Source organism: Kogia breviceps, chromosome 8 (assembly GCF_026419965.1).
Source record: "Kogia breviceps isolate mKogBre1 chromosome 8, mKogBre1 haplotype 1, whole genome shotgun sequence".
NCBI classification, from domain to species: Eukaryota; Metazoa; Chordata; class Mammalia; order Artiodactyla; family Physeteridae; genus Kogia; species Kogia breviceps.
Window position 1 is genome coordinate 104,141,006 of NC_081317.1, and position 70,902 is coordinate 104,211,907.

Genomic DNA, 70,902 nt, shown 5'->3' on the forward strand with positions numbered 1-70,902 from the left:
TTACTGTGAAAAAGGTAGGATTTTGCAGGAAGCCTGGACCTCTTAACTCTGTGCCCTTAACTCCTTTCTGTCCTCTTTCCTCCCAACACCCCCAAATTATATATACTTCACCACGAGCTTTTATTCTATTTTTTTCTGTATTTCACTCACCATGTATTAAGTGGCAGTGCCCATGGTAAGCAGGTGAGGAAGCATGCCAACCAAAAGGGCCAGAGCCACCTAGCTGGTAAATTGCTCCTAACCCAAGAGTCTATGATCTCACTAGGCAGCGTGTAACTTCAAAGTAGCAGGAAGGTGGTCTCTATCCGCCTTCCACTTCCCAGATCTCCCTAGTTCACCTAACTGGCAGAACATAAATGATATCTAGACTCCTAGTTGCAAAGGAGTCTGAGAAATGTGGTTGAAAATGTTCTGGTCACTACAGCACAAGGACAAATTTAAGGTGGATGCTGAGGGCCAAACCACCATATATACCACATTTGGTGAGAAAAAATATTGAATATTCAAAATAAATATTCCAAAGATTTTCTAAATGCTTCTGGCTTAACGTCCGTTTAATGAAATTTTTAAAAAATCGTAGGTATCTGAAGATTATTTATGGGCATGTTCACGAGTGCCAAGAGTCCTCTTAACCATCCACAAGCTTACTTTTCTCCACCAATATCACCATTGCAGAGTTCAGGGGGTTTCTCATCCATTGGGAGATTAGATCCTAAAAAGAATGATCCATTCTCATTCTTTCCATTTTTTTCAATTATAGAAACAATACAAGCATTGTTTGCTTGAAAAGTATAGTAAAAATACCTATAGTCCTACATCACTATCACAATAACCACTTCACTCTTTTCCTATGCATATTTACATCTTTGTGAATGTAATGTTCCTAGAATTTTGTTTTGTTTTTTCACATAACATTGCATCATAATTATTTCCCATGTCGTTGCATAGCCACAATTTTAATGGCCCCATAACATTTCATGAATCCAGGTATCATAATTTGCTCAGCCAATGTTCTCTAGTTGAACATTTTGGTGGTGTCCAATTATTTATTACTACGAAAAATGCTTTGAAGAGCGTCATGCATATTCAGACAGTTGTGTCACATTCCCTGAAGTGGGACGATGAGTTAATATGTACCGGTTAAAGGGTATCCATTTTTACCTGAGTATCAACAGGTTTTGACCAACGTTTCTTCAAAATCACCTCTGGCAAAAGCAATTACTAAATTTTTCTCCAGCAATTACTAACTACAGAGCTTGTTTCTACCTAGCCCATCCTTAGCACTGGTCTTGGGAGCAACTTTTGGCAGCTACCCAAATTGGGGAAATGGTGCCCTTGGCCATGAAGACTCTATTGACATCGCTCACATCACTGAATCTCAAATCCCAGAGAGCTGCCTGGGTTGTTATGACCCAAATCTTGGGACCAGGGTGAGGCCAAAGAGGGTGTGAAGCATCTCCAGGGTCTGCTGCCCCTTTTCATATCTCAAGGCACAGCTTTCATGACCAGAGAAGCCTTCTTTGGATAAGGTGCAGTAAAAGTTGATCAGCTCCAGCCAAGTCTTAACCCCAGAACATGCACATTTAGATGTGCAGATGCCATGCTTTCAGGGAGCCTTAGATAAACAGGCAGGTTACTCCCCTATTTTTTGATTCCTCCCCCTTCCCTCAGATGGAGAAAGACAATATTATTTAGGTTAAAATAAAACAGTCTGGGTTACACTTTATTTACGAAGATAGCTTAGGATGAGTTTAAGATCTAGAAGACCAGAGACTTTAAAGATAGGCAGATGCAATACTGCAAGATTTTACTCTCTTGGCCACTTTGCACCCTACTGTGAGACCAGGCTTCTAAAGCCCCTCCAGCCCCAGGAAAACGTGCTGAAGGCGCCTACTCAGAAGGGCTCCATCCTGGTGACTACTTATTGCCCAGTCCAGGGCAGGGTGGATTTAGTCCCTTGCTGAGAATAAGGAGGCACAAGTTTTGCCGTATGTATTACGTGTTTTCAGTGAGACAGAAAAATTCGAGTAAGTGGCCTTTCTCCCCAGCGAAGCAGCCTGGCACAGCATCTTGAGTTTTCACTTTGCTCCCTCCACGGGACGTGCTCTCGTGCTGCACAAAAGTTGGTGCACCCCTCATATCGCGCAGTGGGTCCTCAATTCTAGAACTCCACTCCACCCCCACGTGTGCCTCTACCCCTCCCTTCCTCCAGCCACCATAACTGCTCCATAAATGACGTTCGCAGCAACTTCCCCCCTCCAGGCCTGAGGAATGCCAAAGCTTGCTAAGCAATACTGTTTGCAAAATCCCGGGCTCTGGGGGCAGATTTTCCGCTGCTCCGAATCTCCCTCCAGCCTCAAGCACTGCCCAATCCCTACGGTCCGGCTGACCCTCCCCAGCGACTGACCCCTGGTCTGCCCCAAACCAGGCAGCACCACCCCACCAGGAGGTAAGACAACTTCCCGGGACACCCCAACGTCTCCTTTCGCCCCCATCCGGTAACTTGAAAATTTGCACTGGGCAGTGACGTCACACTGGAAGGCGGGTCCCCACTGCCCCGCACACCAATGGCGCGGCCGCAGCCGGCCTCTCCTTTCCCAGTGATTGGTGCTCCTCTGCTCCACCCCAGCCCGCCATGGCGTCAGGCGCCGCAGCACCCGGGAGGTGGTTCCCACTTTAAAGAAGTGAAGTTTTTCGCCCCCTCCCCCTCCCCGCCCGCCTCCTGCAGCCTCCCGCGCCCAGTGGAGCCGGCGGATGGAGCTACGCTGCGGCGGCGTAGGGAGCCAGGCTGGAGGGCGCAGGATGGATGGGGACAGCCGAGATGGCGGCGGCGGCGGCTGCAAGGACGCCGGGTCGGAGGACTATGAGAACCTGCCGACCAGCGTCTCCTTATCCATCCACATGACAGCCGGAGCGATGGCCGGGATCCTGGAGCACTCGGTCATGTACCCGGTAGACTCAGTGAAGGTGAGGCGCGAAGGGGCTTTAGGGACGGAGCGAGCGGAGGGGAGAGCGCGCACGCGTGCGTTTGCATCCCGCGCAGGAGCAGCCTGGATGCAGCTCTCCGAAACCGCGCTCTCCTCGGGGCCGCGGCGCCCCGGGTCTCCTGGGTCTCACCGGAGCTGGCGCGCGCAGCCGGGGCGCCGGGGAGCGCGCTGCGCAGCTCCTTCCGCTGTGCGCCTGGGCCCTGGGGGCACCCCCCGCGCCCACGAGGGTGCCCCAGCCGGCGCCCCGCTCCGCCGCTCCCGCCGAGTTCCCGGCCCGGGCTGCTGGCGGCGCTGCGGCCGGCGAGGAGGAGTGGCGAGCGCCGCTGGCCTCGGTGGTGGCGGCGGGGTTCCCGAGGGAGGCGGCCAGTGCAGCTTTGCACAGTCTTACCGCTGTCTGGCCACTCTATCGGAGAGTTTGCGGTCCCGGGTCGTTGCGGCTCCAGCTGGCGCGCCCGGTGTCCGAGCCGCGGCGAGTGGCGTCCGCCGGCCGGTGCCGGGTGGCCGAGGCTGCCCACACGTGCGCTGTCTCGGAGGGACCCGCCGCCGGGAGCGCTAAGCACGCTCGCGCCGAGGAACGTGTCCCCGGTCCGGCCGGCCCGGCCACCCGCCCTCCGGCTGTCGAGCCGCTGAGAGGCAGTAAGACTTGCAATGACATTTGCCTTCTCATTTTGTTCCAGGGAGGCGGGCAGGCAGGGAGAGCATGTGCTATACAGCCTTTCTTACGGTTTGTGTAATAGACGTTCAGTTGGCCCGGTACTTCCCGGGTAGTTTTAAATGCATTTCTGTAAGGAGGCAGCTTTAGCCAGGCGGATTTTGCCTGAGTTGCCCTCAGTGAGCCTGTTCCGGATATCGAATGGCTAGGGGGTAGAGTGCTGAGGGGCAGAAATACTAGTACTGACACATTCCACTTTCGTGGGCAGAACTCATCTAAAACATACAGCAGCCCTGGGGATTAACAGATGAAGAAACCGTGGCACAGAGAGGTGAACAGATTAGCCTTCCCCGGGCTCATGAGCCACCTGTGATCCTCCGACTCCAGCCCCAGTGTGCTTTGGGAGATTTGGGGACCTCTCCGGGTGGCAGTTGTCTTGGAAGGCAGGCCCAGCAGAGTTCCCCAGCTAGCATCTGTATCTTGTTGCTGATGCTGGCCCCATGTGAGTGGCGTGAAGGCCAGAATGTCTAATGCAGAGGGTTTTCCCTGCCCTGAGCAGCTCTCAGAGCTGGCAGTCAGTGGCTGGACAGACACGGGTCCAGAGAGAAGGCCATGGGCATTGGCAGTAAGGTGAGCCCGAGTCTTCTATTGTGCTGCTGGGACTGAGCCATCACCCCTTCTGTCCCTCCGGCAACCCAGTGGGGAATTAAGGGAATGGTCCTTGCCTGCCAGGGTTACAGAGGCCACAGGGAGATCTTGTCTCTTAGGTTTTCGAAGCTGCTCTAGGAGAGACCCTGGACAGATACCAGGTGGCATGTGTATAGGAAAGAATCCCTCACATGTAATAAAATTCCCCATGTTTGAAGTTATTGTCTCAGGTGCCTTGGACAGAGTGTGGGAAGGTTAGGAGCGGGGAGATGTTATTTGAGCAGGCACCAGACCCACTGGGTGGTGGAGATGAATGTTCCATCAAGGACCTGTACCACTTCTGAGGCCCTTGGCCTCTGCTGTGAGTTTGGTTCAGGGCATCATTTTAGCTTCTCTTTAGGATTAGGAATAGTCCAGTCATGCCTTTTGAGCTCTCTGTGGCACTCTGAAGAGGCATTAATCTCACGTGTTTAAATTTTGTGATCTGTGTTTGGTTTCCTCCCTGCCCCTCCTTTTGCCCCTTGGATGCTGGTCTGTTTTGATCCATTGGTCACTATGTACTTAGTATTACTTTCCGTAGCAGTTTTCACCTGTGGCCAGGTTAACGTGGTGTGTAGGATGGAAGGAACTGGTCTCACCGTCCTAGGCAAGTCATTCTATGGGGCTTGACTGTAAAATGAAGGCTTGGGTTAACTAACCAGGAAGGTTTTCTAGGTTCTGCGATTATAATCCTAGCTCTGACTAACGACCCTTAGGGGTTCTTCTGGTTTTGAGCGTGCAGGTTTGGCTTTAAAGCCCCTCTTGTTTTTTGGCTACAACTTTCTTGGATTACTCTTTTCATTTTGCAGCAGGGATGAAAGGCACAGAGTTAAGTGGTATGAGCGCTGCTGTGTGACCCCAGTGAGGCTGCGGCAGAGTGCCAATGTGTGCCAAGACGAGCCTGGTTGTCTGTGTCCAACATGAGATATGCTTCAGTCATGGAAATGCTCTACTTGGGGAGACCTTCACTGTGTTCTTAAATATTTGGGAAAATGAAGACTGTGAGTAATTGAATCAGGAGCCCTGGGCTGGGGGTCAAGGCCAGCCCCTAACTTGTTTCGTGCCTTAGGCACTGTTCTGTGCCTTAGTTTTGTCACTAGTAAAACGGAGGCTGTGGACCAGTTCAGTATTTCCCATTTTTAACCTGTCCCCCTTTCTACAAACACAGGACACTCATTGTCCTCTTTACATTCTTGAAATTTCAAAAAGTTATTACACCTGAAGCCAAATCAATGTACATTGTATCTTGAAAGGGAAAAAAAAAAGGTTTCTTTGATTTTATAAGGCACACAGTTTTAACGTGTTCTTGTAAAGTTCAGTGAGAGTCTCGGATGGGCCTGCTTTTTCCAGTTTTTCTCTGCTAGATAGTGTGAACCATGGCGCTCAGGGGTGGTCACTTTCATTTCTGAGCCCAGTGAGCTGTTAGGTTGGGTCATTAAGTGCACATAGTCAGCCTTGCCAGTGCTTCCCATTGTAACATTGCATACATTTTCCCATGAAGTCCCATGCCCCCCCCACCATGTCACCTTAATGATCTGCATTTTTCAAACTGTGTGGTGACCCATCAATGGGAGCAACATTTTTTTAAAATAAATAAATTAATTAATTTTTGGCTGCGTTGGGTCTTCGTTGCTGTGTGTGGGTTTTCTCTAGTTGTGGCGAGCTGGGGCTACTCTTTGTTGTGGTGCGCGGGCTCCTCATTGCGGTGGCTTCTCTTGTTATGGAGCCCGGGCTCTAGGCGCGTGGGCTTCAGTAGTTGCGGCACATGGGCTCAGTAGTTGTGGCTCGCGGGCTTGGTTGCCCTGAGGCATGGGGGATCTTCGCGGACCAGGGCTCGAACCGGTGTCCCCTGCATTGGCAGGCGGATTCTTAACCACTGCGCCGCCAGGGAAGTCCTGGGAGCAACATTTTTAAGAAGCCAGATTGGTGCGAGTACAAAATACAGGCACGTGTGGCATGCGGTAAGGAGCAGTGTCGCTCCATGAAATTCTGCTTGGGTTGTATGTGTGTGTGTGTGTGTGTTCCCTGAGTGGCTGTGTAAAGTGCACTTCTGGCTGGGGATTATGGGCAAAAACTCTGAAAAACACTGAACCTCATAATCACTAGTGCCTCTCGAGCTCCAGCAGTCAACAGCCTGTGATTATTAAGTGGGTATTTGGAAGACTTTCGGCAACTTTTCTCCTCTTTCCTGTGTCTTCCTCTGTCACTTGTCCCCACGCTGGTGGCATATGAGTACTTACTCATCTATGAAGGGCCAGGCTGCTGGGACCCCGTCGTGGTCCCAGGGGAGGGAGCGAGGGGGCTCTGTGGGGCTCTCACCAAAAGGTAGCCACGACTTGCTCCTTTCCAACTGGGGCTTTGCAGCCCCTCTACCATGAGCCTCTCCCTGGTGCTCCAGAGGGGCCAGTGGCGTGGTCGCCTAGACCAGCAATTGGGGTGGATGTGAGAACCCCTGGTCGGGAGCGCTCAGAACTGTGGGGAGAATGCCAGGTGGGTGGAGGAGGAAATTCCAACCAGATTAGGCACACCGCTCTGCTCTCTGCTCGCAGACCATGCTGAGTCCTGCGGTGGCGAAAGCAGGGGCAGGAGGAAACAGGAAAGATTTGAAGCGAGGGAACTTCCGCTGACCCTTTCACAGCCCTTCTCTTGTTTTGCTTGTCAGGGAAACTCAGTCCTCAAGCTCTGCTGGGGAAGCCCTCCTTCCCCACCAGGGTGCAGCCCGGTGGCAGGGTACTGACAGCCGGCCGAGCTGGTTAAGGCTCAGCCTTCTCTCTAGGAGCTGGTGGCTGCCGAGCCAGTTAGAAACCTCGCTTGGCCTTGGGGGTTTCTGTCGCTGGCCCTGCTGAGCTTGCAGAAGCAGCAGCGAGCCAGGCAGGTGCCAGGAGGCTCTGCATTCCTCCACTTGTGACTTGGCTCATCCTTCCTGGTCCCAGCAGTGCAAGCTGACTGCTAGGGTCCTCTAGCAGGAGGTGGGGGGCAGGGGGCAAAGGCAGCTGCCGGTGTCCCTCCCACCCACTCCAGTGCTTTCGAAACCAAGTACCGTCCAGTAGATGCCATTCTGCTTCGAAAGGGCGTGAAATCCCAAATTGCTCTCATTCTTGCGACAAAATTATAGTGATCTTTCCTGTCTCCTAGAGATCCCGCCCCTCCCTGCTTTTCTGTCCTCCTTCAGTGGGAGGTGCTTTTCTAAAAGGTGGATTTCAGAGTGGCGTGGAGTCCAGCGAGGAGTCCTCTTGAACTTCTGTCCGGTTGTCTGTTTCGTGAACACCCAGGCCACGTGCTGATGCCCAGGGCTGGGGTCTGCTGGAGGAGTGGGAGCAAGGGTCTCAGGCGGTCCCAGATCTTCACTTGGCCCCCATGTGGCCACTTTCCTGCCGGCTGCTGGCCCCCTCTGCCCAGAAGTGAGGGAGGGTGTGGCTGGGGCAAAGGGCTTGGAGGGGAGCCCCTAGGATTAGAGTTGGCAGCCAAGGCGGCCCCAGCTCTTTAACAGCGGGAGGCACTTGTGGCTAACTGGAGGGATTCAATTACATTGTTTAAACCGTACAGGGGTGTGCACCTGGGGTAGGGGGTGTGCACATGAAGTGGGGGGGCATGTCATGTGGAAGGGAGGGCGTGGCTCTGTGGAGTAGGCCTTCCATAGTTCTCTGGTTTCCTTTGGGCACCTTTTAGCCATCTGTGGCCCTTTCATTGAAGAGGGCTTTTGTCCCACCGCTCTTTGGGGCGGTGACCAATCTCCAGACTTGAGTCCTACTTTCCTTCTTTTACAGGCTTGGGTTCTGGACCCCTCCTGGCTTTCCCTGACCCACTGGATGAACTGGCTTGCTTGTGTTCAAGGAAGCCTTTGGTAGTCCCTCTTGAACCCCAGAACTGGCTCTTTTCCTATCTCCCCTGATACCCAACCTTTCCTTCTCAGAGAGTCTTCTTTTTGTTTTTAATCTTCATTGAGTTCTGCCCTCCCCTCCCGGCCTCCACCTGGAATGTTTGCTGCGGCCATTTTTCATAGGAGGCTCGCATCCATCCAATCACTGTCTCTTTAACTGCAAACCTGCCCTCAAGCTCCTTCTGAGCTGCAGTTTCTCACCCTCAGAGAACTATCTTGGGGCAATTCAGATCCCAGTCTTGGACTTACCGGTTGGGCGGGACACTTAGCTTTTCTGAGGTCTAGTTTTCTTATCTGTGAAATGCAGACACACATTTTCTTCCTGCTTTTTGTCACCTGAACCAACTCTCCATTGCTTCCTTCTTCCCTTGTTTTCCCGTCGGAACCCATGCAAGTTCCTTGTAACAGGCTCCCTTACATCTTCACTGAGTTTTCCTTCCTCCTACTGGTGCTGATGGAAATCCAGCTCTTCTCCCGAGACCCCCACTTCCCTGAAGCCTCTCAAGAAAAGATGGTTCCCATCGCCTCAAACCACATGCCTTCGGGTTGCTGCCCTCTGGCTGTTAATCACCCACCTTATCAACTGCTCCTTCCCCTTCGAGGCTCCCGCCATCCACTTCCACCAGTGTCCATCCGTCTTCTCTCTCTGTCCCCACTCACCTCCTACTCTGCTGGGATGGCAGGATGGGGTGGGGCAGGGGCCCTTGAGCCAGACTGCGGACTAGGTCCTGCTTTCCCCTTGGCCGTGACCTGGGGCAAGTTTCTTCCGTCACCTCTCTGCCCAGTTTGCCCACCTGTCAGAAAAGGACAAGATGGTACCGATGTCCCAGGTGGCTGTGCGGATTAAGTCCTTGCAGCACTGATCGGAGCCTGCTGTGTATGAGTGTCCTCTAGGTGTGAGCTCTCAGCTTCATCGTGATCTTCAATCAGTGACGTGATCCAGTCACTTTCCCTCGTTCTCTGGATGTTGGCGTCTGGCTCATAGACTGTTCCTCTACCCTGAATCCCGTCATCATCCCGAGACTGTCCCCTCTCGGCCACCACCCAACTAACACCCAAATCCCTTCCATCCTTTACGTTGCTCGGGTCGAGGGCCGTTACCTCCACGGGGCCTTGTCCTGACCCAGAACCTTTCCGCCACTGAAATCGTGCATTCAGACGTCTCATAGCCTGGCCACAGCTTTCTCCTGGTCACACTGTGCTAGGGCTCCTGTCTCTTCTCTCTCTCCTCTCAGCGCATCCCCGGCTTCCTCGGCCCATCGCTGCAGCCGCTCCCGGGCCCGCAGTTTCTCTGCCTTTGGTTCTTCCAACGCTGGCCTGGCCCACACCTGATCCCTAACAACCCACCACCCGCTGGGCAGCCGAGCCCTTCGGGAGAGACCCACACTGCTGCCCCGTGTGCCAGGCCTCTGGGACCCCCAGCCTGTCCTTTCCCGTGTTCTGGTCAGTCTACTTTTGTCCTCCTCAACAGCTGCTTCAGACCATCTTCCTCCTCAGACCCCCACCCTTGCACTTCTCTCAGCCTCAGTGTGGCATCTTGCTCCCTGTTGATGGAGGAACCGGGCCCCCAGTCAGACTCTCCTGTGACTGTCCTTCCAACTAGCCTGCCGTCCCCCGCCCCTTCCTCCTCCTGTCGTAAGGTGAGAGGGTCCTTCCTTCCTCGGAGGGGAATCAGCGGGGGGAAGGGTGACGTGTAGGGACCACCCCGTACACCTGGATTTGCATCCTGGCTCTTCACCTGAGCCACCTCACTTGGCCTCTCTGAGCTCAGTTTCCTTGTCTGCAGAGTGTAGATGTGAATCCCAAGACCTACCTTATAGGGTTGTTGAAAGAATTAAGTGGGGTGACATACGTGAAGCTCTTGCTGCGGTGCCTGGCACCTTAGTTCTCAGTAAAGGTCACGGGGGTAGCTATTTTGGTCAGCTGTCTCCTGAGTGACCCGGTTCCAGTATCCTTAGCACACCCCCCACCCACCCCCACCCACCCCCACCCCCACCCCACCATCGGTTCCTTCTTAGAAGCATTTCTACGTCCCGTCCGTACTTCTCCCACCTTAAATAACGAACCAACCCCAGGCAGCTCACCGTGAGCCCGCATGCCCTTAAAATAACAGATGTTAGAGAAGGATGGTTGACATTCAGTCTCTCCCTCCTCCCCTTGTCACCTCCCAGGACCTCTCTGGGTTTTTGTGCCTGTCACTCTGCTGGCACTAGGGTGCCAGCGATCTCCTGGCTAATAAATCTGGCCATCGTTTTCCTGGCCCCTCTGATGGCAGGCAGCCCGCTGGACTTCCTCAGAATTCTGCCCTCTACCTTCTTTTCTGCCTTCGGGACACGTCTCCGTTTCTGCCTGGGTCCTTGATAACTCGCAGGTTGCATCTCTGTGTCTCTGGTCCAGACTCTCTAGGAGCTAGACGAACGGTTGCCTTGAAGACATGTCCATTTGGCTGCCTTGGTGTCCGTCATGGATGTCCTGCCCTGCCCTTTGGCCTGGGCCCCCTCCTTCAGAAAACTGGGGACGGTCTTCGGCTTTTCCCCCCACCTCTGCCCCCCTTCCCTCTCTCCCCGTATGCTTCCAAGACCTGTCCACGCCTGCATCTGTAATGCCTCTTAATTTGTTTTCTTCTCCCTCCTACTGCTTCTACCTTGGTTCAGGGGACTCAGCAGCTGGCGCCTTTACATTGCAGACTTCCCTGATCACGGAGTCACAGTTGAACAAAGCCTCCCCTCCAGTCACCCACACTTCCCTATTGCCTGGCCCTGCTTTTTCTCCACAGCGTGGGTTACCTTATAATACACAATACCGTTAGTTCATCCTTATTTGTTTATTTATTTTTCTGGCCGCGCCACCCAGCTTGTGGAATCTTAGTTCCCCGACCAGGGATCAGACCTGTGCCCCCTGCAGTGGAAGTGCGGAGTCTTAAGCACCGGACTGCCAAGGAATTCCCTCATATTTATTATTTATATTGTTTACTATTCTCTTCATATTTGTAATGTTATTTACATTGTTTATGGTCTCCCTTCATTGGAATGTCAGCTGCCAGTGGGCAGGAATGTTTTGCTCCTTTGTTCTCCGGTGTGTTCCTATTGCCAGAAGCAGTACCCGGCACACAGTAGGTGCTCAGTTAAGTATTGATATTTGTTGAATGAATTCCCACAAATCCTTCCTAGCTAGTCCAGCACACTCCCAGTTTTCTCTCCTTTAATAGGGAAGAGTAGCAATACCCGTCCTGCCCACCTTGCAGATCTACTTACTGGATCTTGGAAGAAAGTGCAGCCAGGTTTGCAGTGAACACCGTTTAAAAAGCATACAGCTCTCTGCAGGTGCCAGGCCATGGTATTTATTATCAAACCAGGATCGTGTGTTAAAGGGGTAAGTTTAGCTGATTGGAATGGAAAGTCCAGCCTGTTCTCCATGGTGCTGCAGAGCCCGCAAGGGGCCTGAGGGGGTAGAGGGGCAGCCCGTTGTCTCAGTTCACATCCATTGGTGTCTCCCCCCACCTGACACTCCCCTAGCTGTCCCCGTTGCCTTCAGAATAAAACCTGGACTACCTCGCATGGCATGCAAAGACCTAGACCTTCTCCCCCTCTGACTTAGCCACTGGGGATATGTAAAGGTTTTCCGTGACTCTTGGTCGAATGAATCAGTTGTTTTAAAAAAGACGTGAGGGGCTTCCCTGGTGGCGCAGTGGTTGAGAATCCGCCTGCCGATGCAGGAGACACGGGTTCGTGCCCCGGTCCGGGAAGATCCCACATGCCGCGGAGCGGCTGGGCCCGTGAGCCGTGGCCGCTGGGCCTGCGCGTCCGGAGCCTGTGCTCCGCAACGGGAGAGGCCACAACAGTGAGAGGCCCACATATCAAAAAAAAAAAAAAAAAAAAAAAAAAAGACGTGAGGGAAAAAGTGCTTTAAAACCTGCTATGAAACAAATGCTAGTTTTTATTTTGTTTTGCTTAGTGTTGCTTGGAATCTCTACTGTATCTTGGTCGCAAGGAGACTTCCTCAGCCCTTTTGCCTGTCCCTTTCTTGCAGTAGAACCCATAAGCCTCAGTTAAACCCTGATGAGACTATTAATTCATCTGGCCAACCCACTTCATTCATTCCACACTTAACTGAGGGCCCCTCCTACCCCGGGCAACAAAAATAAGTCCTGGCCCCTATTTCCAGAGCCTGCTCCCTATAATTAGACCCTGAGCTTAGGTGATGGGACCGGCTGGCTCCCTTTGAGGAGATGAATGGCCCGGCTTGATATTTGCTTTCAGATGGGCATGAGGGCTGGGGTGTGGAGTCTGGAGGGCCCAGGCTGCCATCTTGGAGGTCTGGAGCCAGATTGGGAGTGTCACTGGTATGTCTTTGCCTGGCATTCTTGCACTGGCTCCTGTCCCCGTGGGAGACACTGGCCCCTGTCCCCGTGGGAGACACTGGCCCTCAGTTGTACTGTTCCTTCTTGCCCAGCCCCCCCCCCCATCCTCTTCCTCACCCCTGCGGTTGTTAGTCATTCTGGAAGCTGAAATTGGCTCACAGAAGGTACCTTTGAGAATCCCCTCACCGCACCCTCTCAGTAATCCCAGACTGCTGGGAAGGGCCGTTGTCTGGTCACCAAGAGGCGTTTTGGTTTCACATTCGTGCTTTCTCTCTGAAGAGAAAACAAAACATGTTGAAATAGAGAGAAACCCCGGCAGCAGCTTCGTTGAAGCAAGAGTTGCATAACAGGTTTAGGAAATGTCTGGTCACCGTGGATCAGCGGAGGGACTGCCGCTTCGTGTCATGGAGAGGACGTCCACCGAGGCCACCAGCCTCCAGATCCATCACACACATCCTGCGAGAGACTCAGAAAGCCACGGTACCCTGAGGTCTGGTGGCAAAAGCCCCTGATGGATCTCTCATTGCAGTGACAGCCTTTGTTCCCTGGAGATGCTGCCGTGGGCAGGGGCTGGGAAAGGGGGCATGTCTGTCAGACTGGGGCTGGTGTTGAAGCCCCTAGAAAAGGGCACTGAACTAGGAGGGGGTGGGGCTGGCCCCATGAATTTAAGTCCCAGTCCTACCATTCACCAGCTCTGAAACCTGGAGGAGTTATTTCTCTGGGCCAGTGTCTCCTTGTCTCATAGACTATTATTAGTCACCTAGACTAACATCATCTGTTTACCTACTTGACAGGGCTGTTGAGAAGCTCAGGTGGGATCATGTTTGTGGGCAGCTTTTGTAAACCTTGACAGGCCCAGCTAATGACAGATCATACCAGAGGCAATATGCTTAATGATTGAGAGCCGTTCAAGTTCACAGCACGGGCTCTGAGGCCAGATTCCCTAGGCTGGTGCCTGGACAAGTTACTGAAAACTCTCTGTGCCTTATTTTTCTCATCTGTGAAATGGGGATAAAATAATACGCACCTCAGCATGTTGCTATGAGAATTAATTATGATACACCTAGGGTGTTAAGAATAGCGTCAGGGACATGGAAAGCGCTCCTTTAATATTAGCTCGTAATATCATTTCTGAAAATGTTATTTCTTGAATGCCTGGTTATGCTTATATGTTGCTATTGTAATTGTATATTGCAGTATTTTTGTATTGTTTCAACCTGTATTCTGTCCCTTGATCCTCTTAACTCTCCTTTGAAGATAGGAAAAGGCATGTGCAGTTTCTCATTTCATAGATGAGAAAACTGAGCTTCAGAACAATAACATGCCCTGAAACTTGGGCCTCTTTCTGCTGTACCAGAGTTGAGGAAAGGAATCAGGTAGGAGCAAGCAAGTGAGGTGCTGGGGTGTAGACTCAGATGTTAATGATGGCAGAGCCCTTGAGCTGGGTTCTGAGAGGAGATGTCGGGGCCTCAGCTGCATTCTTGGGAGGGAGGAATTGGAGTTGAGGGAGCACCAGCAGGAAATCAAAGTGTGGCATGGAACACGGGGCTCTGACATATAGGTAGGAGTTCCTGGGTCAACTACTCTAGTATGCAGGGCAAGCGGATGATGACCAATGGTTATTGCCATAGGATATTTTTGGCTCTGTCTGGCTTCTCTCTCTGGAGCAAGCTGCAGCTCTCATTTCAGCAGTGTGTCAACGTTGGACTCGGCACAGTAATTTGAATTTGGACTGGCCTGAGGATTCCTTTCCAGAACACAGCCGGAAAAATGACCTATTGGGAAGAGCACTACCTCATAGTTCCTCGGTCTGCTAGGGCTGCAGTTTTCTCATCTTAAATAGGGCAGAGTAACAATGCCTGTCGTGCCTCCGTTTCCGGTCTACTTAATACATCGAGTAAGAAAATACAGCCCGGTTTGCAGTGAACAAACCTTTATACCATTTAAAAAGTATAAAGCTCTCTGCAGCTGCCAGGTTGTGGTATTTATTATCAAACTGGGATCCTGTTAAAGGGGTAGGGTTAGCTCGTTGGAATGGAAAATACAGGCTCTGGTTCCAGCCACCACAGGATTTGCTACAGCTGCATGGCCTTGGGCACTTAACCTCTCTCCTTACACACAGTGTCTCCCATCTGTTGAATAAAGACCAGGGTGGCCGGCTGCTGCCGCCTCTTTAGCTGGGTAACGACGAAGAGCCCGTTATACTCTGGGGCGTGCTCAGAAATACATTTAAAATGGATGATGTAGGACCGGTGACGAGCGGGCCGCATACGGCTGGCTGCTGTGATTAAGGCCAGTGATTAAGGCCGACTTCAGGGAGTGAGGGCCCCGTTCATCTCCGCGGGGTTATCGCCTTAGAGGCTCCATTTCACTTTTCAGGCGAGTCTGCCTCTTTGAGCGGCAGGCGTGAGAGGCTGGGGACCAAGGAAGGCGGCTGATCATCCTGAAGTGTGTCTCTGTGTATCTGCTGATGCTCTTACCTACCTTGGTCCCTCCCATCGCTCTTTGCCTTGGTTGTTCATGGCCACTGAGCGTGAAAAGTCAGAGGGGAAGGAGGTAGGACACAGATGCCTTTGTGTCGGGGTCCCTGGTCCTCCTTTCCTCGCACTGCTGACAGCGGAGGGTTTTGCTTGCTCATTGCTTAGCCCTGGGCCTGGCAGCCAGTGTGGAAGGTGGAGGTGGAGAGTGGGCGCTGGCAGCCCGCAGGAAGCTTGCTGGCTGGCTTGCTGGGGGTGGGAACATGCAGGGTCCTGCCTCTGGCTTGCAGTGGGGGTACTCTGCTCCCCAGGAATAGAGGCGGTCCCATGGTTGTCCTGGAGCTGTCTCCAGCCAGCCTGGTTGAAAGGAGTGGGTGGTTGGCAGGTGATCAGATCTAAGAAGTCAGAGTGGAGAAACGGGGGCGGGGGGGAGCCTTTCTTTTTTTAAAGTATTTATTCATTCATTCATTCATGCTGCACCGGCTTTTCCTTGCGGCACACAGGATCTTGCTTGCGGCATGCGGGATCTTGTAGTTGCAGCACGCGGACTCTCAGTTGTGGCATGCATGCAGGATCTAGTTCCCCGACCAGGGATCGAACCCAGGCCCCCTGCACTGGGAGTGCAGAGTCTTACCCACTGGGCTGCCGGGGAAGTCCCGGGAAACCTTTCTAAAAGAAAGAGGATGCTGGTGTGTGTGTACATGAATATGAGGGTGGAAGGACGCACCTGGGGTGTGTCATTGACTGTAGAACCAAGTCTCCTTCCTTAGTCACTCTTTCCACGGCTTGTTTGCTAAATGGTGGCTTGCATGAGCGTGATTCATAGAAACATCTCTGCCGAGAAAGAGTTAAAAGGCATTTGTAAAAGTGCAGTTTCATCCCCTGGACTTCATTGAATAACTAAATTAATTCAGGCGTGGGAGCATGTGGGTGTGACCACATGTGCTGGGCACTGGAAGCTGGGGGGCTCGACACCTCCGAGGTCACCCCACAGCAGTCCCCTGTCTGCCAGGAGGACAGAGCTATCAATGAATCATTGCCGGAGGGGGCGATGAGCCTCTTCTCATGGAAACCGAACCTCAGGGGCAGTCGGGAAAGGGCCCCTCGAAGAAATAATGTCCCAACATATCTGTATCTAGACTGAAGGAGAAGTAGATGTTAGAACAGGGCTGTGCACTTCCCTGTCCCCTAGAATGTCATGGCCCTGTCCCCAAGCTGCCTGACCATCAGCAGGACACCTGTACCCCTCCCCTGACACTCTGATTTTGGGCTTCCGACCTGAGCCTTCTGACCACAGAATCAGCTGAGAAAGTTGTTGTGGTTTGGGGTCACACTGGGGCCTCCACGTGGGACCTGCCCCACATTCTGAAATTCTTCTTCTCTCCCCACCCTGTTCTGAAATTTTAATTCACTGCTTGGCCTCCGAGTGACTGCCTGGTGGCATCCAGGAAGCCCAGCCTCCGTCCCCGGATGAGAACTTTTCACTGCAGAGCTGAGGACCAGAGGAGGGTGAAAACGCAGGAGAAGGGAGGAAAGCTGTCATGTCGAAGGCATTTCTGCTCATAATTGGTTCGTAATTGATGGGTGACATGACTGGCAAATGCCAGCTGGAGCAGCAGCCAGACAAGTGGCTAAAAATTAAATAGTCACATGACTTGTCGAGGTTTAGGGTTTGCCTCAGTAACCTTTGCGGCCCAGGTCGCAGTTTGTAGGGTGACCTGAGAGACATGACAAACAGTGTAGGTGACCACTTTGCTTTCTGAAGGACAGAGGTTGACCTGGAGCCCCATACAGGGCCCTGTTCTTGACACTCAGATTCCCATCTCGTTCCTTGTCGCTTTTTAAAGGCAGCTGAATAGCTGGACATTTTTTTCCTGACCTCGCTTTCCTTTGAGCCCTTCTCTCTCCGGTGGATCCTCCTATAAATGCAGAGGGTTCAGTTCCTGCGGCTTATCCATCAACTTCCAGTGATTCTGATAAAGGCTGGAAGCTGGGCTCTTGAGGAGTTTCCTTCTGGTGGCTGTACTAGTCCAGGTTTAGACAGAAGCTCCTGGATCTCACAGCTTCTAAAAACTGAGTCCTGTTTCTCCAAAATGCTGGTCCAGTGACATGGGCAAGAGCCAACCGACCCCAAGGCCAGCCCTCCCTTTCTGTGTCTGCGGATTCCCCTGGCACAGGAGGTCTTTGTTACTAAATCTTCTGGGTGTTTTGAAGGAGGATGTGTGTGGGCCTTTTTCAGTGTCGATAGACAATACTGAGCTGTTCTCCAGGAGAAACAGTCGGGATAGAAGCAAAGGATTGATCTGGTGGACGTTAACGCCATAGAAAATGCCCTGTTGGGATAGGAGTTGTCAGGGAAAGGGTTAAAAATCTAAAATATGAAAGAGAGACTAGAGAGTTCTCTTTTAGTGTAATTGTGTTTAAAAATAGTTTTTCCTTAATTCTTGGCTTCTCAGACAATCGTTGAATTAATGAACGTGTATTTATGCCAGGAAGCGTGAAGCGTTAAATTTATTTCAAAAATGAGTAAAGATTTATAGTTAGTCCTTAGAGCACTGAGAATATCACCATCATTAAGTCAGACAGAGAAAGACATATATGATGTCACTTACATGTGGAGTCTAAAAAAATGACACAAATGAACTTATTTACAAAACAGAAACAGACTCATAGACGTAGAAAACAGATTTACAGTTACCAAAGGGGAAAGGGGGTGGGGGAGGGATAAATTAAGAGTTTGGGATTAACAGCTGCACACTGCTGTATATAAAACAGAGGAACAGGGCTTCCCTGGTGGCGCAGTGGTTGAGAGTCCGCCTGCCGATGCAGGGGACACGGGTTCGCGCCCCGGTCCGGGAAGATCCCACGTGCTGCGGAGCGGCTGGGCCCGTAAGCCGTGGCCGCTGAGCCTGCGCGTCCGGAGCCTGTGCTCCGCAACGGGAGAGGCCACAACAGTGAGAGGCCTGCGTGCCGCAAAAAACAAAAAACAACAACAACAACAAAAAAAACTAGATGAACAACAAGGACCTACTGTACAGCACAGGGAACTATATTCAATATCTTGTACTAACCTGTAATGGAAAAGGATCTGAAAAAGAATTGTGTGTGTGTGTGTATCTCTCTATCTGAATACTTTGTGTACACCTGAAACTAATACAAAGTTGTAAATCAACTATTGTTCGATTTTTAAAAGTACATAAAGCAAGATGATTTAAATCAGCTTCAGAAATGACTTTTCATTGTAAAAACAGTAGAGTAACAATGAGGAATATACATGGACAAGTTGGAGTGACTCCTAGTTTCTTCTTTGCCTCCAAACAAGCCTTTCAAGCTTCAGAAGGAGTTAACACTGCCGTCTGTCGCAGTGGGGTCTGTGTGGGTACAGTTTTAGGTGATGCTGTTTATCCTTGGAATCAGCACTGTTCCCTCCACAGGCTCCCGAGATTGGGCCAGCCAGTGATGCTTCCCCTGACCTGGGGTAAGAATTCTCATTTTAACCTACCCGTGAATGTCTCTTCCAAGGTTCTTTTGAATTTTCTGATAATCTAATCACAAGAAAGTTCCTGAAATTCTCTTTCAGACCCTGAAAAGTGAAAGTTAACTACAAAGCTGGGCTTTTACTAGAAGTTGCTTTTAAGTTGCAAACAGATTTCTGATCCTCTCGGAGTTTAAGGGACAGGAAGAAGCTTTGTCAACCCAGAACTTGAACGTGGAGGGTAGGGGATGAAATGAGGAGAAACAAGGCAAAATGGATCCTTTCTCTGGATACACACAGAGCACATTTAATTTGCATTTTAGGGTGAGTTACAATTAGCTCCTGATGACCAAAAGCCCACCATCTGAGTGACCCTGGGAAAACACTTCACTTAATCTGAGTCTCAGTCTCTTCATCTGTGGAATGGCAAGGTGGAACTAAAACTATATGGTTTCTTAGGAAGCTTCCAGTTCTAAAATTTCCGCTCCTTATTTGCATGGGCTGTATAACTCTGTGCACTGTCTTTGGACTTGGAATGTAACCTATAGACTTGCAAGCACTTCTACTTGAAGGAGGAAGCTAGGAAGACTACCCCTGCCCACGGCCTCCAGCCCTGGAATTCTCCCAGGGCTAGAATGCCCAAGGAGGACAAGAGCTAGATGCCCAGCTACCATTTGGGGCCCCTGTTTCCCAGAGCACCCGCCGAGAAATGATCATTTATTTCAATTACTTGAAACCTCCAACTACAGCACTGAAAGACTACAAGAGATTCGTTCACACAATTCCAGAAATGCTGAATGGCCACAGCCCCACCCTAGAATCAAGGAGAGCCGTGTGGCAGATGCTTCTGGAAGGCTCTGTTTATAGCTCTCTGAGTTCTTCCTGCTGAGGGCCTTTCGTGAGCTCACTACCAGGAAGCTGAGTCATCGAGGGGTCAGCCGGCATGGCCACGGTCACCCAGCATTGCCACATTGAGAGGCTTGCTGCAGCCATTCCCCGCACGGTGATGGGAACCCCATCACTCCCCGTGGCTCGTGCTGAGGTCAGGACCAAAGAGACTGAAACATCCCATGGAGGGTCAAAGGACTGTCCTCTTTTCGGGGCTCCACATGGGCTCTGTGCTGTGCTCCTGGTACCCAGCTGGCTGCAATGACAACACCTTTCTCGGGGCCTCTGTTCACATCCCACCTGCCGCTACCTGTGCCCCAGGTGGTCCCCTTCATGGCTCCCCCCAGGCTTCCGGTCCCTGCTTCCAAGTCACTTCCAGAACCCCACCCCAAATCTAAACTAGGTCCCCTGCCTTTACTGTCTCAGCATCTTCACCTTCTCCCTTGCTTCAGGACATTTAGAGTTTGAAATTTTTTATTTGTATGACTTAAAAAAAGAATTATGGGGCTTCCCTGGTGGCGCAGTGGTTGAGAATCCGCCTGCCGATGCAGGGGACATGGGTTCGAGCCCCGGTCTGGGAGGATCCCACGTGCCGCGGAGCAACAGGGCCCGTGAGCCACAATTACTGAGCCTGCGCGTCTGGAGCCCGTGCTCTGCAACAAGAGAGGCTGCGATAGTGAGAGGCCCCGCGCACAGCGATGAAGAGTGGCCCCCGCTTGCCACAACTAGAGAAAGAGCCCTTGCACAGAAACGAAGACCCAACACAGCCATAAATAAATAAAGAAATAAAATTAAAAAAAAAAAAAAAAGAATTATGTATTTATTTGGCTGCACTGGGTCTTTAGTTGCAGCACGTGGGATCTTCATGGGATCTTCATTGAGGCGTGTGGGATCTTTTTTTTTGTTTTTTAGTTGCAACATGCGGGATCTTTAGTGGCGACATGTGGGCTCTTAGTTACGGCATGCGGGATCTAGTTCCCTGATCAGGGGTCGAACCTGGGCCCCCTGCATTGGAAGCGCAGAATTTTCACCGTTGGACCACCAGGGAAGTCCCTATTTGTATGAGTTTTGGTTTGCTCTTCCCCTCCCCTACTAGACTGTAACCTCCTTGAAGGCAAGGACTCGCTGCCTGCCCCATCATCCCCAGCACCCCCTAGCAGCGCCCTGTTTATGTCGTAGGGAGAATTTGTTGGTAGAATGACCCTGTTTTACCAACGTGAGACTCCTGCGGTCTGGCTACTCACTCACTCTCATCCCCGGCACCCATCTCCTTCTCTGCCCCTGGAAACCCTTCTCATCAGTTGACTTTGGTTTAAATCACACACCTGAGCTCTGTTTCCAGGATGAGGGTTTTCATCGGCATGAAATCTCACCCAGGGTTGAAGGTTCCTGCTATTCTCTTAGGCATCCAGAGAAACTTACAAATAGCTCCCCCAAAACTTAGGAAATAATTTGTACATGCAAAACGTTGTATTATAGCTGCAAGTGGATTTTGGAGGCTGAAAGGCGAGTCCTCAGGATGTTACCTTTGGTGTCTTTCCCCTGAGACCCTTAGAACATCAAGCCTGGTGTTTCTGGTATTTTGTCATCTTTCTCTGTTATTGTCTAGTATATGAAGAAAGCAGGAGAACATCCCCTCCAGCTGTGACCTGGTCCCGCCTACACGTAAATCACCCAGCATTTTGGAGATGATCTGACAGCAGCATTTGTGGGAAATCTGGCTTCGGGAACATCTGGGAAATTTACCCAGGGCCCATGCTTAGCCCTCTCGTGTTCCCTGAACTCTGGAGCCTGGCTCTCGGAGGGCTTATATCCTGGGCTCTTATCCCGTGTGTTAGACCCCAGAAAATGTGAGATGCATCGCACTGTGGGACATAGATCCTCAGTAAGCAGATAGCTGTTTGGGGAGGAGAGTACATCTGGGGCTTAACGTGTTAGCCTGCTTTGTGTACGTCTGTGGATGAAATGCAGCGTACCTCTGAGTCGTTGACTATCGTTATGGAGTGTCAAAGCACAGTGCTGGGGCGTTGAGATCACGACAGATGAGGCTGCCCCTTCCTTCGTGTTTCTGTCAGACTTTAATGGGAGACAGGCATGCAGACGCATCACCTGATGTAATTATAAGTAGAGGAATGAGCAAGAGAAGGCTGGTGACAGGGCAGCTTTGCAAAGCCTTTCTTTCCTGTGGATAACAGGCTAATAGTGGGGTTTGTTTTAGAAGGTATGGCTTCTCTGGAGGGCGTGGAAGCCAGTCTTGCAGAAACTGGCAGGACCGCACCTGACTTGGGAACCGTGCATGGGACTTGCGAGGTGCCTGGCTCCCTGAGCCTGTCCAGGATGGATCCAGGAAGGCTGTCACCCACAGCTTCCTGGCTCTGATGGCAAGGTCTCCAAGGGCCTTGGAAACACCGGCATCGTCACCCAGTCTCTCAAATACGAACGTTTGGCTGGTTTTCCACCGCTGCCTCCACGCCTGAGCAGGTGGGGTACTGCTTCCTGGCATGATATCTTTTGCGCCGACACAGGCCAAGGGTGTATTAGACAGGGACACACTGCATCATTGGGGCCGGGCACCAGCATGTGGAAAAGGGTGAGCATCCCAGTTCTGCATCTTAAGCCTTTCTGCCTTATGTCAAAGCTTTGCCTTCCTTCCAAGAGCCCCCGGGCTGAACTTCCAGGTACTTCCTTCCAAGGCAGGCCCTGGAGCCAGGGATGGTGCTGTGTCCAGGCGATTATGCTGTACATTTGAGCCTCTGGTCACCTTCGCCAAAAAACAGACAAGAAAAACAAAAATTGCTCTCCCAGCTGTGCAAAGAAACCTCAGGGAACCATTGGATTGTGACAGGATTTCAGACTATGATTTCAGAAGTGCATATGGAGTGAGCTGTTGATTAGATTGAGGATTGTTTAAGAATTGTGATTCAAATACAAATAACATAAAACTTGCCATCTTACCCTTCTCTCAGTGTACAGTTCAGTTGTGTGGTATATCGACGTTATTGTGTAATACAACCGTCACTACCACCCATCTCCAGAACTTTTCTCATCTTTGCAAACTGAAACTCTGTCCCCATTAAACAGCATCTCCCCATTGTCCCCAGTCCCCTAGCAACCACCATTCTACTTTCTGTCACTTTGCATTTGACTATTTCAGATACCTCATGTAAGTGGAATCACACAGTATTTGTCTTTTTGTGATCGGCTTATTTCACTTAGCTTAATGTCTTCAAGTTTCGTCCATGTCGTAGCATGTGTCAGAATTTCCTTCCTTGTTGAGGCTGAATAATATTCTGTTGCATGGATAATGGCACCTTTTGTTTATTCATTCATCCATGGACGGACACTTGGGTTGCTTCCACCCCTTGGCTATTGTGACGAATGCTGCTGTGAACATGGGTGTACAGATATCTCTTTGGGACTCTGCTTTCAATTCTTTTGGATGTATACCCAGCAGTGGGATTGCTGGATCGTGTAATAATTCTATTTTTAATTTTGGGGGGAACTTCCATACTGTTTTCCATAGGGCCTGCACCATTTTACACACAACACCAGCAACACACAAGGGTTCTAATCTCTGCTGGAATTCTTTTTTTTTTTTTTTTTTTTAATACAGGTGTTTTTAAGCTTCGCGTAGTCCTAATGTTTAGTAATGTAGATTTACCTCCCCCCCAAATAAAACACTCCCCTCCCACATATTTTGTTTTTTAAAAGACTCTTTGCTGGTTTTATAGATGTTAGAGGCCAAAAAGGACCTCTTTAGAGATAATCTATTAACTCCATTTATTCATTGGACAAATATTTGCAGTTGTAATAGATGGGTGAACAAACTGCAGGAAATCTTCCACCTCTCCGTGTACCTGCTGGTGGAAATTCATGTTGATGCCTAGCTAGGTTAACCGATTGCTAGGAGTTCCTCAGGGATTTGGTAGCCAAGCTGGATGGGAGTTGAGGTCTTCTGACGCTGTTCTGTTCTGTCATGCTCACGTTTAGGTGCACATCTTGGGGGGATTCCCCCAGATCCCCCGTTTGGGAAAGTGAGACACGCTTGGATTTATCCCCAGAATCCGAGGGACCTGAGAGCCAGCCCACACCCACAGGTGGAACGCGGGAGAGGGAACAGACCCCATGCAGGGCGCCCTGTGCCCGGGCCTGTAGCTCAGTTTGGCCCCAGCTGGCTGTTTCCCTGCAGTTCCGAGGGTGGTGGGTCCCTGAGAGCTGGGGAGGACCTTCACTGCCACTGTGGTGACGGCACGGGAATGGGTGCCAATCAGCCGTTTCAGGGAACCTTGGCACTTAAGGGCTCTGCCTGGTCCTAGCCCTGGACTTAAGCACCAGGTAAAGGTCTCCAGAACTGCCCTGAGCTCTTAGCGAACTTTCTGCAGCGCTTTCGTCTGGACCCTTTGCACCAGTGTAAATTGACACTAGATTGTCCGCCCACCTCTCTAGCTCCCCTGATTGTTGCATAATCAGGATTAATGTAAGCAGCCGACTCCATTCGTTTAGAAATGGGGAACAGAGAAAGGTGACTGTGCAAGTGGGGTGGGTGGGAGGGATGGAGACCCTTAGCGGCTGTTTTGTGCAGAGCCCTCACCTCCCTGGGCCTCAGTTTCTCTTCTGTTAAAGAGGGTCAGTGAACTCAAGGGCTGCTGAGCAGTCCTGACAGTCACTCAGGTCGTCTAGTCCAAATATGCAGTGATTGCAGGGGCCTTGCTTCCAACCAGGGTGGATCCTGGGGGCATCTTCCTCAAGGAAAGAAGCGTCTTATGAAGGAATTAGAATTAAAATGACATGACATCTTCCTAGGAATTTGCTATTTATCTCCCCCTCACCCCCATAAAAAGGATTAATAGAAGCACCAGCAGCTGGATGCCAGACCCAAGGCAAAGGGCTTTTCATTCATCATTTCCTTTAATCGTCACAGAGGCTAGGAGGTGGCTGCTCTGATGAGCCCCATTTCCAGGTAAGTAAACAGGCTGGGAGAGATTAAGTAATTCGCGGAAGATGCAAAGGAGCAAAGGTGCGAGAGAGGGAAGCAGCAGAGCTGGGATATACGTCAGGTGAGGCCCCGGAGCCTGTTCGGCTGACTGTCGTGGGTCTGGACTCCACTGGAAACTGGAGGGCTGCCTCCGGTTTGTCCAGCCTCTTTCTGGTCAGAGGGGATTGGAGGAGGGGTTCCATTCCTGACCCTTTATTATGAGATTGTAGGAATTGTGGCCTGGAGTCCCCAGTGCCCTGTAGCTGGTAGCTTCCTTCCAGGACCCTGAGCTCTGTTGTGTGGTTTATGGCCTATCCTATTCTGTTGTCTAATGATTCAGTTTAAACCTGTAATGAGATCCTTTGTGACAAACAGCCATTTAAAAGCAAGCAGGGAAAAATACCCTCACCTTCTAGGCAAGATTAAGCTAGTTTTGGTGGTAGTTCTTAATGATATTTCAAAGCCGTTTGTATTAACACAGGTGGTAGTTTAGGGATCGTACTTGCTGGAGACCTTCTACAAAAAATTGCAGTGGGGCTTCCCTGGTGGCGCAGTGGTTGAGAGTCCGCCTGCCGATGCAGGGGATGCGGGTTCGTGCCCCGGTCCGGGAGGATCCCACGTGCCGCGGAGCGGCTGGGCCCGTGAGCCGTGGCCGCTGAGCCTGCGCGTCCGGAGCCTGTGCTCCGCAACGGGAGAGGCCACAACAGTGAGAGGCCCGTGTAACGCCAAAAAAAAAAAAAAAGAATTGCAGTGATGCTAACATTTACCGAGTACCTCGTCTACGGTGCTAGGTGGTCTACGTGCTTGTGTTTTCTCACTTATTCATCGCAGGAAGCACGTGAGGTAGGGGTTTTCACTGATGAGGGAACTGAAGGGCAGAGAATTTTAGTGACTTAATGTGTACAGCTGAAAAATAGTGACGTGGTTGAGGACGGGGCCATCTTTGTGTCCCCAGGTCCTAATAACGGCATCTGGCATGTTGTAGGTAGGAGCTCAGTATGTGATGGTTGAGTGAATGGATGGACTTCAAACCCCAGGAACTGTCTGAGCATTGGGTGGGTGGGTGATTGAACGAGGTTTCTTTGAGATTCCGTGATTGGGATTTTTAGCAAAGTACGGTTGGAGGATAGTCCAGTGGGCGGGGTCTGTCCAGTCTTAGTGCAGCGGTGACTAACTCTGGGAGCTTGGGCAAGTCACACAACCGTTTCCTCATCAGCCAAGCAGAGCTGGGGGAGGGCTGGATGGGTGGGAAAACTCTGAAATCAAACAGAAGCCCAGAGGGAGGAGCCCCTCCACCCCATGCAAAACCAAACAGATGTTGCTGGAGCTTGGGGGGCTGAAGTAGGTAGCAGGGCTGTCTGCACTCTGCTTCTCCTGCGTGCGGGAGATGCGCCGGTGCTCTGGGGTGGGGAACCTCGTGTGTTCCCTGGGCGCTTCCATGCGGACCCTTGTATTGAGCTTGTTCTTCAGTGCGGTTCTGTGATGCTTCAGCGAGTTTCCCCAGATGCCAGGAAAACAGAACACTTTGGAGAGTGAGGTGTTTCTCCGGTTCTGCCTCTGACGCCTTTTCCTTACTTGTAGGTGGGGTGTTTTTAAGCCAATGACATAGACAAAGCTGCTGAGTCAGGGGAGGCCAGGTGAGTGAAATTCTTCCTTGGAAGCAGCCTGACCATTGGAATATTCAGTCTCAGCCTTTGCGTACCGATGGAGTGCCGGGGGTGTTCGTTGGTCAGGATGCCCTTCCTGCCCACAACCTGGGTGGGCAGGTGGTTCAAGCTCTTTTCCAGGACAGAGGTGGGTTGGTATCGAACCGGATTCTATTACCCAGCTCTGTTTGAGCCCCGTGTCCAGGCTGACGGCCAGAGTTGGGAAACAGTGATGCTGTGTGACCTCCAGGGGACTGGTCTCTATGACTGCCTCTAAGTACCACCTGGACATAGACACCCCCGCCCACCTCCCCAGGACCTGCATGGACTTAAGCAGCAAGGATTTAGGTGACTTTGACGCATCAGGGCTACTCCCTCTTTAAAAGGTCCGGCACATGAGGTGGTGTATGTGTGACTTAGCAGTCATAGAAGCAGGGCACATCAGAGGCCAGGGAGGATCTGGAGGTCATAGGTGACCCTTCCAGTCTACCTTTCCATGAGAGGTCCTGTAGCCTGGTGGTTAAGGGCGCAGTCTTGGAGCCAGACCGTGTGGCTTCTGGTCCTGTCTGTACTCTGTGACCTTGGGGCAAGTCGCTTATCCCCCTGTGCCTCAGTTTCCTTGTTTGTAAGATGGGGATAGTTAGCTGCTATCTACCGTTATTATAATTATTTTATTTATTGTATATAATGCATTATTATAATAAATATTTTATTATATTTATTTATATATTATATTTATTTTGTGAGTATTGGCATTGGGGCTCAGAGAAGTAAGGCAGTTTGCCTAAGGCCACATACTCCTTCATGCCAGATGTGGGGCTTGAACATAGGAGTCCAGCCCTGGCTCGTCTTACTGGAGCCAAGCAAGGTGGGTGAGAGTGACCAGTGGGTCCAGGCTTCCCCTCCACTCAGTGCTCTCCCCGCCCTCTCTGTCGCCCAGTGAGGTCTCCCATCCCACCCATGAAATTCCAGCCCTGTTACCTGGAATCTTGGGAATTTGCCCGCCTGTAGAGCAGGGATAATTTAATCCTTTGGGCGGGCCACCAACTAGGTACTCTGTCCTAGGTACCTGGGGCCTGAGCCAGGTATGGATTCTTTCATCCCTCCCTCCTGCTATAGAATTTTCTAGAGGAGGGGAGGAGTGAGCAGGTTTGGCTCCTGTGATAAAGGAGTGTGGTAATGGCACCCTTGGAGCCACAGGCGAGGAGGCTGTGAGCTGCTGCGTGTGGGTGGGAAGGGAGACTCCGTGGCTGTGCTGTTACAGCGACCTTGCAGCTTGGGAGCCAGCCGCGGGCCCGTAATGGGACCCCATGGGGAGGGCTTCTGTTGCACAGGCCTGGTCCCTACTCCCAGATGCAGGAGATCCCAGACGTCTTGCTTACCGTGCTGCTCTTTGTAGCTGCCTCGTCAAGTGTGGGGTGGAACCATGGAGAACACTTGACTGTAAAGTAAATTCCAAACACCTTAGCAGCCTATACAGACAGAGCCTCCTGGAGTTCAGCCGCCCTCCCTCTCCATCCACACCTTACCGCGGCATCCCCTGCACACACGCCCTCCAGCCTGACCCTCCCTCCTCCGTTTCCCAGACCCACCAGCACATTCACATCCCCCTCAGCCCGAATGTTCTCTTCCTTTCTCTCTGCTCTGTTTGCTTTGTTTTTTCAATCAAAGTCACCCGTGCATCTAGTCAAAAAGGCAAATAGTGTGGAAGGGACTGTAGTGACAGCTCCATTTCTTGCCGATTGAAATACCATCCCCCTTTCCAGGTGCAGCTCAAGTGGCCCTCTTCTGCCACCCTTTTTGGGTAAGATATGCTCTGGGGTCTGTGGCCTGTTCCCAGGAGAAGTGGTGTTTGGTGCTGTGGCTTCTTCCCTGGGAGGCCAAGGAACTTGGTCTGGGTTGTCTTGGTGGAATATGTGTTTTCTACTGAATACATCGTGGAAGCTCTTCACTTAGTCCTTTTTAAAAAAAAAAAAAAAAAAAAATTGAAGTATCGTTGATTGACAATATTGTGTTAGTTTCAGGTGTACAGCAATATATATATATATATATATTTTTTTTTCGGATTCTTTTCCATTATATAGGTTATTACAAGATATTGAATAGAGTTCCCTGTGCTATACAGTAGGTCCTTGTTGTTTATCTATTTGATATATAGTCGTGTGTATCTGTTAATCCCATACTGCTTATTTATCACTCTTTTCCCCTTTCCCCTTTGGTAACCATGTTTGTTTTCTATGTCTGTGAGTCTGTTTCCGTTTTGCAAATAAATTCATTTGTACTATTTCTTAGATTCCACATATAAGTGATGTCATCACTTAGTCATTTTGTCCCTAGAAATAGCAGTGCCCCCTAAGCACACCCTTAATAGGCCTGAAGGTTTCAGGATTGCGTCCGGAGAGCATGAATGACAGGTGGCAGGGATCCTTTGCAGTCCAAGCCCAGCACCGCAGAGGCAGCAGGTAATCAGGAACGTCTGACGGTGGCTGGTCTGATGAGAAGAGCAAATGTGACTTTTGTGAACATTGGACCCCATGGGAAATAGGTGAAAAGGCAGAGCAGGCTTGAAGGTTTGCTCTCTCATGTGTGAACCCACTTCCTCCTACCCTCCCCCAACATCGGGGCCACCTGGAAACCCTGGGAGGTTTGGGGCTTTCTGTAGGTGAGGCAGGGACATTGACCCAGGCCTGATTTAACTGGAGGTCTGTTCCCACCCTTCTCATCTCTTTGCTGTTCACCTTTTCTGCCTGGTTCTCCAAGAGCTGGCCCTTTGGCTGCTTTCATATAGGGGTTCTCAACAGGGGCTTTCAGAATGCAAAGACCTGGTCTTCCCGTGCACCACCTCTCTTCCTGCTCCTGATGGACAGCCATTCTCCCAACAGACCCCCCTTTTTCTGAGGGTGGGGAGAGGTAAGGACTGCTTTTGAGGACTCATTTTCTCTTGCTGGCTCCTAAATTTTCCTTTTGATTCAAAATCAGAGACACAGTATATTCTCCTTACGGATATACTTTTGCCAACTTGGGAGATGTAAAAAGACACGATTCGGAATTTTGAACCTGGGAATACACTTTCATGTGCCTCAGAGTGCTGCAAACAGCATGGTTCCCCATAGAGGATTTTCTGCATTGCTCCGTTCCTGGTTAATGTGGGGCGGGGGTGATGCTAGATGCTGCCCTCATGCCTCGTTTTTTATGATTTCTGCACGTGCTCTCAGAGGGCCAGGCCGTGATTGTTCGGAGCACCATCAGGAGTCCATCCCCTGTCATGAGCACGGAGAGGATGCAAGTTCTGTCTGAGTCAGGACGCTGGCCATTTTGAACTCAGAGTGCTGAACGTTTTACTATGCGTTGGCTCCTTTGATGTGGTTTGGGTTTCTTCGTCTGTTGTATGTCCCTCCTAAGGATTTTGGAAGGTGCGATGAGGGCTTTCCAAGCCCTCGATGAGGCCTGTGGCTTTGCTCTGGAAGGCAGTCCTTTCCCTACAAAGCACCGTGCCAAGAAAAGCCTCTCCCTCCTGGCCTGCGTGTGAACCGGCTCTTGGGTGGCCGTGCACGGGAAGCTGGGATGTCAGCAGCAGACAGAGCCCAGTGCAGCCGCACACAGTGTCGTGGATGGGCTGCGGGTGGACATGGGCTGCCAGGGAGGCCTTGCACCCATGGGTACATGGCTGTGGGGTTTGCAAAATAGGGAGGGGGCTGGGGACAGGCCCTGGGGTCCAGCCTAGGCATTTTACCGTGGTTCAACTTAGTGATGATGTCAGTGCTACTCGGAAACAGTTGGCAGATGGGAGGGAATTAAACTCACCAACTTGACTTCTAATTCTGAAGCAGCCACTGGGCAGATGCTAACGTTGTTTGGCATTTTCCTAGCACTTTCTCGGTGCTTGAACCTTATTTCCTTTCTCTGGGAGGAAGTCTGGAGCAGAGATTCCTTGGGCGACCTTCTGGAGCGCAGCCTTGTTCCCTCTGTGGGAGCCGTGGCTGCCCCTCGTGCTGTGATGTTTGTTCATTCACACCGTGAACTGGGAGCCCCGTGCACGCCCCTCCCTGTCTCCCTCCCCATCACACCTGCCTCAGGGGAGGAGCGTGGCAAATGCATTTGAATGGATGGATGAGTAGATTTCACGTTATCTTTTTCCGGTCTTGAAAGTGCCACTTGTGTGGGAAGTTGTTTTTTTTTTTTTTTTTAATCTTATTACTTGGTTCTTATTTCTGAGAAATTCAGAAAGAAAGATTGGGAATCCCCAGCCGTGTCCAGGTCCGGTGGGAGGACAGTGGCCAGGTGACGCTGCAGCGGCTGGGGCCAGGCTGGCTTGGCCTCTGCAGGATCCCCGGGGAGGTCCGAGGACTCCCTGCCAGACTCAGCTTGCCCTCTTCTTTCTGGTGGGCCCAGATCCGTGACTCCTTATCCATGTGCCCTTGGGCAAGTCCCTTTTCCATTCTGGGCTCCAGTTTCCCAGCAGAAAAGGCAGGTGCTAATAAGCTAGATGTGCTCTCTGCCCAGCCCTTGCAGCTCCTGTTATACGATCCTTCAAGCTTACCTGGGACGGAACACACATTTTCCACTCCCTCCCTGCCCTCTCAATGCGAGAACAGGCCAGGACTTCCCTGGTGGTCTAGTGGTTGAGGCTCTGCTTCCACTGCAGGCGTGGTAAAAATAAAATAAAATAAAATAAAATAGAGAGAGAGAGTACAGGCCTACGAGATAGGCTTGTCCTGTTTTGTCTTCTTAGGGGAGAATTTCAGGAAGGGGCTTGACCCCTCCATTCTGGTCTTGCTGGCAGTTGATGGAGTTGGTTTAAAATTTGGATCCCTCCTGGAGAATTACTCTTCTAGAGCTGGGGGGTGGGGGTAGGGGGGGTATTGCACGATCCTCCATCCCGTCCCTTTGAGAGCAGCGGCCCTTATGCGAGTTGATGTGGAGTGAAAGGCTCCGTCACGTGCCACACAGGGCTCGTCCTGCTCATTTGTCCCCCGCACGGCCCCCCACCAGGCCTAGTCTTCCAGGCTGTTCCCTGCTACCCATGCTCTGCAGGGGCTGCCCCGGTGGTCCCTCTGACTCCTACAGCTGATCTCTGCACTTCCGGCTTCCAGGGTCCGTGCCATTGACTGCAACTGTGTTTTCTCAAGTGAGTTCTGCAAGGTGTAACTGATTATTCAGTGAGAGGAGGCTTCCGTTGCCAAAGACAAACCTTGAAGAAGTGCCTTGGAACAAAGCTCAACAGTCTGCTTTCCTGAAGGACTTCCCGGAGTCTTTATTGTGCTAATGTACATTATGAATTTCCAAGAGGGGAGAATTAAAATGCAAAGAATGGGAATTTATTATAAACAGGAGAGCTGGACAGCTAGGTAGGAACTGAGACTCAGGACACGAATGGCAGTTGGTGAAATTCTGTCTCCGTTTTCTTGGTTTTTTATTTTATTTTATTTTAATGTCTGCTCTTTCTCTGTGCATCTTCATTCATTCATTTTCTTTTTCCTTCTCTCCACCCTCACACCTTTTTTTTAAAAGTGTGGTAAAATACACATAGCATCAAGTGTACCATCTTAACCATTTTTAAATGTCCTGTTAAGTGGTGTTACGTATGTTTATACTGTTTTGCTACCATCACCACCATCCATCCACAAAACTCTACATCTTTTTTTTTTTAATTTAAAAAAATTTTTGTGGCCGCGTGGCTTGCAGGATTTTAGTAGTAGTTCCCTGGTAGTTCCCTGGTCAGGGAACTACTTTCTACTTTCTGTCTCTATGAATTAGAGGTCTCTAGGACCTCTTATGAGTGGAGTCATACACTATTTGTCTTTCTGTGATTGGCTTATTTCACTTAGCATCATGTCCTCAGGGTTCACCCATGTCATAGCACAAGTGAGAATTTCCATCTCTTTTAAGGTGCCCGTGGACCACATCCTGCTTATCCATTCATCTATCGATGGACACTTGGGTGGCTCCCACCCACCCCTAACTTTTTCTCCTTCTCTAGTCCACAGTTAGATAGAAAATGCCCAGCCGTCAGTTGTACATTTTATGGGCAGTGTCACAGAAAAAGAAAAAGGAGAGACCATATTGGTTATCTCCTCTCCAGCCCTGGTTCCTGCAGCCTCACTCTCACCTGCCCGCCTTCCGCTTCTCTCAGGCTCCCTTCTGAGGATGCTTTCATGACCTTACGTAATGGTACAGATGGGTCACTCCTGCTCCCTTTTCTGAACTCCTTCTGACAGCCCGTATCATTGTCCTCTTACTTCACACTCTCCCTGTTTATTTCCTCTTGGTCTCCCGGCTCCCGACCCCGAGTGGGTGCCCCCTGCAGGCAGATTGGAGAAATGAAGGTGCTGCAGGACCAAGGAGGCGCTGGCCCCAAGCCTGGCCGTGGTGGTCGATGTGGGCTGAGAGCGGGCTTCCTGGGTCCTCAGCGCTCAGGGACCACTTGCTTCTGTTCTGGGCGTGGGTCATTGAATATGACCCACCTGCCCGAGGACAGAGAAGTCCACTGAAGTCCAGCCGTCCTTTTCCATAGGATGATATGTTTCGGTTCAAAATTTATTTATTCCAACTGCCTCACCCCCTCATATAAAGAGGGGGGGAGGTGAGAACTCAACCCCAAATTTCCCTTGTAAGTCTCCGTGAGCCGGCTGACACGCGCAGCTTTGTAAGGCAGACACCACCCGTGCCCTCCACCCCCTGCCCGCCGTGCCTTCACATATATAGGGGGCAGGTAGGAGGGGGGACGATTATCGTTGACTGCACTCCAAGCCAGGCGTTTCCTGAGGTTACCTCACTCCGTCTGCCAACAGCTGTCTGGGGGATTTTTCCATACCCCAAGATTAAGGAACCTGCTTGAGGTCCCAGAGCGGGGATGGTGCAGACCAGCGATGTCGGCTTGGCCGGCTCTAAAGCCCTGGCACGTGGGCCCACTACTCCCTTGCCTTCGCCTCTCCACATACACCGCCCTCCCAGGCAGCCCTCACCACTCCTCAGGCGACCAAAGCTGAGTGGATGGCTGCCGAGGCCGGGTGAAGAACGTCATTAGAAAGCGTTGGGGCCTAGAAGGGGCCTTTATTTAGCAGCGCTCCGAAAGTGTGAGTGAGGATCAGGATCATCTGGGGAGTTAAAAAAAAAAAACTAAGCCAGACAGAGAAAGACAAATAATCATATGATCCCGCTTATATGTGAAATCTAAAAATTTTTAACAAAAGATCCCAGTGAACTTATTTACAAGACAGTGATAGACCCACAGACATAGGAAAGGTATGGTTACCCAAGGGGAAAGGTGGGGTAAATTAGGAGTTTGGGAGTAACATATGCACGCTACCATGTATAAAATAGATAACCAACAGGGACCTCCTGTAAAGCACAGGGAACTATACCCAATATTTTGTAATAAGGGAAATAAAATTCTTTTCCCTGTAAGGGAAAAGAATCTGATAAAGAATATATATATATATTGATATAGATACACACATATATATACACGTATATACATATATGTGTGTATGTGTGTATATGTATATATATATATAGAGAGAGAGAGAGAGAGAGAGAGAACTGAATTACCTTGCTGTACACCTGAAACTAACATGACATTGTGAATCAACTCTACTTCAATTTTAAAAAAAGTTTTAAATCAATATGTGTTGGGGTGGTGCCCAGACAGGTATTTTTAGACATTTCCTAAGTGATTCTGATAATTAGCCACTGTTTGGATCCTCCCCTTTGCTTTACAGTTGAGGGCACTGGGGACCAGAGAGGTGAGATGCCACGGCCAAGGCCACTTGGCCCTGTCAGAGCCAGTGAGGGCCAGGATCCAGTGTCTGAGTTCCTCACTCCAGTCCTGTGTGTTTTCTTGCACTGCCGCACCCCTGCTTGTGAGGGGCTGCTGGGACTGAGGAAGGCTGTCCTCCATAGGCGGGAACGGGCCTGGCAGGAGTCACTTCTTTTTTTTTTTTTTTTTTTCTGTACGCGGGCCTCTCACTGTTGTGGCCTCTCCCGTTGCGGAGCACAGGCTTCGGACGCGCAGGCTCAGCGGCCATGGCTCATGGGCCCAGCCGCTCCGTGGCATGTGGGATCTTCCCGGACCGGGGCACGAACCCGTGTCCCCTGCATCGGCGGGCGGACTCTCAACTGCTGCGCCACCAGGGAAGCCCAGGAGCCACTTCTTAGTGACAGGCCCCAGGTAGGGCCCCAGGGACAGGCTGCCTCTGCTCTTCTTGTGGCTCAGAGACTCACACTCTGGGCTTGAGAAATGCAGCCAAATGTGAACTTTTCGTCAATAAGGAAAGCTCTAGATATACAGGGTGATGGGAGGGATAGGTAATTCCAGGAAAGCATGCTTATATTTAGGGGAGGTGAATAAGGGACATAGTACGGCTTCACCCTCGTCGGTATCCTAAGTTGCATGTGTGTTTGTTTGCATATCCATTCATTCAACAAACATTTATTGGTTCCCCCAGTAAATGGGGGGATAGACACTGTAATAGGCATTGGAGATGTGCTGTGACTCAGACAGACACAACTCCTGTTCCGCGGAGCTTAGAACAGTCTGGAAGGCCATGTACTAGAACCATATTACTTAGCCTCTTGATGAATCCTTTATTGTTATGGACCGTAAGGATAGTAATAGACATTTAATTTTCTCACTCCTTCTCTCAAAAGAGGAAGCTGAAGCTTAGAGAGGTTGACTGCCTTGTCCAGGGTCACACCGTAAGTGATGGAATCAGTTCTGTCTGATAGCAGAACTTGCCTTCTGGGCCACCTGGTTGTACCACCTCCTGCATCAGGCTCCTGATTTTTATCGGGGGCAGCGATAAGAGAAAGCCAGGTGAAATATGAAGCTTCATTTGCTCCAAAGCTTGAGCAATTTCAAATATCCGTTAGAATTTAGTGCTAGAGAACCTCTGCCGTCCCTGGAGCACCAGTTTTGTCTCTTCCAAAGGAGAGAGTACTTTGCATTTCATGTACTTTATTTTCTGTGGCCAGCAGTACACTTAGGAACAAAGCACAGGTTTTGTAGCCATGAGTCAGCGACCCTCCTCGTTGTCACACTCACCCACTTCTTCCTTTGGTCTTGTTTGCTTATGATGTGTCCTCCATTATCAAGTTGCCTAAAATCCTTTTGAAACGGGTTAGAATAGAAAACACTTAAACGAAAAGGTACAGGGACACTGACCCTGTCTATTCCCCTCTGGGAATGTGGGACCCACGTGTCTGGCGGCTTCCTCTGGCCGGGTCAGGGGGCATTTTCACCAGTCTGTGGTAGAAGAAAAGAGGGGGAAGTAGTATTTAATAAAGCTAGATTGGACTTAAAGACCAATTTTATAGTCAGACGTCATCTTTACATTTTTTTTTTTTTTTTTTAAAGCATTCAAGGTATCCTGGGACTTCCCTGGTGGTCCAGTGGTTAAGGCTCCACGTTTCCAGTTCAGGAGGCATGGGTCCGATCCCTGGTCAAGGAACTAAGATTCTGCGTGCCGCGCCGCAGGGCCAAAAAATAAAACCACCACTAATTTGGTTTTCATGCTGTTCCTCTGAGCGCTGGGGTTCCTGGTTGGGGGGATTTCTGCCTTGAGGAGCGAGAGGAGGGCACAGAACTTTTTGTCCCATTTCCAGTCAGAGAAGCTCTGTTACTTTATATATTAGTTTCTTTATGATTTTGTTTAGAGGTAAAAGGGTATTCCTACCGAAGTTTGGAGACCCTCTGCTCTAGACTGTGTGTGTTGGGTGGAGGGGAGTGGAGGAGAGAATGCTGCTTTTGCAGAACTGAGCCAGTGTGGTACATTTACCCACAAATATTTCTTATCTACTGTACTGGTCAGGGCTCTTCAGAGAAACAGAGCCAATAATGTGTATATGTGTGTGTGTGTGTGTGTGTGTGTGTGAGAGAGAGAGAGAGAGAGAGAGAGACAGAGAGAGAAACAGAGAGAGAGAGACAGAGAGAATTGATTCACATGATTGTAGAGACTGGCAAGTACAAAATCTGCAGGCCAGGCCAGCTGGAGACCCAGGGAAGAGTTGATGTTACAACCAAAGACTGGAGGCAGAATTCTTTCTTCCTTGGGAGACATTAGTTTCTTTTCTCTTCAGGCCTTCACCTAATTAGACAAGGCCCACCCACACAACGGAGGATAATCTGCTTTACTCAAAGTCTACTGACTTTAAATGGTAATCTCATCTATCAAATGCGTTCACAGCAACATGTAGACTAGTGTCTGGCCATAATTGGAGCCAGCATGGGTACCGTGGCCTCGCCGGGTTGTTGGCATATAAGATTCACCATCACACCTACTCAAGTGCCTGGGGAGTGTGATGGGGAAAGTTGGTCTTTGCCTCCAGGGGGCAAGACTATAGATAGGAAGAAATGAAGAACAAGACCATATTTTTCAGTGCTAACTTGTATCGACGAAATGTAGAAAGTATTTAGAGGAGATGAGGGGGTGGGCGATGGAGGATTCCAGGGAGATGTATGGTTGGGGCTGACTGGAGCTTTCACAACACAGAGGTCTCAGATAAGTGAGGGCACAGAAGACTTTAGAACTGGAGTGGGAACTCCTGGATAATAATGATACTTCTATTTCAGGGGTCCCCACCCCCTGGGCCACACAGCAGGAGGTGAGCAGCAGGTGAGTGAGTGAAGCTCCATATGTATTTACAGCCACTTCCCATCGCTTGCATTACCACCTGAGCTCCTCCTCCTGTCAGATAAGCAGTGGCATGAGATTCTCATAGGAGCGCGACCCCTATGTGTGAACTGCACATGCGAGGGATCTAGGTTGTGCGCTGCTTATGAGAATCTAATGCCTGATGATCTGAGGTGGAGCTGAGGTGGTCTCATCACCCCCAGATGGGACCATCTAGTTACAGGAAAACAAGCTCAGGGCTCCCACTGATTCTGCATTACGGTCAGTTGTAGAATTATTTCATTATATATTACAATGTAATAATAATAGAAATAAAGTGCACAATAAATGTAATGTGCTTGAATCATCCTGAAACCATCCCCCCCACCCCTCTTCCCCTGATCCTTGGAAACTGGTCTCTGCTGCCAAATCCAAATCCTGAGGCCCAGAGAGGTTAAGGGATTCATCAGAAGTCACACAGCTTGCCAGTGGCCGGGCAGGTGTTCCTACTCCAAATCCTGCCCCTCATCTTTTACCGCCTTTGCTGAGCATAATGAAATCCATGTGAACGTGTGTGTGTGTGTGTGTGTGTGTGTGTGTGTGTGTAGGGATGGGGGATTACTCCAGAAAGGAGAAGAATAAGAGTTTTCTTCACCCAGAAATCCTGTGAATCTCTAAAAATGGCCTGTTTTTTTCTCACTCTCTCCCTGGGTCTTCCTTTCCCTCCTGACCAGCCTCATTAACCCCACTCTTTTCTTTTCTCGCCCTCCGCCAGACACGAATGCAGAGTTTGAATCCAGATCCCAAAGCCCATTACACAAGTGTCTACGGAGCCCTCAAGAAAATCATACGGACTGAAGGCTTCTGGAGACCCTTGCGAGGCCTCAACGTGATGATGATAGGCGCGGGGCCGGCCCATGCCCTGTATTTTGCCTGCTACGAAAACATGAAAAGGACTTTAAATGCCGTTTTCCATCACCAAGGGAACAGCCACCTAGCCAACGGTATTTGCAAGCATTTGTCTGGAGTTAGAAAGGTCTCTCCTTCAACAGACCCTTCCCCGGGGTTCTCCTCCCTGTGACCCAGCAGCCTGATGCCTCATCTCCGCCACGCTTGCTCATGAATCAAGGACTCTAGATTTGTGTGTGCACACACACCCAAACACACGCACACACACACGCGCACGCGCTTTTTTTCATTCCCCTCCTTCGCTCTCTGAAGCCCAGGGAGAATCAGTGACAGAGGTGTTTCATTGTTGAGTGGGTTTTGCCTTTTTGCTTTTTTTTAAAAAAAAAGATTAAAAAAATTCAAAAGCAATTAATGATCAGATCTAGGGGAGAAAAAAAAAACCAACAACCCTGAATAGAAACAAAACTTTTGAATGCTGGATTCAAAAAAAAAAAAAAAAAAAAAAGTTATCTGGACAGCTTCTTTGAGACTATTTAAAAACTGGCCCAACAGGTCTCTACAACGTCAAGATCTAACTAAACTTTAAAAGGTCAAGAAGTTTTATGGCTGACAAAGGATTTGCTCCTGCGCAGAGGACCTTTCCCACCTAAGCTTCTGGGGATTTGGGAATTTCGCCCCCATTCTCTTCCGTCTGTTGCATCTCTCTGCAAGCAAGGGCTGAAATCGTTTTCTTTTGTTGTTCTGAGGGAACCAGGAGGGTGGGGGGGGGGGGGTGGCCTGAGCCGGCCGCAGGCGACTGTTATATAGACTTGTCTTACTGGGCCCTGTCAAGTCGTTATTTTCGCCTCCTGTGGGTTTGGCTTTTGGTGGTTTCTGTTTGGGTTTGGAGTGAGACTCTGGCTAGTGGCATTAAGGAGAACTTACTTTAACAAATTTATTTTTCAGCAACAGAGAGGTAGATGTGACTGGCAGCGACTTTCTACCCCTTCTCTTTTTTGTTCTGCTCAGAACCAGAAAGCATCCCTCCCATCAGCAAACCCTGGTAATAATGACTCCAGCCTGGGTGGTTTGCAGACGTTGGGTTTGCTTTTTAAAAATCGGCCCCTAGTTGCATTTGTCCGGACCGTCACCAAGATCTGCACTCTTGATGCTGTCCTCAAGTTCGTGGCCTTTTTCCTTTTGCTGAAACTGCCTTTTTAGCTCCTTGGTCTCTGAGCCCCTTGAAGGCGGTTTGAACGGAGGCCAGTTTATGGCAAGTTCTGCCCAGCGTTTTGATTGCTTCTCTGTGGTGTGTGCTTTGGTCGCGTTTTGACCTTTCTGGGGATCATCCGAAGCGTGTGGGAGGGAGGGAGGGGGATATATCTGCATTTCTGAAGCATTAGACTGTGTCCCTCATTTTTCCCACCTTTTGGCAGTTATCTTAATTACTGGGCAGTGTCACCCACAGAGGGAGGAAACCCAGAGCCAAGAGCAAAATTCCAGGCTGGAATCTGGCTTTTGAAGTTCCTGGTTCTTGAAGCCAGGCCAGAGGAGACCCTCAGATGGGCTCGGCCATTTCTGAGACACGTCATCACTTTGCAAACTCACCCTGGAAATCTGCCATATGCAGATCTCCCTGACGCCCTTTTCCCTTGGCCATTTGCTTTAAAAAAAAAAAAAAAAAAAAAATGCCTGGATTTTATTAAGGAATTTTCTTAAAGATTTCTCTTCTCTCTCCTGCCCCCACCACCCCCACCCCCACCCCCGCCGCCCCCGCCGTATGCATGATATCATCCCCTTCCATTGCCCCCAGCGTAAGGGCAGAGTGGGTTAATCTGCAGACAAAGGCCAGAGATGAGAGGGAATTAAAATCTCTTGTGGTGGAAAAAGCCGCCAAGCGTGTTTTCTGGTAGCATCCGATGTTGGCAGGTCCAGCCCTTTCCTAGGGAAAATGAGGTTCTGCAGGATTGAAATGTGAGTAACGGTGCCTGTGTTACCTTCCTCATTTTTATCCAGTATTTTCCATTTCACTTTATGGTTTTAAGAGTCAATGCTCACCTGGGTGGAGTTGGCAGTGAGTTTTGCTTCTTAGAAAGCAAGGTCCAGGGTTCCAGGAACTTCCTCAGAACCCCTGGTCCCAGAGGGTAATTTTCTGGAGTTTGTTTTGCAGGGATAGCTGGGAGTATGGCCACCCTGCTCCACGATGCGGTAATGAATCCAGCGGAAGGTAATGTTTCATGGTCCCAGGGAGTGGCGGAAGGGATTGCGCGGAGGGGCAGGAGCAGAGTTGGGGGGTGGGGACAGAAGGCCGGGCAAGGGAACTCCTCGTCCCCAGTCAGAATAAGCAGGAGAATTCGCACCGTGTTCTCAAAGGCCTTGAGAAGGCACGCGAGCATTTGCGCTCTGGGATTCCTGTTCGCTTAAACAGAGTTGCTCAGGGTGTGATTCACAGACCAGTAGCATCAGTGTTTCCTGGGAACATGTTATTAAACATGGTGATTCTCAGGTTCCACCCCAGACCTACTAAACCAGAATCTCTGTGGGTAGAGACAGGATATCTGCTTAACAGACTCTCCTGGCAATTCTCTTGTGTGCTTTTGCACTACTACTCTGAAACCTCTGTGTGCTCCCGTGCGTATACATGTGTGCACACACACACCCCACTGGGCCCTTGTTAACCATTATCAACCGTAGACGAATTTGGAAGGAACCTGTCGGAGGCCATTCACTAGGGCTTTATGGGCTTATGTTCAATTTGCTTTTTTAAAAGAAATTGGAAATTATGGAAAATTTCAAACAGGCGAATGTAGGGAGAAGAATATGGTGAACCTCCACGTGTGTATCGCTCTACTTCATAAATTAATATTGGGCCATTTTGTTGTAGCTGTCTCCTCCCACATTACCTTCTTTTTTTTTCTTTTTTCTTTTTTCCTTTTGAATTCTGGGAGCATTATAAAGCAATTCTTAGCTGTGCAGACGAGTTCTGTCAGCTTTTTCAATATCCTCACGTCCTCAGCCAACTTGGGTCTGAATAGTGAGGAGCTTTTGGACCCGGTGCTGGGCATACCTTCAAGCTGGGTTATTCTCTGTGTGAGATGTAGGACTCTCTCCCTTTTCCTCCTCTATCTGAAAATGGTCCCTTGCCAGAAGGGAGAATCAGAGGTTAAAAAGTGCAGCATTTTAAATCTTGTGTTATAAGTTTGTCTGGTTTTGTCTTTTAAGGTTACAATTTATTTGCTCTCAGCTGCCTCCCATGCCTTAGCAGATAGGAAACTTGTTCTGACTTTCAGGGCTGTGTGGGTCAGATTGGGAGGTGGGCTGCTTTTTCTGTGTGTTTAAGGCAATTCAGAGTCAATGAGCAGTAAGTTAGCCCATGTCAACCAGGCAAGAATTTTATTTCTACTTTTTTTAAAGGAGAGAAAAATGAGGTTCAACTCCACCCTTCTCTCCTTGATATTATATCGTTTTAAGGCCTTTATTTCTTTAAAAGTAAAGCACGCTGTATGTGTTTATCTTGCAATGCGTGGGGACAATTAAAATTCTAAGTATTTGCCCCATGTCCTTTGACCCACCGGTTACTTTTGTATTAATAAAGCCAGGGTCCTCACCGGAGTTTGCCATTGAGCTTGGGCTGATATCATTCTAGTGTCTCTTCCAAGAGCACTGAGACCCAGAAGCTAAAAACACTGTCAGAGGTACAGACCACTGAGAATAAAAGACGGGACACATGTCTAGGACACAGCCACCTCCTGGCCCTGGATCCCGGAGGCATGTGTTTAAACGGGATGCCCGGGAGCGGGCCCTCGGTGGTTTCTCGGGCTGGGGCTGGGTGTGTGCTAGCTCTCTGTGCCCTGTTACCCATGTGTCTAAACTTGCTTGTTTCTCTTTATGGCTTGGCTTCCCATCTCACTCCGACCTGGGGTGGGGCTAAACCCAACCACCCGGGACCCGCCCACAGTTGTGAAGCAGCGCTTGCAGATGTACGACTCGCCGCACCGGTCGGCCCTCAGCTGCATCCGGACCGTGTGGGGGACGGAGGGCTTGGGGGCCTTCTACCGGAGTTATACCACGCAGCTGACCATGAACGTTCCCTTCCAGTCCATCCACTTCATCACCTACGAGTTCCTGCAGGAGCAGATCAACCCGTACCGGGGCTACAACCCGCAGTCCCACATCATCTCAGGCGGGCTGGCCGGGGCCCTGGCTGCAGCCGCTACCACCCCTCTGGACGTTTGTAAAACCCTCCTCAACACTCAGGAGAAGATGGCCCTCAACCTGGCCAACATCAGCGGCCGGCTGGCGGGCATGGCCAACGCCTTCCGGACGGTGTACCAGCTCAACGGCCTGCCGGGCTACTTCAAGGGCGTGCAGGCCCGCGTCATCTACCAGGTGCCGTCCACTGCCATCTCCTGGTCCGTCTACGAGTTCTTCAAGTACTTCCTCACCAAGCACAAGCTGGAGAATCGAACTCCGTACTAAAGGAACGGGCGGTGGGAAGTGATGCCAGAATCTTTGATTGTGCAAAGGCTTTCCCTGACTGCTCCCCTTCCCCTGCCCTCACACCAAGATTACTGGGGCAGGGTGTTGGCAGGATCTGCCCCCTGACGCCTTAGAGAGAGGAGAGGACAGGACAGCCGCTTACACCACGGCCGTCCGACGGCAGGGACATCCCAGGTGGTAGAACGTGTTGAAAGACCGGCAGGGGAGTGAGAAAGAGCTTTTTCTCTTCCTCCCCCCACCCCCGAGAGCGATGTAGCTTTTCTGCTTCGGTATAGCATCTCCTCCCCTAGAATTGTACGTAGATCACCCAGGAGGGAAGAAAATGTGCAGTGACTGAAAACATTAAAGAGGAAAAAAAAAAAATTATGTATATAGAAGTTCCAGTACACAGTATCAAATAGATGGATAATGTTTATCCTTTATTTTTCTATGTAGAAGTTTTGGGATTTGCGTGTGTGCCTGTGTGTGTCTACAAGCAAGTGTTACAGCTGGGAATATAAAGCTGTTTAAAAAAAAAAAAAAAAAAAAAAAAGCTGAATTCTTCCATCGGGTTAAGTCAAAAGGCACCAAAGTAATACGTTGCTCCACGTGGCCTAAAATTGTGTTGAGCTCCCCTCCCCCAGATGGAAGTTCCACTTGAATGTAAAATAATAAATATAAGGTTTATATTTTGAATTTTCTTTTCATAGGGGAAAATGGTACGTTGAAAAACAAGTCAAAATAATGATATAATACTTTTAGCTACTTTTTTTTCTTTCTTTCTTACTCAATCAGTCACCTTCATGTGCCTTTTCCCTTTGTCTTTTCCTAGAAATTCCAGGACCAAAGATCTGGCCCCGTGGCTTTTCCTCTTGCTGTGTGCTCGCCTGCACGCACACGTACTGGGCGGCAGCGCGGCTCACGCTGGAGCACAGTGGCCCCCAGTGGAATTCGGGTGGCTGGTCTTAACTGAAACCATTTCCTTCCCTTGTGGGTGACGTGAATGTATGCCTCACGGGGCCAGCACTTAAAAGCCCTTGAAATGCCAACGCTTGGCCACTTGTTTGGCGGGCAAGTGTGATAAATCCTACCTTGATCCTTGGACTTAATTCTCCAACAGTCTTTTAACCCAGGCACTTCAGGTATTCTTGTCTGTGTGTGTGTTTGACTATATCTCCTGATCTCCCGTGTTTCCCTGTGCAGTTTTAGGGGTTTTATAAAACACAGCAAGCATATCTACGGCATTTGTCTGTACACCTGCCTATCACAGATTTCCCCCTTAAGAGCCTCTCACTGCACAGGGACAGGCCAGGCTCCCCAGCCCTGCTGCGCAAGGGACCCGGGCCCTCGTGCTCAGTCAGGATGCCTCTCGAACCATCTTCAGCCTTGCTTGGTCCGCGCCAGCTGGGAACACGATGCCTTGTTTCCTGAAATGGCCTATCTGAGCCAGATTATCCCTGAGAGCAAACGCAAGCCTGTTTCCTCCAGCCAAGCCTTCCCAGCCCTCTCTCCGAGGGAAGACCCAGTGGCTTCACAGTTTCCGTTAGAGCTGTCTTTCAAAATGAGCAGGAAGCACGTGTGTGTTTTCATTCTGGCCGGCCTGGTCCTGACCTTGACCCTTTGCCCTTCGCCTTTCGCCCTTCGCCTTTCGCCCTTCGCCTTAGGCACGGTCCATGTCGCGCATTCTCACCGAGGCTCAGACCCAGGCTCCTTTGGATGACGTGGCTCCTGGGGTGAACTCAGGTGGTGCTGGGACTTTTGCATCTCAGAACCTCGCGTGCTGTGCCTCTGGGAGTAGTTTGCAGGTCAGGGACAACAGAGACCCATGTCAGGCAGTTCCCACACGTGCCCTGTTGAGCGGGGTCTTCTCCTGGGCTGGGGGGCCTGCCTGCTGACCTGTCGCACCTCGGAGTTAGCCCACCCCCATCCCCCGGTGGAAATCAGCTGCAGCGAGCTTCCACACCCAGTTGCAGTTGCATCCCCACTCGGGGATGCCAAAAGCCCACGGAGACCAAACTGCTGGGGGAAGTGTTGACATCTCTCTAAACATATACCCCGTCAGTGTTACATTTTGCAAATGGAAGAAAATCTAGATCGAATTCTAAAATAATTATCCAACCACCCTTTTTTGTCCGCTTCAGATACACCATACAGCTGCAGAATATTCCTTATCTCTTACGGGATTTTGTTTTCGATGGTACTGAGGGAAGAAACGGCTCACTTCTCTGGGAGAGCTCCTTTGGGTCAGGAGAGAGAGAGTCTCCAGATTTCAGAGTCGGAAGGTCTGATCCTGGCTTTCCTTTCCTAGTGTGTAGGGATCGGCTGGGAAATGGGGGTGAATGCCCCCCATCCTGCCTTCCCCACTGGGTCTTCCAGAGGCTGAACGAACGATGTATCTGAAAAAGCTTTGAAAGTTGTGAAGCGCTAAACAAATAGAAGTGGTCGTGAATTTTGTGGGAGGTAACCACCGCCCCCCGCCTCACCCTGAGCTCCAAAGCTTGTCTTGCTGTCCCATGCAAACCGCAGCCCAGTTGACTGTGACTTTGACTTGGCCAAGAACGAAATAGTTACATGTTCTCCCCATCCCCCAGCCCTGGCGATGACCAACTGAATGTAGTCAGTTCACGGCACAAACTCGGTGTCTTTGGTGTCACTGGGGGTGTCATCTGCTGCCCAGCAATGCCACTTGAGTACAATACTCAATAACAGTGACTTCTGTCCAGACCATGATTTGAGATCCAACCCCTCATACATCTGAGTTTTACTTTTTAGAATTGAAAAATTGATTTTTTTCCAAATGGGATAAATCTTCAATCCATGACTATTTTTTTCTTCACTTTGGATCGAAACTTGCTAGATACTGGCCTGCATCCTTTTGTGTGGTTTCTTTTTCTTTTATTTTTTTAAAATGCTGATGTCTCGTTCCAAGAGCTGTCCTCCAAAGTCCCCCCTAAGGCTGCACTGGCAACACGTCGTTATGCCATTAAGGTTTTATTTAACTTTATTTAAGGATGATTGTGCCTGTTCAATACAAATGTACTGCTGCTTCCCACCTGCGAGACGCACGATGTATGTTACTAGGGTGAGCCAGTGTCCTTTCTTAAATTCCTGTCATAAATATCATGGTTTCTGCCTCTTGATTGTCACCAGTTCCTGGAAGAAGGGGAGAAATGTGTGTTTCTGTGTGGGGATATTTCTGATATGCTGCTACAGTTGTGACACTGGAGCTACAGAAAATAAAGCCTTGATCTTTGAAGTGTTGTGGCTCTTTGGTGGGAATGTTGAAATAAGAGGGAAGTGGATGGAGAAAAGGAACCTAATTCATGGGGCTTGTGCCTCCTGCAGTCTGATGCGTTAAGGACCAGGATCTATGGCTTCGACGGAAAGTGCCCCTCAGCCCTCTTATCAAAATGGAAGCAGGTGGCCAGGGATGGTCACGTGGGATGATGGGGCAGGGCTGGAAGCCTCCATGGCTTTGCTCGCTCTGCTGGGGAGGGTGGCAGCTCTTCTATCCTTGTGGGACCATGAGTGTGAGAGGCTGCCGGTACCTGGGGTGCCCAGCCCTGATGCCTGGCACGCTGTTTTCCCTCTCTCATCCCTTTTTGGAGGTTTAATCAGGGTCCCTCTACACGGAAGACCTCGAGGGTGACCAGAATCCACACATACTTCCTAAAGACCACAGCTTAAACCAGGAACTAGACCTATTCTGGAGTTGAGGGTGGGGCTGGGGGATCTCGGACCCCTTTGAAAAGCCAGGGACAGCTCTGGACTCATCATAGTTTGGGAGATCAGAGCGCCTGCTTTCAGCATAACCACCAAAGACTTTAGTGAGGGTGGGGGGTCAGGGTTGAGGTCAGGCTTGAGAACCAGCCATGGGCAGTGGTGCCAGGAGGTGGGCAGCGTTGCTGATCAGAGAGTGGAGAAGGCTGTAGGTAAACTTCCTGCTTTGCACTTTTACCAAAGGCCAACACTGTGCTTCTCAAAGCTGCCTTGTGGCTTGTTGATTCTCTCCACTCCCGGCTGGGGGGCATCCAGTGCGTATGTACCCATTCAGCAGATTGCTCTCCCTGGCCCATGGAGTCCACCTGCCAGCGAATCCAGAGCGCCTCCCACGAGCAGAGCACTGTGCCTGGTGCCCTGGGGACAAGAGCCAAGTGTCAGTGGTGTTCCCACCCTTTCAGGTCATACAATCTAATAAAAGAATATGAAGGAAGACATCAAATCGAGACCCACCAAGATGGTAGTGGAGGCTGCAGTGGATGTAAAACAGTAGAAACTCGATGGCTTTAGACCAGGCTCCATGAGACACTTACTAGTCCATCCAATCCCCAGCTCTGTCCCCACCGTTGGTGTGCCGTCCTGTCCTGCACCAGCTCCCGGGAGCTGACTGGGCGCATTTTTTCCCAGCTTCGAATTCGGTAATGTCACACTGGTAGCTTGAAATCAGCAATGGTAGGGATGTTTACACCACAGAAATAGGCTGGTGCTATAAATCAGGGCTCTTTCTTTTTGAAGAGCCAGCTTACCTGTCCACCACTATTGGCACGTAACGTGGGGCTTGGTGTGTGATATTCGCTGAAGTTTCACTGAGTGAAAGAGATGCTGGATGCACTTTTTGTCTTCGACCCAGGGTCCCTTCTAGTGCTGGAGCTCCTGGTTCCTCCTACGACAGAGACAGTCTTCATCACTTAGGAGTCCTTTCCAGCCCATCCACACTCTTTAAATTCCAGCCCAGAAAAGCCATGAAGGGAAGGGCTTCCCTTTCCTCCCAGGCCGAGTTCTCCATTCTGTTCCAGTTCCCACCTCTTCTGGGAGAGGCTCCACTTCTGCCCGCTCGAGCGACCTAAATGCAACAGACACCTCAGAGAAGAATATAAGAAGCCCAAGGGTTGTCCAAGAGACAGACATGGCCCCTGGGAGGGGTGGAGGGGGGCTAGTACTGCTTACAGAGAAATAAAGGCTTGGCTCTGGTCTAAGGCAGAATGCATGCATGGCCTAAGAGTAAAGATTACCATTTGGGAACAGCTGGATTGAGCCATAAGGGCCTTGTAGGAGAAACCCTGGTGCAGAGCTGCAAATATGAGCTTTGACTGTCATCTGACCTTGAATCAGTGGGTAATGGGGAGTCATTAAGGGTCTCTGAGTGGAGGACTCCATGACCGGAGCTCAGCTTTAGGAAGAGTCATCTGGCGGAAGTAACAGGATGCAGTGTGGAGGTGGGATACCAAGGAGGCCGGGAGATGGTCGATTTGTGTCACAGTGAAGTTGCCCAGAAGAGAGGTGACTGAGGGAAAGGCAGGGGAGACTGGAACAGAATAAGCGTGGCTGGTGAGAGTGTACAGTGGAGCTTGGGGCGGGGCGTGGCTGCAGGGCAAGGTGAGAATGGGCTGGCTGAGGACAGTGGCCGTGTCAGGAGGGAAACCTGGCTGGGAGGAGGAGCAGGTGGTGGAGGAAGTGCCTCATCTCTAGAGCCATTGGGCTCCCCTCGGTCCTCCTCCTCCCTGGCCTTGCTCAACATGAGCTGAGCTCTTGGCCAGAGCTGCCTCTTCACCCCCCCACCCCCTCCTTGGTGTTCGTTCCTTGCCCTTCTTCAGGCCACACCCTGACTACCTTCTTTGTTGCTTTCCGGGCCTCCTAAGGATGGCTGCTTGGGAAGGTTTTGCCTTTGGAACTCCTGACTCTCCACCCCTCTACCGGGCTACTCACCATGTTACTCACTTGCTCAAAACCTTCCAGGGCTCCCCAGTGCTTATTGACTTTAAGAATAGGCTGGCCTGCATATGGCAGTGCCAGATTTAGGGAGTACAGAGAAAAAGAACAGCTAATGGACATATAATACCCTGAGGTCTTGATCTCCTGAACAGGGCAGGACAAGAACCATGTGCAATGCTTACATTTAATAGTGAGGAGAGAAATAGGGACCAGGAGAGACTGGAGTGGTCAGAAAACTATGAAGATAGCCAAGAGGTGAGGCTTTTTCTCAGGAGGAGGAGTCATCCGTTCGACTTGGGTAGGTGTGATGTAAAAGCAGTGACAGTCATTTACAGATTCCCAGATTGTCTCTCCTTGCTCTTGCCCTCTTTGTCCCTGGTTTGTCTCCCCTCCCCTATACTCTTGCCTCTTCTGATTCCTTGCTAGATCCCACCTCCCCCAGGTTCAGCTGCTTGCCCTCCAACCGCCGTCCCTAATATACCTGACAGAATATTCCAATAGCCACCTAAGGCAATAATCAGGCAAGTAATCAGAAATGCCCATCCCAGGCTCATTCACGAAAGTCAAATCTGGAAGCAAACTGGTTATCTATCAAGAAGTTAAATGATTTTATAGAGCATCCGAGCTACCCTGGTGTTCTAGTGGGAACCAAGGAAGTTTCATCAGGAGTCCCGGGTCAGATACATTGTTCAAAATGTGGACTCCCCAATACATTTATAAACTTCGAGAATACTTGCAAGCCTACTCATTTCTCTAGCCTTTCCTCCTAAAAGTAACCTTACTTTGAGGAACACGTATGCCCCCTTTTGTGAAGGGGTGGATATGCAATGGCATATCCACGGTTTAGAATTCCACTCTAGTTTCCTGTTGGCATGGCTTCTTTAAGAAAATCTTTGCTCATGTTTTTATTTACACGTGGCAGTTATGATCTTTCACTTTCTATAGCAGGTGGGACAGCTGGGGAGAACCACCAGCACCACTGCTGAGAGGACACAAGTGCCACCTTAGGAAGGATAGCCCACCCTGTGTCTGCTGTCATCTGAAAGTCCTATGTGAGAAGAAAAACTGTAAAATCAAGATCATACTGGAGATGTTTGGGTCTCTGACCCAAGGCAGTTGAAGTCCAGGCATCGCCTTAGAGTTCTCGTGAATTTCTGTTATCAAGGACTTACTACTGAACTAACTTACTACAAAGCAGAACCCACGTGAAACCCAGAGCGACAGAGGTATTGTGGACACCTGGGTTCTTTGTCATTGTCACCCTGGTTTTTGGTGGCTTCCTTTAAGAGAACAGGTGGTTTTAAAAGAATAAATGAAGGAGTTCAGTCCCGGAGTCTGCCCAGCACCCTGCTTTCAGCCTTAGGTGTAGCTCTTGCCTGGGGTGGGTGGAGTGGGGCATGGGGGAAGTGGGGAAGTTTCACTACATCTACCGTTGTGACCTCGACATCAATGTGCAGTTTAACATAGGAAATTTGGAAGGGAAGAGAGAACAAAAAAGTTATAAAGCTGTTCTAGAAGACCCAGTGTTGAAGTTGTCAGGACTGTACCAAGAAACATGTTCTGACCTCTATGTTACTTGCCAAGTTTTTGCAGAAGGGAAGCCTCTGGCTTTGCCAGTGAGAGTCTCCTACAGGGCATTTAGTTTGAGATGGAACTGGAATGAATGGCTAAACCTGCCTGTGAAATACCCTGACTGGCCCAGGAATGCCCAAGTGGCCCTGACTGTTTGGGATGTGTTGGGCCAGTAAAGGCAGTGTCTGTGGGAGGACCAACCGTTTCGTGGTTTGGAGAATACGGCATGTTTTGCCAGACTTGAAAGTCTGGCCTAACGTGGAAGCAGATGGATCAGAACCCACCAAAACTGCTGACAGAACAAGTAGTGCTCTCTCAGAAGATCAGGTGAGCAGCCTTGCCAAGTTACCTCTAACATCAACAGCAGATAAGCAAATAATGTTGGGTTTGATTTCCAGTTTCTGCAATGTGGAAGACTAAGATAAACTGAAAATCCTCCCACAACAAACAGCTAAAAGTATGAAGTAGCAGTAAAATAGGTAAAACAATTTAGGAAGGTAAGCCTTGCCAAACATGAGTTTGCAATCTACAATTACAAACCAATGAAAGCTAAAGTCAATAATCATAACAAACAACTGGAATATATCCACCAGAAATTCAGATAATAGAATATTGAAAATTTAAAAAAACTATTTAAAAATAAAACAATAATATAAAATCATAAAACAAAAATCAAAGAATAAAACACAAAAAAGAGAAAGAGATTATTTACTACTATAGCTATATAATGAAACTTAATATTGGTTAGAGTAATTCTTTGTCTTTTTATCTCCTTTCTTCCAACTCGTGTTTTTTTCCTTTTTTTTTTTTTTAACATCTTTATTTGAGTATAACTGTTTTACAATAGTGTGTTAGTTTCTCTTTTACAACAAAGTGAATCAGTTATACATATACATATGTTCCCATAACTCTTCCCTCTTTTGTCACCCTCCCTCCCACCCTCCCTATCCCACTCCTCTAGGTGGTCACTAAGTACAGAGGTGAACTCCCTGTGCTATGCTGTAGCTTCCCACTAGCTATCTAATTTACATTTGGTAGTGTGTATATGTCCCTGCCAATCTCTCACATCGTCACAGCTTACCCTTCCCCCTCCCCATATCCTCAAGTCCATGCTCTAGTAGGTCTGTGATTTATTCCCATCCTACCACTAATCTCTTCATGACATTTTTTTTTTTTTTTTTTTTTAGATTCCATATATATGTGTTAGCATACGGTATTTGTTTTTGTCCTTCTGACTTACTTCACTCTGTATGACAGATTCCAGGTCTATCCACCTCATTACAAATAACTCAGTTTCATTTCTTTTTATGGCTGAGTAATATTCCATTGTATATATGTGCCACATCTTCCTTATCCATTCATCTGTTGATGGACACTTAGGTTGCTTCCATGTCCTGGCTATCGTAAATAGAGCTGCAATAAACATTTTGGTACATGACTCTTTTTGAATTATAGTTTTTCTCAGGGTATATGCCCAGTAGTGGGATTGCTGGGTCATATGGTAGTTCTATTTGTAGTTTTTTAAGGAACCTCCATACTGTTCTCCATAGTGGCTGTATCATTTTACATTCCCACCAGCAGTGCAAGAGTGTTCCCTTTTCTCCACACCCTCTCCAGCATTTATTGTTTCTAGAGTTTTTGATGATGGCCAATCTGGCCGGTGTGAGATGATATCTCATTGTAGTTTTGATTTGCATTTCTCTAATGATTAATGATGTTGAGCATTCTTTCATGTGTTTGTTGGCTATCTGTATATCTTCTTTGGAGAAATGTCTATTTAGTTCTTCTGCCCATTTTTGGATTGGGCTGTTTGTTTTTTTGTTATTGAGCTGCATGAGTTGCTTATAAATTTTGGATATTAATCCTTTGTCAGTTGCTTCATTTGCAAATATTTTCTCCCATTCTGAGGGTTGTCTTTTGGTCTTGTTTATGGTATCCTTTGCTGTGCAAAAGCTTTTAAGTTTCATTAGATCCCATTTGTTTATTTTTGTTTTTATTTCCATTTCTCTAGGAGATGGGTCAAAAAGGATCTTGCTGTGATTGATGTCATAGAGTGTTCTGCCTATGTTTTCCTCTAAGAGTTTGATAGTGTCTGGCCTTACATTTAGGTCTTTAACCCATTTTGAGTTTATTTTTGTGTATGGTGTTAGGGAGTGTTCTAATTTCATACTTCTACAGGTAGCTGTCCAGTTTTCCCAGCACCACTTATTGAAGAGGCTGTCTTTTCTCCAATGTATATTCTTGCCTCCTTTATCAAAGATAAGGTGACCATATGTGTGTGGGTTTATCTCTGGGCTTTCTATCCTGTTCCATTGATCTATATTTCTGTTTTTGTGCCAGTACCATACTGTCTTGATTACTGTGGCCTTGTAGTATAGTCTGAAGTCAGGGAGCCTGATTCCTCCAGCTCCATTTTTCGTTCTCAAGATTGCTTTGGCTATTCGGGGTCTTTTGTGTTTCCATACAAATTGTGAAATTCTTTTTTCTAGTTCTGTAAAAAATGCCAGTGGCAATTTGATAGGGATTGCATTGAATCTGTATATTGCTTTGGGTAATACAGTCATTTTCACTATGTTGATTCTTCCAATCCAAGAATATGGTATATTTCTCCACCTATTTGTATCATCTTTAATTTCTTTCATCAGTGTCTTATAGTTTTCTGCATACAAGTCTTTTGTCTCCTTAGGTAGGTTTATTCCTAGATATTTTATTCTTTTTGTTGCAATCGTAAATGGGAGTGTTTTCTTAATTTCATTCTCAGATTTTTCATCATTAGTGTATAAGAATGCCAGAGATTTCTGTGCATTAACTTTGTATCCTGCTACTTTACCAAATTCATTGATTAGTTCTAGTAGTTTTCTGGTAGCATCCTTAGTATTCTCTATGTATAGTATCATGTCATCTGCAAACAGTGACAGCTTTACTTCTTCTTTTCCTATTTGGATTCCTTTTATTTCTTTATTTTCTCTAATTGCTGTGGCTAGAACTTCCAAAACTAGGTTGAATAAGAGTGGTGAGAGTGGGCAACCTTGTCTTGTTCCTGATCTTAGTGGAAATGGTTTCAGTTTTTCACCATTGAGAACAATGCTGGCTGTGGGTTTGTCATATATTGCCTTTATTATATTGAGGAAAGTTCCCTCTATGCCTACTTTCTGCAGGGTTTTTATCATAAATGGGTGTTGAATTTTGTCAAAAGCTTTCTCTGCATCTATTGAGATGATCATATGGTTTTTCTCCTTCAGTTTGTTGATATGGTGTATCACGTTGATTGATTTGCGTATATTGAAGAATCCTTGCATTCCTGGAATAAACCCCACTTGATCATGGTGTATGATCCTTTTAATGTGCTGTTGGATTCTGTTTGCTAGTATTTTGTTGAGGATTTTTGCATCTATGTTCATCAGTGATATTGGCCTATAGTTTTCTTTCTTTGTGACGTCTTTGTCTGGTTTTGGTATCAGGGTGATGGTGGCCTCGTAGAATGAGTTTGGGAGTGTTCCTACCTCTGCTATCTTTTGGAAGAGTTTCAGAAGGATAGGTGTTAGCTCTTCTCTAAATGTTTGATAGAATTCGCCTGTGAAGCCATCTGGTCCTGGGCTTTTGTTTGTTGGAAGATTTTTAATCACAGTTTCAATTTCAGTGCTTGTGATTGGTCTGTTCATGTTTTCTATTTCTTCCTGGTTCAGTCTTGGCAGGTTGTGCATTTCTAAGAATTTGTCCATTTCTTCCAGGTTGTCCAATTTATTGCCATAGAGTTGCTTGTAGTAATCTCTAATAATCTTTTGTATTTCTGCAGAATCAGTTGTTACATCTCCTTTTCCATTTCTAATTCTATTGATTTGAGTCTTCTCCCTTTTTTTCTTGATGAGTCTGGCTAATGGTTTATCAATTTTATTTATCTTCTCAAAGAACCAGCTTTTACTTTTATTGATCTTTGCTATTGTTTCCTTCATTTCTTTTTCATTAATTTCTGATCTGATCTTTATGATTTCTTTCCTTCTGCTAAATTTGGGGGTTTTTTGTTCTTCCTTCTCTAATTGCTTTAGGTGCAAAGTTAAGTTGTTTATTCGAGATGCTTCCTGTTTCTTAAGGTATGATTGTATTGCTATAAACTTCCCTCTTAGAACTGCTTTTGCTGTATCCCATAGGTTTTGGGTCGTCGTGTCTCCTTTGTCATTTGTTTCTAAGTACTTTTTGATTTCCTCTTTGATTTCTTCAGTGATCACTTCGTTATTAAGTAGTGTATTGTTTAGCCTCCATGTGCTTGTATTTTTTACAGATCTTTTCCTGTAATTGATATCTAGTCTCATAGCGTTGTGGTCAGAAAAGATACTTGATACGATTTCAATTTTCTTAAATTTGCCAAGGCTAGATTTGTGACCCAAGATATGATCTATCCTGGAGAATGTTCCATGGGCACTTGAGAAAAATGTGTATTCTGTTGTTTTGGGATGGAATGTCCTATAAATATCAAGTAAATCCATCTTGTATAATGTATCATTTAAAGCTTGTGTTTCTTTATTTATTTTCATTTTGGATGATCTGTCCATTGGTGACAGGGGGGTGTTAAAGTCCCCTACTATGATTGTGTTACTGTTGATTTCCCCTTTTATGGCTGTTAGTATTTGCCTTATGTATTGAGGTGCGCCTATGTTGGGTGCATAAATATTTACAATTGTTATATCTTCTTCATGGATCGATCCCTTGATCATTATATAGTGTCCTTCTTTGTCTCTTGTAATAGTTTTTATTTTAAAGTCTATTTTGTCTGATATGAGAATTGCTACTCCAGCTTTCTTCTGATTTCCATTTGCATGGAATATCTTTTTCCATCCCCTCACTTTCAGCCTGTAAGTGTCCCTAGGTCTGAAGTGGGTCTCTTGTAGACAGCATATATATGGGTCCTGTTTTTGTATCCATTCAGCCAGTCTGTGTCTTTTGGTGGGAGCATTTAATCCATTTACATTTAAGGTAATTATTGATATGTGCGTTCCTATTACCATTTACTTAATTGTTTCAGGTTGTTCTTGTAGGTCTTTTCCTTCTCTTATGTTTCTTGCTTAGAGAAGTTCCTTTAGCATTTGTTGTAAAGCTGGTTTGGTGGTGCTGTACTCTCTCAGCTTTTGCTTGTCTGTAAAGGTTTTAATTTCTCCATCAAATCTGAATGAGATCCTTGCTGGGTAGAGTAGTCTTGGTTGTAGGTTTTTTTCCTTCATCACTTTAAATATGTCCTGCCACTCCCTTCTGGCTTGTAGAGTTTCTGCTGAAAGATCAGATGTTAGCCTTATGGGGATTCCCTTGTGTGTTATTTGTTGTTTTTCCCTTGCTGCTTTTAATATATTTTCTTTGTATTTAATTTTTGACAGTTTGATTATTATGTGTCTCGGCGTGTTTATCCTTGGGTTTATCCTGTATGGGACTCTCTGTGCTTCCTGGACTTGGTTGACTATTTCCTTTTCTATATTAGGGAAGTTTTCAACTATAATCTCTTCAAATATTTTCTCAGTCCCTTTCTTTTTCTCTTCTTCTTCTGGGACCCCTATGATTCGAATGTTGGTGCGTTTAATGTTGTCCCAGAGATCTCTGAGACTGTCCTCAGTTCTTTTCATTCTTTTTTCTTTCTTCTGCTCTGCAGTAGTTATTTCCACTATTTTATCTTCCAGGTCACTTATCCGTCCTTCTGCCTCAGTTATTCTGCTACTGATCCCGTCTAGAGTATTTTTCATTTCATTTATTGTGTTGCTCATCGTTACTTGCTTCCTCTTTATTTCTTCTAGGTCCTTGTTAACTGATTCTTGCAATTTGTCTATTCTATTTCCAAGATTTTGCATCATCTTCACCATCATTATTCTAAATTCTCTTTCAGGTAGATTGGCTATTACCTCTTCATCTGTTAGGTCTGGTGTGTTTTTATCTTGTTCCTTCATCTGCTGTGTGTTTTTCTGTCTTCTCATTTTGCTTATCTTACTGTGTTTGGGGTCTCCCTTTTGCAGGCTGCAGGTTCGAATTTCTATCTATTTTTGGTGGCTGTCCCCAGTGGCTGAGGTTGGTTCAGTGGGTTGAGCAGGTTTCCTGGTTGGGGGGACCAGTTCCCCTGTTCTGGTGGATGAGGCTGGATCCCGTCTCCCTGGTGGGTAGGTCCACGTCTGGGGGCGTGTATGGGGATGTCGGTAGCCTTACTGTGATTCTAGGCAGCCTCTCTGCTAATGGATGGGGCTGTAGACCTGTCTCGCTCTTTGTTGGGGATAGGGTGTCCAGCACTGTTCGTTGCTGGTCCTTGAGTGAATCTGGGTCTTGGTGTTGAGATGGAGATCTCTGGGAGATTTTCGCCGTTTGATATTACGTGGAGCTGAGAGGTCTCTTGTGGACCAGTGTCCTGAGGTTAGTTCTCCCACCTCAGAGACACAGCCTTGACACCTGGCTGGAGTGCCAAGAGCCTTTAATCCACACGGCTCAAAACAAAAGGGAGAAAAAAGTAGAAAGTCAAGAAAGGAAGGAAGAAAGGAGGAAGGGAGGGAAGGAAGGAAGAAAGGAAGGGAGGGAGGAAGAAAGGAAGGGTGGAAGGAAGGAGGGAATAAAGAAAGGAAGGGAGGGAGGAAGAAAGGGAGGAAGGAAGGAGGGAATAAAAGGAAGGGAGGGAGGAAGAAAGGAAGGGAGGAAGGAAGGAGGGAATAAAGAAAGGAAGGGAGGGAGGAAGAAAGGAAGGGAGGAAGGAAGGAGGGAATAAAGAAAGGAAGGGAGGGAGGAAGAAAGGAAGAGAGGGGGAAGAAAAGAAGGGAGGGAGGAAGAAAGGAAGGGAGGAAGGAAGGAGGGAATAAAGAAAGGAAGGGAGGGAGGAAGGAAGGAGGGAATAAAGAAAGGAAGGGAGGGAGGAAGAAAGGAAGGGAGGGAGGAAGGAAGGAGGGAATAAAGGAAGGAAGGGAGGGAGGAAGAAAGGAAGGGAGGAAGGAAGGAGGGAATAAAGGAAGGAAGGGAGGGAGGAAGAAAGGAAGGGAGGAAGGAAGGAGGGAATAAAGAAAGGAAGGGAGGGAGGAAGAAAGGCAGGGAGGAAGGAAGGAGGGAATAAATAAAGGAAGGGAGGGAGGAAGAAAGGAAGGGAAGAAGGAAGGAGGGAATAAAGAAAGGAAGGGAGGGAGGAAGAAAGGAAGAGAGGGAGGAAGAAAGGAAGGGAGGGAGGAAGAAAGGAAGGGAGGAAGGAAGGAGGGAATAAAGGAAGGAAGGGAGGGAGGAAGAAAGGAAGGGAGGAAGGAAGGAAGGAATAAAGGAAGGAGGGGAGGAAGGAAGGAAGGAAGGGAGAAAGGAAGGAAGGAGGGAAATAGGAAAAGGAGGGAAGAAAGGAAGAAAGAAAGGGGAGAAGACAAAATAAAGTAGGGTAAAATACAGTTATTAAAATAACAAAATAATTATTAAGAAGAAAAATTTCTATTAAAGAAAAAAAAAAAAAAGGTCGGTCTAACCCCAGGACAAATGGTGAAAACAAAGCTACACAGACAAAATCTCACACAGCAGCACCCACATACACACTCACAAAAAGAAAAAAGGGGAAAATAATAGTATATCTTGCTCCCAAAGTCCACTTCCTCAACCTGGGATATTTCGCTGTCTATTCAGGTTTTCCACAGATGCAGGGCACTTCAAGCTGACTGTGGAGCTTTAACCCGCTGTTTCTGAGGCTGCTGGGAGGGACCACCCCCTCTCTTTGTTCGCACAGCTCCTGGGGCTCAGCCCTGGACCTGGCCCCGCCTCTGCGCGCAGGTCGTCCGAGGGCGTCTGCCCGTCGCTCAGAGAGGGCGGGGTCAAAGGAGCAGCGTTAACGGAGCAGCTGATTCGTGGTCTCTGGCTCACTCAGGCGGTGGGTGGGGGGGCACGGATGTGGGGCGAGTCCGCGGCGGCAGAGGCCGGCGTGACGCTGCACCGGCCCGAGGCACGCCGCGCGTTTTCCCGGGGAAGCAGTCCCAGGATCCCGGGACCCCGGCGCTGGCGGGCTGCACAGGCTCCCGGGAGGGGCGGTGTGGAGAGTGACCTGCGCTCGCACACAGGCCTCTTGGTGGCGGCAGCAGCAACCGTAGCGCCCCACACCCGTCTCTGTTGTCCGCGCTGACAGCCGCAGCTCGCGCCCATCTCTGGAGCTCCTTTATGTGGTGCCCTTAATCCCCTCTCCTCGCGCCCCAGGAAGCGAAGAGGCAAGAAAAAGTCTCTTGTCTCTTCGGCAGCTCCGCGCCCGTTTCTGGAGCTCCTTTAAGCGGCGCGCTTAAACCCCTCTCCTCGCGCAGCAGGAGGTAAAGAGGGAAGAAAAGGTCTCTTGCCTCTTCGGCAGCTCCAGACTTCTCCCGAACTCCCTCCCGGCCAGCCGTGGTGCGCTAACCCCTTCAGGCTGTTTTCGCTCTGCCAACTCCAGATCTTTCCCTGGGATCCGCCCGAGGCTCAGTTCCCAGCCCCGCCCGCCGCAGCGGATGAGCAGACAAGCCTCTCGGGCTGGTGAGTGCTGATCGGTACCGATCCTCCGTGCGGGAATCTCTCCGCTTTGCCCTCCGCACCCTGTTGGCTGTGGTCTCCTCCGCGGCTCTGAAGCTTCCCCCTCCGCCACCCGCAGTCTCCGCCCGCGAAGGGGCTTCTAGTGTGTGGGAACCTTTCCTCCCTCTCGGCTCCCTCCCACTGGTGCAGGTCCCGTCCCTATTCTTTTGTCTCTGTTTATTCTTTTTTCTTTTGCCCTAACAAGGTACGTGGGGGGGTTTCTTGCCTGAGGTCTGAGGTCTGAGGTCTTCTGCCAGCGTTCGGTGGGTGTTCTATAGGAGAAGTTCCACGTGTAGATGTATTTCTGATGTATCTGTGAGGAGGAAGAGTGATCCCCGCGTCTTACTATTCCGCCATCTTCTCGCTCCTCAAGTGTGTTTTTTTAAAAAATAAATTTATTTATTTATTTTTGGCTGTGTTGGGTCGTCGATGCTGCATGCAGGCTTTCTCTAGTTGCGGCGAGCGGAGGCTACTCTTGGTTGCGGTGCACGGGCATCTCATTGCTGTGGCTTCTCGTTGCAGAGCACAGGCTCTAGGCGTGCAGGCTCAGCAGTTGTGGCACGTGGGCTCAGTAGTTGTGGCTTGCGGGCTCTAGAGCGCAGGTTCAGTAGTTGTGATGCACAGGCTTAGTTGCTCTGCGGCATGTTGGGTCTTCCCGGACCAGGGTTCGAACCCGTGTCCCCTGCATTGTCAGATGGATTCTTAACCACTGCGCCACCAGGGAAGTCCAAACTCAAGTGGTTTTATAAGCCGGATTTACAAAGCTGCTGAGATCAATATGACCATGATATCAAAACTAGAGAAGGAAAGTGAAAGAAAGGAATATTACAGACGGTTCTCATTTATAAATATAGATGCAAAATTTTAGCTGAAAATTAGCAAACTGAATCAAACAATTAAAAAATACATCATGCCCAGGGACTTCCCTGGTGGTCCAGTGGTTAAGAATCCACTTTTCAATGCAGGGGACGCAGGTTTGATTGCTGGTGGGAGAACTAAGATCACACGTGCGGCGGGGCAACTAAGCCTGGGCACAGCAACTAGAGAGAAGCCCGTGCGCCACAATGAAGAGCCCACATGCCCCAACGAAAGATCCTGCGTGACACAACTAAGACCCAGTGCAGCCAAAACTTAAATAAATAAATAAATAGATATAAAAAAATACATCATGCCGAAACAGGATTTATTCCAAGAATGTAAGAACAGTTTAACACAAAATATCTATCAGTGTATATTATTACTGCATTATTGAGTGTTTCAGGGGTCCCCCAAGATGAGATGATGGAATCACAGGGCTCAGAGGCAGTTGTAATCACAGCTAAGATTTATTATAAACAACACAGTAAGAATATACAACTAGATGGTTCAGTAAGGGGAAAAGATATAGGTGAGGTCTGGAGAAATCAATACACAGGCTTCCTATGCTTCCCCTTCCCAGCCCAGGAAGAGACACACTTGAGAGTGCTTCTTTCTCCAGGAAGAAAAATGAAGACTTTTGGAAAAGCCCATTTGAGATTCAGAAATTAGGGTTTTTACTGGGGGTCTGGTCACACAGGCATTCTCTGCCCTCAAGTACCAAAATTCTAGCCTCTGAGAAAGAAATCAGATGCTCACCATAAATCACAATATACAAACAACATAGCCACAGTGAAACATCTATACCAGTTAGAGAATGTTTCAGCAGTCAAGTTCTCACACCTTAGCGGGAGGCCATCGTTGCAAGCAGGTCCTTCTAAAGATAGCAGCTTCAAGCTGCTATGTTAACTATCTCCTGCACATTAAATTAAAGGAGAAAAATAACGTATGGTCAAAAGAATCCCCAATCTTACCAACTTTTTGGTAAGTTTCAACAAACATTCACCATATAGAGTCTTGGTGAAATAAAATAGGACTGTCTTAACCCGATATAAGAAATATACCAAAAACTGATAACCAACATCTTACCAAATGGCTAAATGTAAGAAACATTTTCATAAAGTCGGGAACAAAACAAGAATGCTTCTACTACTATTCCGATTAGACACTGTACCAGAGTTTCTTGTACTAGCCAGTACAAGAAAACAGTATACGTAGAGCTAAGAAATAAAAATTATTTACAGATGAAAATCATAGAAAAGTCAGAACTATTAGATAAAGTGTTAAAAATAATGAGTTGAGAAATGTTGTTAGATACAAGATTAATAAACAGAAATCAGTTATTATTCCAACCTTCCTATTATTCCCTTTTTACCAATCTAAAAATACAGTCTTTAAAAGATATTTTCACTAGCAACAAAGACTACCTGAAATTTAGAAATAAACCAAACAGAAAAGGTATAGATCTTCATCTTGGAAATCCAACAATATCATGCCTAGAATTCTACACTAAAGAAACTCACTTTGGGCATAAGGCGATACATACAAGTATATTCACTTCAGCCTTGATAATAACACAAAAAATTGAGCTTGTTGGGAGAATAAATAATAAACTGATTTACTCATACACTGGGATACTATACAACAGTTTAAATGAAAGCATTTGATCCATGTAGATTAACATGGATAATCTCAGAGACAGAATTAAGTTTAAAAAAGCAAATTGAAATGAAGGAATGAGGGAAGTCTTTCCAAATATTTGTGATTTTTTTCATCTTTTTAAAAAAGTGTGAAACAGGGCTTCCCTGGTGGCGCAGTGGTTGAGAATCCGCCTGCCGATGCAGGAGACACGGGTTCGTGCCCTGGTCCGGGAAGATCCCACATGCCGCGGAGCAACTAAGCCCGTGAGCCATGGCCGCTGGGCCTGCGTGTCCGGAGCCTGTGCTCCGCAACGGGAGAGGCCACAACAGTGAGAGGCCCGCATACCGAAAAAAAAAAAAAAAAAAAAAAAAAAAAAAAAAAAAAAAAAAGTGTGAAACAAATAAGGCAAACTGTTAACATATGTTCAGTTTTGACAGTGAATACATGGATGTCTATTACATTATTCTACATAATTTTGTTTTGGTTCATAATAAACATAAAAATTTAAATACATACGTACATAATTTTAAAACTCAGACATTTAACATACCAGAACTGGGAAAACAATAAATCTATAGTCAATGAAGGAAAAAAAAAAAGAATAAATGAAGAGTGGTCCTGGGAGCCTTTGCTCCTATTGTTTGTGGGTGTGTAGATATAGATTCTGGCTTCTGCTGAATAGTGAGAATATTCTCTTAGAGGATGCCTCTAGTTGGGTTGACAAGTGACAAATATATATCTCAACATTCATATTTTGAGCTTCATGCAATCAGGTGAGTGAAATACTGCAGCAAATCTTCTCCCTTTGCCTGATTGTATCTGTGTAAAGTTTGGAATAAAATAATGTACAAATTTTAATGAAAATAATTATGGATACCCATATGCCATTTTTTTTTCTGTAGTGCTGGGCTTCACAAAGTTTTAATGGGTGTTGCTTTAGAGAAACCACTTTTAAAAATTGGATTATAGTTGCTTTACAATGTGTTAGTTTCTGCTGCACAGCAAAGTGAATCAGTTATACATATACATATATCCATTCTTTTTTAGATTTCCTTCCCATTTGGTCACCACAGATCACTGAGTAGAGTTCCCCGTGATAAACAGTAAGTTCTCATTAGTTATCTATTTTATATATAGTAGTGTATATATGTCAATACCAATCTCCCAATTCGTCGCACTCCTCCTTCCCCCCTTGGTAACCATAAGTTTGTTCTCTACATCTATGACTCTATTTCTGCTTTGTCAATAAGTTCATCTGTACCATTTTTCTAGATTTCACATATAAGCAATACTATACGATATTTGTTTTTCTATTTCTGACTTACTTCACTCTGAATTACAATCTCTAGGTCCACCCACGTCTCTGCAAATGACACTATTTTGTTCATTTTTATGGCTGAGTAATATTCCATTGTATATATGTACCACATCTTCTTTATCCATTCCTCTGTTGATGGACATTTAGGTTGCTTCCATGTCCTGGTTATTGTAAATAGCACCACAATGAACATCGGGGTGCATGCATCCTTTCGAATTATGGTTTTCTCTGCATATATGCCTAGGAGTGGGATGGCTGGGTCATATGGTAGGTCTATTTTTATTTTTTTAAGGAACCTTCATATTGTTCTCCATAGTGGCTGTACCAGTATACATTCCCACCAACAGTGTAGGAGGGTTACATTTTCTCCACACCCTCTCCAGCATTTATTATTTGTAGACTTTTTGGTGATGGCTGTTCTGACTGGTGTGAGGTGATAACCTCATTGTAGTTTTGATTTGCATTTCTCTAATAATTAACAATGTTGAGCATCTTTTCATGTTCCTCTTGGCTATCTGTATGTTTTCTTTGGAGAAATGTCTATTTAGATCTTCCTCCTTTTTTTGATTGGGTTATTTGTTTTTTTTTGATATTGAGCTGCATGAGCTGTTTGTATATTTTGGAGATTAATCCCTTGTCAGTTGCTTCATTTGCTAATATTTTCTCCCATCCTGAGGGCTGTCTTTTTGTTTAGTTTATGGTTTCCTTTGCTGTGCAAATGCTTTTAATTTTAATTAGATCCCATTTGTTTATTTTTGTTTTTATTTTCATTACTCTAGGAGGTGGATCAAAAAAGATCTTGCTGCGATTTATGTCAAAGAGTGTTCTGCCTATGTTTTCCTCTAAGAGTTTTATAGTGTTTGGCCTTACATTTAGGTCTTTAATCCATTTTGAGTTTATTTTTGTGTATGGTGTTAGGGAGTGTTCTAATTTCATTCTTTTACATGTAGCTGCCCAGTTTCCCCAACACCACTTATTGAAGAGACTGTTTTTTCTCCATTGTATATTCATGTTCCTTTTGTCATAGATTAGGTGACCATAGGTGTGTGGGTTTATCTCTGGGCTTTCTATCCTGTTCCATTGATCTATTTTTCTGTTTTTGTGCCAGTACCATACTGTCTTGATTACTGTAGCTTTGTAGTATAGTCTGAAGTCAGGGAGCCTCATTTCTCCAGCTCCGTTTTTCTTTCTCAATATTGCTTTGGCTATTTGGGGTCTTTTGTGTTTCCATATAAATTGTAAATTTTTTTGTTCTAATTCTGTGAACAATGCCATTGGTAATTTGATAGGGATTGCATTGAATCTGTAGATTGCTTTTGGTAGAAACCACTTTCAGTAGTGACAGTCCTTGACAACAGAAGTATCTGGGGACTCAAAGCAATGTCCAGATTTCAACTGCCTTGGCCCAGGAAGCTGATAAGACCCAAGTGCTAGCAGCTTCCTTTGGTTCTTGCTTATTTTCTAGTACTTCCAGTGGTCTTATTTATGGATTACTTTGCGTCCATAATAATGAACCTCTATGGTCAGTTCACTGTCTTTAGGCAGGGACCAGGGGCTGAGGGCCAATTGTATGTCTCCCTCTCATGTTTCCCCTCAAACTCATGATATGAATGAGATCTGGGTAAATTACACATTAAGAAGATTATGATTAATGACACTGAGATGATAACTGTACTGGGAAGAACAGCTGGGAACAAAGAATGTTCTAGATGGAAATACTGGACCAAACCCTGATCCTGTTATTCATCATAGAAAAACTCCCTTCACACAGCATGAAACATGGGGTTCTAAGCCTCTTGGTGTTCCAGCGAGCCAGGGTTGCCAAGCGCACTCATTCACAAATGTTCTTAGATTCCTACTGTCATGCTTCATTTTATCCCTCTTCCTATTTTGAAGAGATTATTTTTGCTGATTTGACTTAGGTCAAAAATCTTTGTTTATTGATGCTATCTTGTATTTCAACCTTGGCCTCTGTAATTCTTTTGTTTCTAAGATCAGCAAGTTTCTAAAAGCCAAATTTGAAAAGCGTATAATTATCTTATAGTGAATACTAATATGAGAATAATTTTTTATTGTTGATATAATGAAGTAATTTATTTGTTCTGGTTAATTTTAACCATTAAACCATATCAGATGGGTGCAGTCCAAAGGCTTGGACACTAGTCCTGGTGGTCACTAACTAGTGGGGTAAACTTGAGTGACCTTGGACATACCATTTAATCTCTCTCATCTAGTTTCCTCATCTGGAAAATGAAAGGGTTGGGTCAGATGACCTGTAATAGTTACTCCAACTGCAATAGTCCATGTTCGTTTAATACAGGCTCTATCCAGTCTCTTAGTCTTTAATTAAAGTATGATTACATGCTTTTATATGAGATGAGAAGGAGAATCTTCACAGACCTTTTAGTGTACCTCCCAGAAGGAATCATTCATTATCATTTTGCTTTACTGATATTTACTTCTCACTTCCTAAACTACTCTACAAATGAAATATAAAAATTCAGGAACTCAGTATAGGAAAATGATGCATGTAAATGTATTTCACATCCTTTTCTTTAACATGTTTTTAATTGCTGCATCTCTATGCAATGGTAATTAATTAATTTGCCTATGTCATTCTAAATTCTGAGTGACGACTGTTGTCTGTGTTAAACTCCAGTTCCAGTGCCTGAAACAAAATAGGTCACATTGAGAGCCTGCAGTTTGGGGAACGTTGAGAGCAGCAAGGCCCTCATTTTCACATTGTACATAATTATAGGAAGACACAATGAGGTTTTTCTGTGGCATTTTAAAAATTGTAGGGTCTGTATGTCTGAACTTTTAAAAAATACATACTTCAATTTTTAGAACAGTTTTTGGTTCACAGTAAAATCTCAATTTTATGTACAGCGAGTTCCCATATACCTTCTGACCCTACACATGCATAGCCTCCTCCATTATCAACATCCCTGACCAGGGTGGTACATTTGTTACTATTGATGAACCTACATTGACACATCATAATCACTCAAAGATCATAGTTTACCTTGGGGTTCACTCTTGGTGTTGTACATTTTATGGGTTTGAACAAATGTGTAATGACATGTGTCCACCATTATAGTGTCATGCAGGGTCATTTCACTGCTCTAAAAATCCTATGTGCTCTGCTATTCATCCCTGCTTCCTCCTAACCCCTGCAACCATTGATCGATTTGCTCTCTCCATAGTTCTGACTTTTCCAGAATGTCATATATTTGGAATCATACAGTATTTCATTTTTTCAGAGTGGCTTCTTTCACATAGTAATATGCATTTTAAGTTTCCTGTATGTCTTTTCATGGCTTGATGGCTCATTTCTTTCTTTCTTTCTTTCTTTTTTTTTTTTAAAGATTATTTAGGGGCTCCCCTGGTGGCGCAGTAGTGGAGAGTCCGCCTGCCGATGCAGGGGACACGGGTTCGTGCCCCGGTCTGGGAGGATCCCACATGCTGCGGAGCGGCTGGGCCCGTGAGCCATGGCCGCTGCGCCTGCGCGTCCGGAGCCTGTGCTCCGCAATGGGAGAGGCCACAACAGTGAGAGGCCCGCGTACCACAAAAATAAATAAATAAAGATTATTTATTTATTTTTTTACTGTTTTGGGTCTTCGTTTCTGTGCGAGGGCTTTCTCTAGTTGCGGCGAGCGGGAGCCACTCTTCATCGCGGCGCACGGGCCTCTCACTGTCACGGCCTCTCCCGTTGCGGAGCACAGGCTCCAGACGCTCAGGCTCAGTAGTTGTGGCTCACGGGCCCAGTTGCTCTGCGGCACGTGGGATCTTCCCAGACCAGGGCTCGAACCCGTGTCCCCTGCATTGGCAGGCAGATTCTCAACCACTGCACCACCAGGGAAGGAAGCCCCAATGGCTCATTTCTTTTTAGCACTGAATTATATTTCATTACTAGGTTGTACCACAGGGTTTTTTTGTTTGTCGTTTGGGTTTTTTTGGTCCATTCACTTACTGAAGGACATCTTGGTTGCTTCCAAGTTTTGACAATTATGAATAAAGCTGCTATAAACATCTATGTGCAGGTTTTTGTGAGGACATAGTTTTCAACTACTTTGGGTTGAAAGAAAAGTGATTACCGAATTATATGGTAAGATTATTTTAGTTTTGTAAGAAACTGCCAAACTGTTTTCCAAAGTGGCTGTCCCATTTTGCATTCCTACTGTTTTTGCATTCCCATCTCAAGCAACAATCATTGTTCATTGTTTTTAGCAAACTTCTGGAGTCCCACTGAGTTTGGAATGCCTTAGGGTTAATCAGCACTAGATTTAGGGTGAGGTGACAACCAGCCCTGTAGATTAGAGTGGAGGAGGGGAGTTCAGGAGGCTTGTAAATGTCGTGTGTGTGTGTGTGTGTGTGTGTGTGTGTGTGTGTGTGTGTGTGTGTGTATGTAAGGATGTCATAGATTACAGAAAAAAAGTGTTTTAAGGATTAATGTGTGAATACACTGTCTCCACTTGGATGGACTGTGTTACTTATGGACACAATTCTATAGTAGTATTTGATTCTCAGAGCAATCAAATTCTTTTTTTTCTTTTGCTGAATTTCTATTTCTTGCCACAGGGTGGCATCTGATTTTCATTAATATCTGAGACACACTTCATCTCTCACCACTCAAACTGGAAACCCACATCTGTCTCAGCCTCTGGACTCTTAGTGTACCACAATTTTTTCAAATGGCAGCATTTCCAAAGGATATTGCGTTACCTTGGGTTCCTCTAGGGGTCTTGAACTAAATCTTTTCTATCTGTAACTCAGATCTGTATCAAGGCATGCTCATGCATTTTAAATTTTTTAAATTGATCATTGTGTTGCAGATCCTTCACAGTTTGGGAACTTTTCCCATGTGTTTCTTTGCCTTACGCCCAAGAGTGGGGGCATGAATTATTTTGACATATGCTTATTATATGCCACATGCAATTTTTCTTGGGAGTGAGAGAGTACAGAGAAGCCTTTACTCAAAGATCTAGGTTTCAAGCTGGATCTATACAAGATATATGGATGAAACAACCCTGAAGGAAAATCTCCCAAGGCAAATTGGCTAAGTTGAAGACCATTTGTATGAGTAAGGTCTCTAGATCCATGAGGGAAGGGATCAAGTCTGATTGGGTTCACCGTTGTGTTTCTAGCACCATGCACCGTACCTGCAGGGGTCATGACTCAGCTAAAAACTGTGGACTTTGGGGCCCTGAGACCTGGGTTCAAAAGCCTGCTTGATAGCAGTAGGACCTTGGACAAGTCACTAAGATGGTTTGTGCTCTATGTTTCCTCTCTGTTATGTGAGGATGATAATTAAAACCTCAAAGACTGTTGTAAAGATTGAGTGAATAATATAAATGAAACCAACTGCCAGTGGGTATTAGGGTCCTGAGTTTCTTCTCTTTTCAAACATGTAAAATTATCTTGAGCTGGATGTCACAAGGATTTGGCCCAGAGACACCATTCCTGCATTCCCGTGTGCCAAACCGTTGTATCCATTAAGCACTATAGATTCAGTGCCTTAGGAGTACCAGCTTTACAGGGAACAGTGGGAATGTTTGGAAACCAAAAAGAACGTATTGATGTCAAAATATGAAAAGAAAACTGAAAAATCAAAATTAATGAACATTTAATTAAATGTCTATTAAACATTATATCAGTTAGTTAACTGCTTCTAGCTCTTATATAGCCACGTAGAAATTATATTTAATGTGGGATGTGAGTAAATCAAAGCTTTTTGATTTGATGTGGGATGAAGACGTAGGGACACAGGCCTATAAAGTTCTTAAAGCAATTCCACTCCTATGGCTGGTGCAGTCATGGAATCCTTAAGGATGAGCTGGCTTGCCATGCCGAATGAGGCAGGGCCTGGGGGGTTATCAGTCCTCCTGACCTGTTACTTTCCTTCAACAGCTAGATCAGATAGCATAGGGTGAGCCTGACAGAGGATGAAGAATGGCTTGGAAAAGGGGTTCTGTGGATTCTTTCTCATTGGTGGATACTCTTTGGCTTCTCAGTAATCAGGAAATTAATAATTTAAATTTGACTTATACTTTAATTTAAAAATCTAGCCGTATCCATTGATCTTTTCCAGTTGCAGTGAGAGCCCCAGAAAAAGAAAAACTCTTGGTGTATGTTGGTAATATGAGAGGACACTCGTATTACAGTCTATTTCTTCTTATTTACTAAATGCATGCTTTATGTAAGAACATCCTCCCCTTGGGTTGAGTTATGGCACTACCTTCTCCTTCTGTAAAGGTGGGGAGTGCTGGTTGAAGCTGGGCGAGAAGCAGAAGCCTCTATATGCTATAGAAAGAGGAGGAAATGGTTCGTCAGGAGCTTGGAGCTCCCAGGACTGGTTTTGATACCCAGAATTAAGTTCAAGCTTATGTCTCCCAGAGTCACTGCATTAAAAGCACAGGGAATTTTAGGAACCCAGGAGAGTGACTGCTAGACTGCTTAGACTGCTCACCTGACAAAACCTCCACTATATGCCAATAAGGATTTAGTTGCCAGAGAAATTGGTGTGTGTGTGTGTGTGTGTGTGTGTGTGTGGCAAGAGAGGTGGATTAGCTTCTTTGCAAAAGGAGACTTCAGTATGTAGAAGAAGCCACACTGGTTTGTGTTATAGAGGACGCCTATAGTCCTAGGCATCTATTATGCTCTGTGATTGATAAGATTTGCATCCATTGTTTTTCCAGGAAGTTACTGAGCAAAGTGAGGAACACCATCCTAGAAGGGCAAAGGCAGAGTTGTCTGTGATTTTGTGAAAGACTACTGAACCTGAAACACAGCTCAGGAAAGTGGGGCCTGGGGAAATGCGACCAGGATGTGCAAAGTGATGTACAGAGCACCTGAGCTAACTGTGGAGGAGGGAGCCAGAGCGAGGGGCACAAAGTTTACCCGATTTGTTGAACAGGTGTCATCTCTGTCATACATCACTAAGCACCAGGCTGAGACAAAGGCGACTTCCTCCTTCTCATGGTGTTGCTGTTTGCACTTGACATCAGGACTGGCAGGATGAGAGGACGGATGTGGCCGTGATCCAGCTCAAAGTGGCTCAGGACCCAGTGACTTTTAGCTGTGAGCACAGTCTAAGAAAGGGCAAGTCCTGGTGCGACCAGGCACCTGAGCCCTGTCTCCTGGTGTCCTCTTCACTAAGGCAGAGAATGTGGGTTTCTCCAGTGGCTGGTCCTGGGGACTTGAACTGCCTTGGACTTCTCTGACTCTTGTTTTTTTCTTCCTGTTGTGGTATTGGAAAGGCTGTGAGAATAACTTAACCAACCTACTCTTGATTAGAACTGCAGAGGAAAAAAGAATATCCTGGGAGATCATCACAGTTGCAGATTCACCTCACTTTAAGCAGATGATGAAATTCAAAACTCTGGTTTACGTAGATAATAGTGCGTATCAGATGCACTAAGTTTACCTCACGAAAGAAAGCACACTAAGATTCTTTTTGAAAGTAAGCCTGCTTGGTGAATTTTTAAATATTGAAATATACAAGAGTTCCGTTTGCATTCAGCTTTTAGAAATATGTATGTTTACCTAAGGAAGGGACATGTGGAATTGAAGAAATTAACAGACTGCTAAATTAAAAATATATATTTATAAATTTACATCAAGAATAATGAACTTGTTTGGTGTTCAGTTCTGAGTTTTGAGAAATGTATAAAGTCATGTAATCACCACCATGATCAAGGTACAGAATATTTCTATCACTCCCCCAAATTCCCTCGAGCTGCCCTTTTATAGTCAAATTTTCCCTCAACCCCTGACTCTTGACAAACTGTTCTCCATCTGTATAGTTTAGCCTTTTGCAGAAGGTCATACAAATTGTAGACTATTTTCTATTGTGTGGATGTAACTCAGTTTGTTTATCCATTCACCAACTGAAGGATATTTGGATTGTTTCCAGTTTGGTGATTATGAATAAAACTTCTCTAAGCATCTGCATACAAGTTTTTGTATAAACATACGTTTTCATTTCTCTAAGGTAAATATTTAGGAATGGGATTGCTGGGTTATATGGTAAGTGTATATTTATCTTTATAAGAAGCTGCCAAATAGCTTTCTAAAATGGCTGTATTGTTTGTATTCTTACCAGCAATGTATGAGAATTCCAGTGGCACTAAACAATATGAAATAATTTTTGCTCTTAATGATAACACATATATTCAAGAACTTAAGACAAGAAAAATAGCCCATGATTTTTATCCGGAGTTTTAGAATTTCTGTTGTTCTTTATCTTTCCTCATTCCTGAAGTTCTAAGTTTCCCTCTGGTATCATTTCCTTTTAGGCTGAAGAATGTCCTTCAGCATTTCTTTTAGAGCAGATCCTCTGCTAACAAATTCTTACTTTTCCTTAACCTGAAAATGTCTTTTATTTGCCTTGAAGGTTATATTCAATGGGTTTAAAGTCTGAGTTGACAACTCTCAGATTGTTAGAGGTTCTGTTCCATTGTCTTCTGGCCTGCATTGGTGCCTGATGAGAAATCTGCAGTTATTTGACTAATGTCTCTTGTATGTAATATGTCATTTTTCTCTGGCTGTTTTCAAGATTTTTTTTCTTACCATGTGTTTTTCATCAATTTGGTTATGATTTGCTGGTTTTCATTGAGTTTCTCTTGATTGAGGTTCACTGATATTTTTGATTTGTAAATCTATATCTTCCACAAAATTTGGAAAGTTTTCACCCTTATTTCTTCAAATATTGTTTCTGTACCAATATCTCTCTTCTCATTTTGGGACTCCAATGACATGAATGTTAAGCTTTTGATATCATCTCACACGTTCCTAAAGCTAAATTTATTTGTCTGAGAATTTGTTTTTTCTCTCTTCTTCAGATTGGAAAATCAATATTAATCTACCTTCAGATTCACTCACTTTTTCCTTTGTCGTCTTCATTCTGCTATTGAGTGAATTCTTTATTTCAGATATCATATCTTTTAGTTCTACACTAAAAAGTAGTTTATTTTTCTCTGATGAGAATGTCTGTCTTTATATTCTTGTCAAAAGTATATATCCATATCATGGAGTGTGCTTATAATATTGTTTTAATATCTCTGTCTGATCATTCCAATATCTAGGTATTCCCAGGGTTGGCATCTGCAAATTGTCTTTTCTTGAGCCTTGGACATATTTTCCTCATGGTTGGCATGTTGAGTAATTTTAGATTGTATCCTGAACACTTTGAATAGTATGTTGTGAAAGTCTGAGTCCTGTTAAAATCCTCTGGAGAATGTTCATTTATTTATTTTTTGTTTTAGCCGGCAATCAACCTGATTAT

General features: G+C 47.2%; 1 protein-coding gene across 5 annotated transcripts; it reads left to right on the plus strand.

Annotated features, from left to right (window-relative positions):
• Positions 1 to 2,617: 2,617 nt before the first annotated feature.
• Positions 2,618 to 45,260, plus strand: SLC25A37 (solute carrier family 25 member 37). Of its 5 annotated transcripts, none has more exons than XM_059072076.2 (4): positions 2,618 to 2,967; positions 37,413 to 37,641; positions 39,696 to 39,752; positions 41,484 to 45,260. In XM_059072076.2, the coding sequence occupies exons 1-4, from the start codon at positions 2,755 to 2,757 to the stop codon at positions 42,002 to 42,004; spliced, it is 1,020 nt and encodes a 339-aa protein (XP_058928059.1). In that variant the 5' UTR covers positions 2,618 to 2,754; the 3' UTR covers positions 42,005 to 45,260. The 5 variants fall into 5 exon arrangements, with proteins under 5 accessions (XP_058928059.1, XP_058928062.1, XP_066896007.1 ...); XM_059072079.2 differs by having other exon boundaries at positions 2,635 to 2,967; positions 37,413 to 38,135; XM_067039906.1 differs by having other exon boundaries at positions 2,747 to 2,967; positions 37,413 to 38,798.
• Positions 45,261 to 70,902: the final 25,642 nt, after the last annotated feature.

Excerpts from the sequence above, each read along its gene's own strand:
- SLC25A37 (XM_059072076.2), top strand. The coding sequence starts at position 2,755 with ATGGAGCTACGCTGCGGCGGCGTAGGGAGCCAGGCTGGAGGGCGCAGG. Across the intron at positions 2,968-37,412 it reads ACCCGGTAGACTCAGTGAAG|ACACGAATGCAGAGTTTGAA; the intron begins GTGAGGCGCGAA and ends GCCCTCCGCCAG. Across the intron at positions 37,642-39,695 it reads GAACAGCCACCTAGCCAACG|GGATAGCTGGGAGTATGGCC; the intron begins GTATTTGCAAGC and ends TTTGTTTTGCAG.